The 72,089-nt window shown below is 37.8% G+C and overlaps 5 protein-coding genes and 1 pseudogene across 5 annotated transcripts; all 6 read right to left on the bottom strand.

The window, feature by feature from the left end:
• Positions 1-8,469: 8,469 nt before the first annotated feature.
• On the bottom strand, positions 8,470-9,474 carry LOC102914946 (olfactory receptor 8B3-like). Its single transcript, XM_042282114.2, has one exon. It carries the CDS (start codon positions 9,448-9,450, stop codon positions 8,470-8,472), a length of 981 nt encoding a protein of 326 aa, XP_042138048.2. The 5' UTR covers positions 9,451-9,474.
• Positions 9,475-17,755: 8,281 nt separating this feature from the next.
• On the bottom strand, positions 17,756-18,744 carry LOC143274107 (olfactory receptor 8C8-like). Its single transcript, XM_076575563.1, has one exon. It carries the CDS (start codon positions 18,742-18,744, stop codon positions 17,797-17,799), a length of 948 nt encoding a protein of 315 aa, XP_076431678.1. The 3' UTR covers positions 17,756-17,796.
• Positions 18,745-30,243: 11,499 nt separating this feature from the next.
• On the bottom strand, positions 30,244-31,251 carry LOC102914327 (olfactory receptor 8B8-like). Its single transcript, XM_006998434.3, has one exon. The coding sequence runs from the start codon at positions 31,249-31,251 to the stop codon at positions 30,307-30,309; it is 945 nt and encodes a 314-aa protein (XP_006998496.3). The 3' UTR covers positions 30,244-30,306.
• Positions 31,252-38,672: 7,421 nt separating this feature from the next.
• LOC102907937 (olfactory receptor 8C8-like) lies at positions 38,673-39,565 on the bottom strand (annotated as a pseudogene).
• Positions 39,566-47,509: 7,944 nt separating this feature from the next.
• On the bottom strand, positions 47,510-48,460 carry LOC102915257 (olfactory receptor 8C8-like). The gene has a single exon (XM_015991091.3). The coding sequence runs from the start codon at positions 48,443-48,445 to the stop codon at positions 47,510-47,512; it is 936 nt and encodes a 311-aa protein (XP_015846577.3). The 5' UTR covers positions 48,446-48,460.
• A 20,598-nt stretch (positions 48,461-69,058) lies between these two features.
• On the bottom strand, positions 69,059-70,582 carry LOC102909597 (olfactory receptor 8B3-like). The gene has a single exon (XM_015991556.3). It carries the CDS (start codon positions 70,155-70,157, stop codon positions 69,228-69,230), a length of 930 nt encoding a protein of 309 aa, XP_015847042.3. The 5' UTR covers positions 70,158-70,582; the 3' UTR covers positions 69,059-69,227.
• Positions 70,583-72,089: the final 1,507 nt, after the last annotated feature.

Raw genomic sequence — 72,089 nt, 5'->3', positions numbered from 1 at the left:
TTACATCCTAATTCCTGATAATTGATATGAACTTCACACTTGAAATTATGCTGTCCCTGGAATATAGGTGCTAGGAGCCTCTGTGGTCATCCATAGAGAAGCAAACATAATTAACATCATTAATGTTGCCTAATTGGAATTCTAGATACTGTTTTATTTTTACTAAAAGTATATGTACCATATATTATTTATTATGCTGTTTCACATTTTGATTCTCTATTTAAATAACCAAGAGTGAATATTTAAGAACTATAAAGAAAAGCCATACTTTGGGTTTTAAAGAAAAGTACTGTATGATTAAAACAATTACTATTTCATTAAAATGTATTTTGATTATGTTATTATTCTGTCATATAAAAATTTCCTTTCATTTAACAGATTAAAATCAAATCTGTGCATTGGGATACTGTAGCTGATGTTTTCTACCATCTTGCCTGGCCCAAGGTCAGGACAAATCTCTCTCACCCGCCAGTCCTACAGCCACTCAGACCCAACCAAGTAAACACACAGAGACTTATACTGCTTATAAACTGCAAGGCCATGACAGGCTTTTTGTTATCTAGTTCTTCTATCTTAAATTAACCCATTTCTATATATCTACACCTTGCCACATGGCTCATAGCTTACCAGTACTTACATGTTGGTACTCATGGCGGCAGCTGGCAGCATCTCCTGACTCAGCCTTCCTGTTCCCAGAATTCTCTTCTCTGCTTGTCCCACCTATGCTTCCTGCCTGACTATTCACCAATCAGCATTTTATTTATACAGAGCAATATCCACAGCAGGATACAAGAAATTTTAGAGCCCCCTGATGTATTTCATTGTCATATTTTCCTGGCAATGCCCACTCCCTCTGGCTCTTACAACTCCTCTGCCCCATCTTCCAAGAAGATGACTGAACCTTGGGGTGAAGGAGTGTGATGTAGATGTTCCATTTCAGCTTACCATTTGTTATCCCTCCTTCACCCTACCCTCACATTCTTTTTTTTTTAAATAATATTTTTTATTTATTTTACATACTGGCCACAGTTCCTCTCCCTCCTCTCCTCCAAGTCCATCCCTCCCCACCCTGCTTCTCATCTACACCCTGCCCCTCCCTTTCCACTCCTCCTGCATCTCCATTCAGGAAGAGGCAGCCCTCCATAGACTTGAGCAAAACATAACATATCAAGTTGAGGCAGGGCTGAGTCCTCCCCTTCCCTCAAGGCTGGGCATAGTAATCCAGAATGGGGAACAGGTTCTCATTAGCCAGCTAAGCTCCAGGGACAGGTCCTGATCTCCCTGATGGAAAGGAGCCTTACAAACAGACCAAACTACACAACTGTCTCACACACAAGCAAAGGGCCTAGGTCGGCCCCATGGAGGCTCCCTAACTGTTGGGCCTGTAACCATCAGGCAAAATCTTTTTGGAATGTACTAACTAGTACTAGTTTCCACAAACTCTAAGGCTAAAAATGTCAGCAGACAGAATCTGAGGTCTATAACAAAGGTGTGTCCCATTTTTTCCTATTCTCCTACCTGATGACCCTGCTAGTATTTTAAAGGTGTATTGATTTGTGACTTTGGTTCTGTTATTATAAAAAGCCTCTGTAAAATTTTCACAGCATTGTAGCATGATATTTCAAACAACCTGAATCCATATCTCTGAGCTGTAGTCAATTCAGAATAAACCCTCTCTTTGAAATGACAGGAGTTTTAGCATTGAGACTAGTCATCATTTGACTTCCAAGACTTGTCTTATAACCTAGATTGTTTTTAAATTAAAAAAAAAATGGCTCAGAATGCCCCCAAGTGGACAGATGTAAACATTTTTAGGACTTCCCAATGACTTCATGAATCTAACTTTTACACATTTTTGAAATCTAAGTAAACCCTGCAGCTTCTTTTGCTTTCAGCTATCTTTAAAATCACTAATCTTGGATATCATACAGGTAAACAACATAAGATGTGATCCCTCACTTTGATTTGCTTTAATATCAGGATGATTTGTGGGTTATGATGATGATGATTGCCTGAGTAACTTTTCATAGACTTTTGCCAAAACCACAGCCTCTTGAATTGGGTCATCAGATTGTTCTAGAGTGATGACAAAACAGGTCATAAGCTTGACATCTCGGCATTCTCACTGTATCAGTATCCTCTGTTCTCTTACCTTTGGGTCAGATTGCTCCTGTTAAACTTTGCACACAGACATGCTAGACATTCGGAGAAAAGCAGTAGGAAATTGAAATATGCCAAAATTTCTTCATTTCTCTAGTCCCCCTCAAGGCTAAGCATACATTGTGTGACTAACATAGCTTCAAGGTTTACAGAGGCATCAGGACCCACAGATTGACAACTACCATGTGTTACAACTTCAGAGCACTGCCTACCAGGCTCTAGTCACCAGCACTTTTCTAACATAAACCTGTGTGTAACCCTTGCCAAAGTCAAAAGGAACCTAAATTAATGCTGAGTTAATGTGGTCAGTTTTGGACACCAGCCACCACCTTGCCTTGATGACTCTATGAATGAGGATTTTTCAATTCAATAATTCACCCTATATTCACTAATCTCCTTTCTCAATAGCCTATGTAAAAGGACTTTAATCCAGTGAACAGAAAAAGAGATTAGTCATTAGTAAAATCAAATTTGATATATGTGCTTTTTAACCATTAAAGTGATATATATCATACATAGCATATTAGATAAGATGTTTCTATCATTGATGTTACTTTATTTTTTAAATTCTAAATTTAGGCTGAATATTTTATGTCTATCTACTTAATAAAATAAGGTTTTTCCAAAATTAACCAAGAATATGGATCCATTTCAGTAATGTTTCTAAACATTTCCTTTACACAAACTATAAGAATAAATCATTAGTATCTCACATTTCAAAAAAATGTTTGAAATTCAAAAAATGAGTTAACTCCTTAGACTTTTGCTTAGTATTCAAGAGTTTGAAAGGTTTCTAATAGGCCCATCATTACAAGGTGGGATGTCTTTACTCACTGAAATCTATCTTATTAAAAGAGATGTGTTCAAGTGTTCCCTACCCAAACAAATAACAGATGAGCAAGGATAAGAAAATATTAATAACTCAGGTTTGATCAGTATATCAAATACATTTAAAAATGCATACATACATAAATGCATAGATACAAAAATAAATACATAATAAAATAAACCTTAGAATATCATAAGAATGAGATTTAAAAAAAAAACTCTTTATCTAAGAAACAGGAGGCATGAAACTTCAGCCACCAAGGTCATTCTGGCCTTCTGTTGCTCACCATAATTTTTACCTGGTATAAACACAAAGACCAATGATAGACCAGGATCCTGAAGTGTTCCCAGCTGACCAGTGCAATGGTAATGAACAGTGTGTTTGGTATAAGCTTGCTACTGGTGCTGTGGCTACTTGGTATTATCATTATTATTATTATTATTATTATTATTATTTTAATTTATTTTTATTTTTATTATCATTTCTTCTCCCTCCTTATTCTCCTCCATCTTCAGATGCCATTTCAAAACCAACAATTTTTTCCTGGGAATCTACAATTAGTGTTGTCTCCCCCAGATGACTATATTCCTTTTTCTCACAGTCACAGTCCCTAAAATTGTCTTTTGGATGAATAATATATGTCACCTTCTGATATGTTGGTCTGTAAGTATGTGCAATTATTGATCATCTATTAAAATTATATTTCTTTACATAAAATGAAATCTTTCAAATCTTTCAAAAACTTGAGAGTTTTGGCTTCGTTTTTAATCTTTCCTCTTTTTTTTGTTTTTGTTTCTTGGGGGGATTTTTTGAAGGGGGTCTTTTTATTTTGTTTTATTTTGTTTTCCGTTTAGTTGCTCCTTTGTTTGTTTGGTTGGTTGGTTTGTTTTTAAAAATACAGTCTCCTTATATGGCACATACTGGCCTGAAACTCACTATGTGGCTCAGGAAAGCCTTGAACTGGTCAGCTTTCTGCCTCAGACTCCCATGTGTGAAGTTACAGTATGTAACACAGTATGAACACCACAACTGGTAGATTTGTTTGGTTTGTTCTATTGTTCTCTTTAATCTCACTATAGGCTCTTTATAGAATATAAAGAAGGTGGGCCTGGTGATACATGCCTAGAATCCTAACAACTCTGGATGCTGAGTCAAGACCTACCTGGACTCAAGGAAAGGCTCGAGATCATTATGGATCACCCAGTGAGACTTTGTTTCAAATACAAAAGTAAGAAGAATGGCTATACCTAGCACTATAATAAAGCACTTCCTAGTGTGTGTAAATCCTATGTTTAATATCTGGCACACAAAGATTGAAAATTGTATTTTTACCACTGTGTCATTTACTTACATAAAATAAATTACATTAAATAATTTTTAAACAGTTCAATAAGCCAGGTGGATTAAACAAGAGTAGATCATTTTCTTGCAGCTCTGGGGGCTGAAAGTCCTCCATCAAGTGTGGGTTATGTGTTTTCTGAGGCTTCTCTGTTTGATTTACAGATGACCGCTTTTGCTGTGTAGTCACAAGGCCCTTCCTATGTGTACATCCATTCTTGATGTTTATGTGTGTCCATTTCTTTTCTTACAATTACATTAGTGATTTGCTTAGGGTCCATCTTAACATTGCAAATTAACTTAAATGAGTTTTAAACTAATAACATCATTAAGAACCTAGTACTGTTACAATCCACTGTCCTGGAGAATGGGACACCAACAGTTCATGCAGGAATCCATCTACATATTAACCACTATTCAACAAAGAATATGAAGACAGTATAGGACTGCATTGAGACAGCAATATCAAGATTAGTAAGATATGATGATGTGATTCACATCACTAAGTGAGAAAAGGAGGCTGTCAACCCACACTGGTCTGAAATCTACTGCTCAGAATTTCTATTTTATTCTTTTTTTTTCAACAAGTTTTTTAAACAATAAATGCACAAAGCCAGATCTCTTTAAATTTGATTCTATTTTATTCTTATTTAAAAGATTCTATTATATGTACATATACACTCTTATTTTTCAGATGACTCAACAATTTATCATATATATGCCATTCTGAGCATGAATCTAAGTTATAATGACTTAGTTCCTATGACTTGTGGTTATCTTGACTTTTACAGCATAATTGCTTTGCAATGAGTGAATAAGTAAATTAGTATATAAGAATGGTACAATTTCACCAATAAAATCCTTTCAAAATGAAGGTATATTCATGTGTATTTAATGCTTTCTGACATGGGAAGACACTATATCCATTCCAAGCAGTAAATATATATATATATATATATATATATATATATATATATATATATATATATATTTCCTTAATTACTTTTAAATATGCTCATATGCTGGTATATTTATTATATATGTCACAGAAGTATATTTCCACTTTTATTATAGTTTGACTTGACCATACAATTTTAAAATTAAATATAGTTTTTCATAGATGTATATGAATCTTAAATAGCCCTGAGTTAACTCCATGTGTGTGTTAGCACAAATTCAACCAACTTAGTTGGCATAATAGAAAAACCAATAGCTATGATCAGTTGCTGACATAGATATTAGCAAAGATAGATGTTGGGCCCGGTGGCAGTGGTACACACCTTTAATCCCAGCACTCGGGAGGCAGAGCCAGGCAGATCTCTATGAGTTCAAGGCCAGCCCAGTCTACAGAGCAAGATCCAGGACAGGAACCAAAACTACACAGAGAAAGCCTGTCTCAAAAAAAAAAAAAAAAATCGATGTTGGAACAACCAGCAGGCTATTATCAACATTGAGAGGTTGTTAAGACAAGAATAGTAGACACCTACAATCTCATTGCTCAAGGGATTAATTTCATCGCCACTCTGGGCTACAAAATACAATCCTGTCTCAATGAAAAAGAAAACTAAAATAAGCAGTGGAAGGCTACTGAGTATCAAATACATACTGACTTCAGACAGTTAAGTGAAAAAACTGCATATTTATATCCCTTGAATATGATACTTAAACAAATATGTAGTACTTTTAAAATGCATATCATTTATTTAATGTACATCACAGCAGTTCTAATATTAGTTGTGCAGATTCTCAGACTGAAAGGACAAAGACTCAAAACTTATAGAATTCAGACTCAGAAGCAGACCAGGCCCACTCATCTTTCCATTTAACACAGTTTACTGAGGGGGAGGGGAGAGACATGCTCAAGGGACATCTGTTAACGACTGTTGCTGCCTCAGATGACATCTAGCAACTGCTAACCAGTTTTTCATTAGCAAATAAACATCATCCCTCCTAGAGGAAATGAAAATGTTTGCTATTAAAATTTGTTGTTTCATCAATTTCACTACAGATTGATTATAAATGAACATGGACTGAGCTTCAGAATCTGGAGGAAGGAAGAAAAGGAAGTATATATGTTTGATATCACCTAGATTATTATTGTACTTCTTGACATGCATTCTTTTCTCTTACAAAGCCCCAATTCGACCTCATTTCCTAATTTTTTTTTAAATTTGTATACATACTTTTCTGCTTTGCCTTCTCCCATAGCATTCATCTCTTTCCCAAATCATTCCAGACCATCATAAAGATTGTTCCCAGATCTGAAATGCTGTTCGGCCCCTCCTCCTGCTTAGAAGTTGAGCAGGCAATGTTGCCTTCTGTAAAGTCACTTGCCACCTCCAAAAGAGCCCTTCCTACCAGCCAACCACAAAAAAGAAGGCAGTTGTTATCAGTACAATTACATTTGTCTAAGACATTGTGTATTATTTTTCTGACACAAACTCACAGAAACAAAAATTATTTTTTTCACCATCTTACTAATCTGAAGCATTCTGGGATCAGAGGCATCACAGGCATATTCACCTTTCTGTACAGCTATTTTTTTTTTATTTTAATTGTTTTATCCTTTACAAGGAAGCTGTACAATGCAAACCCACAGGAGGAAAGGAGTCTGAAGAGTAGACAAGAGTCAAAAACATACCTGCTCTCAGTTAGGATTCCCACAAAAACACCAACCTAAGAGCCACAACATTTACACAGGGCACCTGGTGCACACCCCTGCAAGACACATGCTTGTCCCGTTCAGGCTCTCTGAGCCCATATGTGCCCTGTTTAGTTCATTCAGTTGCCCGTGTTTTCTTGGGGTCTTCTATCACCTCTGATGCCTACAATCCTCCTGCTCCTCTTCCTCAGTATTGACTGAGCTGCTAGGAGAGGGACCAGATGAAGAGTTCTAACTTAGACTATCTGTCCACATGTCTGGCTGTATTTTTAATGTTTGAACAAAGCCTACATACCTTGATGTCTGCAATAGGATACATGCTCAGGTTATATTTATTACTTCAATAAACTACATCATTGTACGTAGAACTCTGAAATAGACTGAAAGTGGATATTATCAAACTAATAAAACTGACTGCTAATAAATTAAGATTATATGATTTATTTGAGTAAAAGAGAAAATTCCTCTACCAATAACTAGTAAATCTGCTCAGTTAGATTCTTACCAATGAAGATATAACAGGTCCATATGTTCACATACCTGCCTCAAGTCCATGAGGGAAAAAACTGATACAGGTTCCCTTTATTCTAAATGATCTAAAGAGGTTCATTTTCAGTCTTCAGGCACTGAAATTACAACAAACTCATCCATCAACTGTTCTTTCCCAAACTGATTTAAGACTGAAGAGAAAAGATCAGAGTGAAAAGGGCATTTCCCCACATCATTTGAACATTCAGAGAGACAAAGGAAATTTTGAAATGAACTCTCCTACAAAGATCCCCAGAGGGGTACTAACTGAATGAATGAGACACTGTCTCTAAAACTACTAAAATTTTTATCTCAGTGGTACAGCTGCATTAGACTTCGAGATGTGCTCTAGTCAAACATCTCACAGTTGTGCTTAAGATATAGATCAATGGAAGAGCACTTGCCTAGCATGTAAGAGGGCATAAATATTATTCTCAAAACACACCAATTCCTAAGATATTTAAAAAGGTACATTTAAAAGATCTCATGACCTTATCATTCTAAGTATATATCATCCAGTGCTTTTTATTGAAATCCTTGTGATTTCTAAGCCTAGAGTGTACTGTACTAATAGATAGCTGCACAAATGTGTTTTTTCAGTTTTCAATATGGGTAAAAGATACAAATGATTTTTTAAAATTGTAGAATAAACTATGCACTCTATTCTCAAATAATGATGAGTTAATCATCCTTCACTGTATTTCCTTCTGAAATTTCCTTGATATTTAACTTAATTTTAAATAATGTTAAGTTATTTTAATGCTACACTATTCTCTCTTTTGTATTTTTATGTTATTTTAGTCATTGTAGGCACTGAAGTTTTTCAGTACTGTGGTCAAATACTGGGACCCAGCATGTAAGTAGTGCTCTGCTAGAGAGCTGGACCTCTGGTCCTCTCTCTAGTTATAAAACTCACATGGCCTAAGATTTACTTCCATAACAAATGCAGATTCTACTTAGGCAAACGTATTTTCTTCAAAATTTTTATCAGTGCAATATGGACATCCTTATTCCTTATACTGTAGATGAAAGGATTCAGCATTGGACCCACAACAGTATAAAAAATGGTAGATACTTTATCTTCATCCACAGATGAACTAGAAGGCTTAAGATACATGAATGCTGCAGCACCAAAGAAAACAGAAACAGCTATTACATGGGAGCCACAGGTACTGAAGGCTTTTGACCTGCCGTCTGCAGAATGGATGCTGAGGATGTTGGAAAGGATCAAGATGTAAGAAATAAAAATAGTCAGGCTGGCTGCTATTACATTGACACCCACAACAATGAATACCACCAGCTCATTGATGACAGTGCTTGTGCACGAGAGCTTCAGGAGTGGAAGTATTTCACACATGTAGTGATTGATGATGTTGCCATCACAGAAGACAAGTCTCAGCATGCTACCAGTATGGGCCATGGCTCCCACAAACCCCATCACATACACACCCACCATCATCAAGTGGCAGACCTGATGGGACATGGTGACCTGGTAAAGCAGGGGCTTACAGATAGCAGCATATCTGTCATAGGCCATGGCTGTCAAAATGTAGCATTCATCAATCACAAAGAAGCAGAAGAAAAAGAGCTGAGTCATGCACTCAGCATGGGAGATGATGTTCTGCTTCACAAAACTCACCAGCATTTTGGGGGTTATGACAGAGGAGTAGCAGAGATCTGTGAAGGAAAGGTTAAAGAGAAAGTAGTACATGGGGGTGTGTAGGTGAGGGCTAAAAACAATCAGAATAATCAATCCCAGGTTCCCCACCATGGAGACCACATAGATTCCCAAGAAGAGGAAGAAGAGAGGCAGCTGGAGCTCTGGCTGCTGTGTCAAGCCCAGAAGGATGAACTCCTTCACTGAAGAGTCATTTTCTGAGGCCATTCTTCTCGGGATCATATCTGTGAGAACAGTAACATTAAATAGTAACATTAAAATGAAATCCCAGGCTTCTCCAACATACCCCATTAAAATGAGACTAAGAACCAAAATCAAATGATAAACTGAAGTGCACACTTCTCTGTGCCTCTGTTTTTTACAAGTTTGGAGTGCATTTATAGAAATAACCACAAATAAATGGAAGGTGATTTCTTTGAGAATAATATTCAGGTTGCCAATTCCCATTCTTGGCTCTGTAGCATCTCTGGTCTTCTATCTTGAAAATCTACCTCCCTATTCAGGCTCAGAGGTCATCTCAAAAGAGAAGAGACAAGGCACATAAAAGACTCCTGGATTCCTCAGAGGTGATTTGGAAGGAAAAAAATGATACATCCAATTCATTGCTTACCTTTGTGCATGGGGAACTCACAAGTCACCTTAGTAACTTTTCTACTCTTCTCTCACAGAGAAGCAAGTACTCATGTGATAGATGAGCTGTAAGGTGGACAGCCTAGAAACAATGATGTTTTCTGTTGTTACTAGGTTTGCCTTTTTCTTGGTGAGGGTAATTCATTTTGGACTGGGTAATCCAGAGCCCTCATTCTTCTTGATTCTGGAAAACTATGAGCTGTAGTTCATGATTTCCAGTGGTGACGTTTCCCAGAATATCTTCTCTATCCCAGAGGTTGTTAAATAATGTCTACTGATGTCACAAGAATCACCTGGTAATGACTCAAGAGGGTTTTATGAGTTTGTAATCTTAAGGACCTAATTAAAAGTTGAAAAGCTTAGGTTTACCAGACATTTTCCCCCAGAGATCAGGCTTTGTTGCCATGGTGCTTACAAACTAGTTCAAGAATAATGACATTTGCTTATTGGAGGTATACTCTATTGTTTTGTTTTGTTATAATTGTATAAAAATTTTATACACATACACAATGTGTTTGGATGTAGTTCATTCTTGATTTTTTTTCTCCTCTGATTTTCTTCAACCTCTGACCACTATTCCTTCCTAGCTTCATCTCTTCTTTTCAATTTCTTTAACTCACTGCCTCCACTTGTCACTACCTGTATTATATGAGTATAGAGTCACCTACTTAAGAGTAGGTAGCCTCTTAGGAACTGCATCCTTGAAACTAACCATGTTTACCACACTAGTCATCAATTGCCAATAGTTCCTCAGCTAGAGGTAGCTTTCATTACCATATCCCTCTTCCATTCTTGGATTTTTTTCAGGTTTGATTTTACAGGGATTTTATGCATACTGTTGTAACCACTGTGAGGTGCTTGGGTACATCCTGAAAACATTGTTTTGATGTAGTCATCCACCACTTGTGACTCTTACAATCTTTCCTCCCCTACTTATCTTATGATCCCTGAGACATGATAAAAGAGGTATGATGTGGAGGTCCCATTTTGGGTTGAACATTCACAGTCTCTTATTCTCTACCTGTTGAGCAACTGTAGATATGTGTTAATCACCATCCACTGCTGAAAGAAACATCTCTGATGAAGGTTGAGATGTGCACTAATCTATGGGTATAACAAATAATCATTAGGAGTCAGTTTACAAGTATATCTATAGCAGAATAACAGTCATAAGTACTCACACCTATGACTTCTCTAACCTCAGTAGTTAGGTGCAAGAACCATGCTAGAAATGAGTTTGTCTTTGGAGCAAGCCTGAAATCCAATCCAAAAACGGTTGGTGGTTGATTACTCCTACAACATTCATGACAACATTGCACTGGTGGGTGTGTCCTGCCAGGTTAGCCATCACTGTAGCTCCCATGACTCCTACCATAGTGAATTTGATTATTACATTTTTCTTCAATAACATGTATAGACTTTTTTTTAACATGTATAACTTTTAGCACTATAAAAGCTAGACAATACAAGATTCCCTTCCCAATTTCTTACACAAGACATGATGAACTTTTAACCTGCTATTTCTTTTTTTAAATTTTTTAAATTTATTTATTAAATTTAATTTTACATATCAGCCACAGATTCCCTTGTTCTCCCCCCTCCCACCCCCCACCCCACCCCCTACCTTCCCCCCAGCCCACCCCCCCCCAATTCCCATCTTCTCCAGGGCAAAAACCTGGTAGATTCAGTCCAGGCAGGTCCAGTCCCCCTCCTCCCAGGCTGAGCCAAGTGTCCCTGTATAAGCCCCAGGTTCCTGCTATTTCTTTAATCTCACAAAATAGTTGAGAGACAACTACCAAGAAAATATTAGTTTCTCATCAGGCTTTGAATCATGCTGAGGGAAATTAATGCTTAAGATGACTTTATTTAATGCCAGTAAAATTATCACACTGCTTTTCAGGTGGGTGTGTTTTAGTTAATGGTTTGGAATTTGGAATTGAATGTAGGTGGACATGATCTAAGTCCATTTTTTAAATATGAAATTACCAAAGAGTAAAAGAAGCAAATACAAAAAGTGTACATATGCAGACATAGAAATGTTTTTTAATTGGCATATGATTATTATATACACGGGGTTGCATAAGTACCTTTCCATACACATATGAATCCATTCATATCCCCCCAGCTTTCCCCTCTCTCATCCACTCAAATATATCATGGACATTGACCATATTTACTTTCTATTTCCCTCTTTTGTGTGTGTGTTTTATTTATTAAGAAATTTTCTATTCATTTTACATACCAACCACAGATCCAACTCTCATCCCTCCTCCTCCTCCCCCCAGCCATTCCCCCTAATCCATCCTCCTTTCCCTCCTCTGAAAACATAAGACCTCTCATGGGGAGTCAGCAAAGCCTGGTACATTATGTTGAGACAGGTCCAAGCTCCTCCTATGGTGAGACACTTTGCACAGAAATATTTTTCTTAATTCTGCTACACAATAGACTACTAATAGTCACAAGCTTTGTGTCTATTAGTCTAGCAGTGACAATAGTAATATCTGTAATATCTGGGCATCTATGAGGCACAGTTGCATAACAACTCGAAAATAGGTAGTTTATTCGTAGTTATAGGTTTTATTTGATAGCTTGTGGTGTCTAGCAGAAAACGCTGTCTCCAAGTGATAATGTATTTCAATTTAAACTCATTTTAGACATGAAGATATTTCAAGAACTTGTACAACAGTAGTTTACACGTGACTTCCTCAAAGGTCTTTAGTGTTACTTATCCCTCCTCAAACTCCCTCCTCTACTCTGCCCTCCCATCTCCTGCCTGACCCAATCCTTCCTGCTCTGGTGTTCCCCATTCTTCCTGCACATCACCTGTGCTCCAGTGTTGCCTACATTTTATTCCTGCCCATTTGGAAAGTCTCTAAAGAGAAAAGCATGAAAACCTGTCCTGTATACTATAGTTTCTCCATACTTTCCATCACTAGATGAAATCTTATAGTCTTGTTTATAATGATTGTTTATAATTTTTTGCATATCACTCACTCATGCTGCTTAATCTAAGTCCATAATATCAAAGGGATATTGGCTGTTCTCTTCAGATCTACTTCTAAAGCACTTAAAACAATAAAAGTTGACATATTCCCGGTGTGCTCCTTAAAAATATATAGAAATAATGAATTAATTAGTACACTTTCCCAGTTCTCTAAGAATACCTATACTACACAGAATATTTGTCCCACTGTTAGAAACTTATATAGTGCCAATGTTTTTATTTCTAGACAAAAATGTGAACAGGGTGACATCTATAAGACATGTAGAGCCACCGGTAACTCCAGAGGCCATCAAAGGGAACACCATATCAGAGTCATTAAGCCCAGAAAGAGAAAAAGATAACTTCCATCCCTGAATGTCACTCTGATTTGCTGAAAATTTCCAATGTCTTTTCCCACACCTGTAGCACACACTAAGATGAGAGGAAAGACTGTGATAGCACATTATAATAAGGTCTGAAATGAAAATATCAAAATTCTCTTCCACTGAGAATGCCATTGGGAGCCATTAAATTTTGTGGCACAAAATTAAAATAACTTCAGTGCTGAGAAAGATTAATATGGCCAGAGAGTAAGGAGGAAGTGACTAGCAGTAGAGAGAAGGAACTAAGGTGGGTTGCAGAGGCAATTATAACAGGCAGTGAGTAGGAACACAAGAACAGGCGGGAGACAGAGAGCAAGGAAGAAAATATAGGGAAGCAGCAATGAGGGAGAAAGAAAGAAAAGAAAAAGGAAGGTCCCTGGATTGAGAATAACCTGTTAGAAGTTCTGATAAACACAAATATATAAAGGAGATATTGCAAGGGAGGATTCTGCAAAGTTTTCTCATTAAAGGGATACAAGCAAAAGCAGAAACAAATACTTCCAAGACACTGGCCTAAGGGAAGACTAAGTTGTACTATTGCCACAAGCAGAAGTTAAAAAGCATGAAATTCTGGTCAGATTTTTACATGTAATCTTGAACAACTGGACATGAAAACACAAATTTGAAGTAAGGGAATGAACCAAGACTAAATAAATTCAGAAACAAACATCAGAACTGGAAAAGTGTTACAGGTCATTTCTCTAGATAACAAAGCAGCGGATTGGTGAAGTATGTGGGAAAAATTAAATAGAATAGCAGAAAGAAAAAAAAGGAAATACCCTAATTGCAGATTTTTCTCTTTGAGAGAAAAAGAAATATAACAACTGCTAAAATTAATCTCAATTATTCCAGATTCCCCAAAATTACTAAGGGAACAAAATTCCTTAGGGCAACCTTGAGATGTTCCCCACATGACAGACATTCACTGGGGTCCCACAGTGATCGGGACTTGGTGATTCCTCAAAATACACTCTATATAAATTGCTAACACCCTTTTTTTTTGGTTAGCTTTGTTTTGATTTTCTTCTTTATTCATTTCTTTCTTCCGTCCTTTAAGGACTTTGCAGCATTGTGAATGCTAGTCAGTACGAGTGAAGCTTCTAGCTGGGTACCAACTAGATATCTCCATGTTCAACAACGTGAGTGGTGTCAGCAATAAGACCTCACTGTCAGGTTGTTGAGGGAGAGCAATAATAATAGACTTGACAATAGTCTGTGATACTTAGAGGGACAGTCTATGGGACCCATTAGCCAACAAGTTAACATGATGCAAGCCATTTATGGCACTGGAGGTTTTTGTTGGTTTTGTTGTTGTTGTTGTTGTTGTTGTTGTTGTTGTTGTTGTTAGAGACAGGCTTTCTCTGTGTAGCTTTTTGCCTTTCCTGGAACTCACTTGGGAGCCCAGGCTGGCCTTGAACTCACAGAGATCTGCCTGGCCCTGCCTCCTGAGAGCTGGGACAAAGGTGTGTACCACCACCGCCCGGCCAGCACTGGAGGTTTTATATGATGGTATAAAATGTCTAGTAAAGATAATGTCTCCCCTATTATATGGTGACACCTTTTAAATTCCTTTCATATGTATTAGGAAACTTCTACAGTAGTAGGTTTCCACAGGACTTTTCAAAAAACCTTCTGTGTTAGTTTTCTCTTTGCTTGAAGCTATCCACTATCACCTTGGGCTCTTAAAATCTATCTCTTCCCTTATCTGTGAACATCCCTGAACCTGAGGGAAGGGCTATAATATGAATGTCCCGTTTATGGTTACGCACCAAAAAGTCTCTTGTTCTCTGCATGTTAATCACAAGAAAATCTCTATATCAATCGTCATCTTCTACAAGAAGAAGCATCCCTAGCATGGACTGACAGATGCACTGATCTATGTGTATAGCAATAATTCATACAGAATCATTTTAATATATGTTCATTTAAGAGAATAATATTGCTATGTTATCTCCAAGGGCCTAAGACCTATCTAGTGACAGGATCTTGGCCCCACTAATAGTGTCAGATATGCCAAAATGTGCATTGGAGTAAAGAGAGCCATTCAACAAATGGTGCCAACCAAATGGAATATCACTAGTGTAAAAAATGAACCTGGATGCCTGTCTCTCACATGTTCTAAAATCAATTACAACTGCATCAAAGACTATGACATAAGACCTGAAAGTTTTAGAATAAATCATGGAGAAAATAGTTTAAGACATAGGCATAGACAAAGATTTTCTGAAAGGCTTACAGCATATCAGAATACAATCATAAAATAGATTTGTATGGTATTAAAAGGTTCTGCACATGAACGAAACTATATTAGAGTGAAAAGACAGCCAAAAGAATAGAAGAAAAAGTTTAGTATCCATACATTAGGATAAAAATCTAGAATATATAAACATAATAATTTTTTTAAAAACCAAACACCTGGAACAAAACAAAACAATCAATGAAAAGGCAAATAAAATATACACATAACTGTCAATTAGCAATGAAAAATAGCAATAAACATTTTTAAATCTTCAAAATCACTAATCATCAAAGAAATACACATATAAAGAATGAGCTTCTGTCTTGCCTCATTCAAAATGGGGTCTACCAAGAAAACAGATAACAGCAATGTGAGGAGGGTGGGAAAGTAAACCCATCCAGCTAACATAAAAATCAGTATAAAGATTTCTTAACGTGCTACAAATAGACCCACCAAATGACCCACCCTTACTACTTTTTTATCATCTACTCAAAACTCCAAGTCAGTATTTTACAGAGATACTATTTTAAAAGCTAAGTAATGAAAGCAACCTACATGTCCAACAACCAAAGAATAGATAAAGTTGAAGTTTATATACAAAGTAGATTTTTTTCAACCATAATGAAGACTGAAGTTCGGTCACTTGTAGGAAACAAAATATATCTCATGGTGACTTTACTAAGTAACTAGACACTATTTTCACAATGTTTTCTAACCAAGAATGAATGTAATAATAAGAAAAATCACAGATACAACCCATATATCATGAAAAAGGTAACAACTTCAATTTTACTCCTAAGAAATATGCTTTGTTAGCAAATATATTTTATTTCAAAATAAAAGCAATGACAGTAGTGTCATATATTTAAGAAAGTTATGAATAAAAGTTCTTAGAACAGTGTCTAGCATATAAATACACAATAGACACTGTCATGACTGTTGGCAATAACAGTGTTACACTGAAATGTATTTTATTGATTCAGAAAGGCTCCAAATTTTTACTACATGCATTTTTTCCTGTATTATTTTTGAATAAATGCCAAAAATATAAGGAGAAAAATATAAATATTTAAAAAGAGACTGTTAACAAAGCAACCTGAAAAATTATTGAAATTTTGGCATTATGTAACCTCTTACCCATGTTAATAAATATGTAGAAAATAAACCTATCTGATGGGGAACGTCTTTCAGTATGCTGGGAATATGTGTTGCTCTGATTGGTTGATAAATAAAGTTTTGTCCTATGGCAAGGCAGGTTAGAGGCAGGGGGAATTCAAAGAGAGAGACAAGAAGAAGGCAGAGAGAGATGCCTGTCAGCTGCCAAAAAAACTACATGTAACAGGACGCAGGTAAAGCCACAGAACATGTGGTGATACATACATTAATAGTTATGGACTAATTTAAGATATAAGAGCTATTTAGCAAAAGGCTTGAGCCATGGCCATGCAGTTTTAATTAATATAAGTCTCTGTGTGTTTAAGTGGGAATGCAGGGCCACAGGAGCTGGGCAGGACCAGAAAAACTTCAGCTACACCTATCAAATAAGGAAATGCATATACAAAATTACTACAAGAATCAAGAAAGAAATCAGTTTGAGATAAAGAATACAAGCCATGGATTTTCTTGGATAGAAAAGATACATAAGAAAAAGTAGTAGGTAGTGTTGTCTTACATAAATACGCTAACAGAAAAAGGTCTTAATGCGATTTAGGGAATGGGCACCATGTTGGATACAAATGAATCAGTGAATTCCTCCAGACAAAGAATGGTCACATGCAAATCATATTGCACAGAAGAAGGAGAAATGATACTGTAGAAAACTTGGTGGTACTGTAGAAACATGTGAAGAAACAAAAATAAATTAGTAAATCCTAGTTAATCAAAAAGATAAGAAATGAGAGGGAAATAGCAGATAGGTAGAAACAGATGTAAGAGAAGCACCCCTGGGTAGATCAGTTTGTTATTCTCTTCATGGTTCTCTTCATATCAAGCTTCACATCCTTGTTTCTGAGGCTGTAAATGAGCAGTTTCAGCATGGGCACCAAAGAGGTATAAAAGACTGAGAAAATTTTGCCCTGGCCCACAGTTTCAGCAAATGATATTCATCTTGAGTCTCTACCTTATACAAAGATGAAGCTGGATCAACATTCAGCTAAGTCTCCAGGTCAAAAATATTTTCTTATCCCCACATAAGCAAATCAAGAATTTTTGTGGAGGAAACAGAAGAAATAATAAAGTGGGAATCTTACCAGAATAGAAAAAGAAAGATGAATGGAAGGAAAGAGAATATTGAAAAGAAGGTGATAAGAAAATGAAGTAGAGAGAAACACCTGAAGTGGAGACATAGACTATGGGAGCAAAAGTGATTAACTTACTGTGAGTCTCATCAGAGTTCTCCTTATAGCAAGCTTGACATCTTTATTCCTGAGACTGTAAATAAAAGGGTTCAGCAAGGGCAGCAAAAATGTACAAAATACACTGAAAACTTTCCGCTGGTCCACAGATTCATTTGATGATGTTTTGATATGTGTAAGCATCCCGAATCCATAGAATAGGGCAACAGTTATTATATGAGAACTACAGGTGCTCATGGCTTTGGACAAACCTTTACCTGATGACATCTGAATGATATTAAAAAGAATCAAAGCATAGGACATTATCATTATCATTAAGATAATGATGCTGGATCCAATGACTACTGTGCTGACAACAACTGAACTCACAAGCTCTTTGGCATAGGTGCTACTGCAGGAGAGCTGGAAAAGAGGGAAGATATCACACATGTAGTGGTTGATGATGTTAGAATCACAAAAGTTGAGCCTGATCACACATCCTGTAAGGACAAAGGCACCAACAAACCCCATCAAGTATGAACCAAACATCATCAGGGAACATCTCCTAGGAGACATGATGACCATGTACAACAGGGGTTGACAGATGGCTACATAGCGATCATAGGCCATGACTGTCAGGACATCACATTCACAATTTGCAAAAAAGCAGAAGAAAAACAGCTGAGTCATGCATCCTGTAAAAGAAATTCTGTTCTTCTCTAAGACAAAACTCATTAGTGTTTTGGGAGTAAAGACAAATGAATAACATAAATCAATGAAGGACAGATTAAAGAGAAAAAAGTACATGGGGGTTTGCAAGTTTGAATTCAGGAAAATGAGACTCATTAAACTCAAGTTTCCCACAACAGTGGCTGCAAAGTTCACTAGAAAGATGACAAACAGGAGCAACTGGAGCTCAGATTTCTCTGTCAATCCAGTGAGAATGAATTCGGTCACTGAAGAGTCATTCTCTATAGCCATTTGTGTCACCAGTAGATCTGTAGGAACAGTAGGAAAGGGTCACATTAACAGGGACCTCTGTCACTGACTCCAAAAGGACAGCTAGAGTCAGTTGTTACACATTCATGGTTTTCTTCATCCACTGAGCATAATATTCAAAGGACATTATTTCTCATTCCTCAGACATCCCTATTTCTTCTTTTTCTATCCATGATGAGCATCTACTCTGAGAAAACACTGACACAATTCCTAAAGTCTTTAAACAACCATTTCTTCCATTCTCTTTAATCTTCATTAAGGATTAGGAATAAAAAGAGAAATAAACCATCACTCTCTTCTGAAACCATGATTCATATAGCTCTGAAATTTAGGGGATATTAAATAGATAAAGATGATTGGTGAAACACTAATTTCTACTCACCTTAATGTGTCAGTGCTCTTGGACCACACAGGGCCCATTCACGTCAAATGTCCTAAAGGACCTAAGTTTCTGATAATGAGGAGATACTAGTTATCAATACAAAACTGACTCTAACATCCTAAAATATCTATGCCAGGGAAATGACATGATTTACTTTAAGGATTTCTGTCAAGTTTTCTTTATTCACAAAGGAAAATAACAATCTCATATGTGCATCTAATACATCATTTCACTCAAGTGAGACCTATATAACCTAGCATTCTTGGGGATTCTCTAGAGTCATAGAACTAATGGAATGAATATATATGACGTTTAACATTTATATATTATATAAGGGAATTAACTGGAATGACTTACAGGCTGCAGTTCAACAATGGCTACTTATGAGTGGATAGTCCAAGAATCTAATAGCTGCTCAGTCAGACAAGGCTGGGTATCTCAGCTAGTCTGCTGGGATCCTAAAGAAGGAATGGATTTGATGACAAGTCAAAGATAAAGAGGTGAAAAGCGAACCCTTGTTTCTTCCATTATCTTTATATAGGCTTCCAGTAGAAGGTGTGGCCCAGATTAAAGGTATGTCTTCTGGCCTCAATATCTGGATTAAAGGCATGTATCTTCCTGCCTCAAGATCTGGATCACAAGTGTGTCCTCCATTTCTGGATTATAGTTCATTCCAATTATAGTCAAATTGACACCCAATAATAACCACCAGAGAAGTATAGAAAATTATTCTCTCCTTGGTGACACCTTTCAGGTTGAGTGAGTCCCTTTAGGGTAGAAGTAACAGAACGTGTATTTATATCATGTAGCATGGATATAAACACTGTCTCTTTTGAGACTCAAAGTTCTACTTAGTTTGTGATTTCCCACCAGGAATACCTCATTCCCTGAGCAGAGTATTGGGTAGTTCCCTTCAGGATTTTACTCATTATTCCCTGCACAACTCACGAAGAAAAAAATCCAGGGACATACTCACTTGTCATTTCCAGTAATTTTCTAGAAATACTTGCAATTGATCAGTAACTATTAGTTCATAGATGACCATTATACAAAAGAAAAAAAGTTGTGGAGCAAAAAGATTGGGAAGAAAGAACTAGGCACTCAAAGTCTGAGTTTAAATCCAGATTTATTCCATTTTTTAAGAATGAAACTATATATCAAAGCTGTAATTTTCTGGCCTTGTTAATTTTATTTTCATATCCATAATTGGGTGGATATCTGCAACATACAGCCCTTGAAAGAGGATCAGGGATATGGCTCAAGGGAGAAACCTTTCTTTTCACACATAGGCCTATAGGTCTAACTTGAGCACTGTAGTAATGGTAATGATAGTAATATGAATCAAGACAAAGAGCTTGTATCATATTATTGTTTTAATGAAATTCAATGATCTACATAATATAGCAGGTAAGACTGTCCTAGATGTATAAAAAGGTGCAATCCCCCTTCCCTGTTCCATATCTTTATACAGATAAACCAGGGTTTCTCATCCTCATCACATGGACATTCAGAGGAAGAAAATATATGCAGTGTTGCTCTCCAGTGTAACACTGAATGAACGTCATCCCTTAACCCTGCTCATTAGTGTATGCCAGTATTATAATCCACATCATTGCCACCAACATGCCAGTTGAGGCTAATAAAACTTGTCTAGATATTCTAATATATTCCACGGGCACTGTTGAGACTTAGAAAATGGTGTGCTTGAAACAAAAAAGCCCTTCTGGCTTTTAAGTTTTCTGCTAAGTAACTTGATGATATTCTAATAGAACATGCCTCGTAGGTCATTCGAAATTTTTCTAATGCAGACATTGATACTCTTTCGGGATAAATCTTCTACTAAAATAGACCATTATAACAAAGAACTTACTTAAGTTAAGCTGTAGAATATAGAATCACTCCCCTCTGAATCAACCAGAAAATAGACATACTGTTCTTCCCAGTTCTATGCCTCTGTGTGTGAGTCAGCTGACCATTAAGAAATTGTATTACCTTTTCTATCTTAGAGTGAATCAATGGCCTCCATTCTAGAAGGAGTCTTGGCATGTATTCAGGATGAATGAGTATGATACAAATGGACCAAGAAGAATCAGAATAGACAGGTTAGCCAGATTTCATATTTCAAGTTGCTAATTAGTTCCTACTTTTTGTCCAATCACACTTATACATAGCTTTTTAGTCTCTTTCAGTCTTAGCCATAACATTGGACTGTTTTCTTTGATCTCTAAGTTTTTGGTTTCTATTCAACTATTTCATTCAAAATCTTGAACAATTTTATCTACCATATTTGTCTTTTATTAATCTGTCTTTTGTTTTAAGAATGTTAGACTCTGTCCACAGGTATACTCTCTGCATCTTAGCATTAAAGTGCTGAGCTGAGGGATTGCAAATCCAAGGCTATATAGTGAAATACTTTTTTCTTGTTTTGTTATTTAAAAAAGGAAAACAAAGGAATTTAAAAAGAAGAGAGAAGGACAGACTGGGCAAAGGAAAGAATGGTTCATGACTTTCATAATGGCTGTGGCAGGGGATAAGTGATCACCTCTGTCCATTTTTACTATGATTAAATTGTCCAAGTGAGTCACTAGTCTAACAGTACTTCTGAAGTCCACGTGGTTGTATCCTGAAAACATGACAAGGGTTCTTAGGTAATAAAGAAAGGAAAGACACACAGATATACATACAGAAAAGCTGAGATTGGATGAACCAGACACTCTAATGGGGATGCACCAGAAATAGCCTGGAAACTCAGCTCCTTTATTCTATACATCTGAATCAAGGATGTAGGTGTACTACTTATACTGTATTGCTGTGAAGAGACACCATGACCAAACTAACTTATAGGAGAGTTTATCAGACTTAGGGTCCAAGAAGGTTAGAGTCTGTGAGCATCATGGTGGAGAGCACAGCACAGGGCAGGCAGGCATGGTGCTGTGACAGTAGCTGAGAGACTGTACCCTTATCCTCAAATAGGAGGCAAAGAGAGACTGGGCCTGGGATAGGTTTTAGAAACCTCAAAGCCCAACCCCAGTGACACACATCCTCCATCAAAGCTACACCTCCTAATCCTTCCCAAGCAGTTTAACCAATTGAGGACCATGCATTCAAATGTATGAGTCTATGAGAGCCATTCTTATTCAAATTACCATAGTGAGTTCATTGTATATGGCTGAAGGAAGAGGCAATTTTATTCCATAAGACTGAACAAGGAAATGGGTTTAGCTAACCTCACAAGGAGGTTTCTGTAGAAGGGCATTCTCAGAGTGTAATTATCTAGGAGGAGGAAGCTGTAGCTGATACTTTCTGTACATATCCACACACAGACCATGGCAAGTCTATGCCATTTCTTTGAGATTGACTCTTGGAAGGTTTGCCGTTTCCCTGGGTTTAAGGCATTCATGTACTTGATATGGCTGTACTCATGTCAACGACAGGCCTTCACTCAGGAAGTCATCTGCTTCCCACACTCTAAAGCCTGGACTGCTACTATGTCCACCTCCCAGATCAGTCTATTTTGTTCCTATTGGTATGCTCAAAGTTCAAACATTTTTATGATGGCCAGAGATTCTCTTGCACCGTTCTTCATTTCTTCTGTTATTTTCACATCATCCAGGCAGCTGGTTAACAATCTAACATTAATATCTCCCTTTCTCACTATCTTCACCTGGCCTCCAAAACCAAGAGGAACTGCCTCCTTGAAAGGTGGAGCAGCCTCTCACTTGTACAAACTTGTGGGCTCTTTCTTATGTTTGAGGTATTCTGTCTGATTCTAACTTGGTCTCTTACCAGTCACTTACTCTTACTAGTAGTCTCTTACTAGCACTGTATGTATACATAACCTTTTCTTGATGTCTCCTGCCACTATTATTTTAACTAGGAATTCAATTATATCAATACTCTTGTTACTATTGTCAAGTATTTTAAAATATTGGAAATTGTTCATTCATCATTACTAAGGTTGCTTTGATTTCCATAAATTAATTTTGGTTAGTTTTCATTCTATACCCTGTGTTTCTCTGATTTCTTCTCAACTTCTCCTCAGTTTTTATGACTCTCCTTTGGGGAATTTTTGACCATTCATATATTGATGGACTGTCTTCTGTGATACAAATCTGAAATGTTGAAATCTCTCATAATCACTATATTATATTAAGGAGCACATTGATCTGACCTAGGTATATATTTATTGAGGCACTTTTCTCCTTGATTCTTAGAGATTTTTTTTTTCATTTTCATACAAGAGAGCCTTCCCTAGGTTTTTGCCAATTCTACATGGGATGTTTGTTCCTTTTCTAGAACCTCTGCTTTTTGAGCGCTGTAGTCCAGAACTTTCTCTTTTTTACGTACTACATATTGTTTTCTATTTTCCAATCACTTTACCCAATAAAATAAAAAGTCAACATTTTGTTCTGGGCCATTTAAATTTGTCTTATTTTGTTTTTTATTTTAAAAGTTCAGTTATACATCTGTGTCAATAATGTAATAAAGGATGAAAACACAGATTTCCTCTTGAAGGAATTTGACCAAGAGCAAGCCTAAATTTGAATTCACCACTTTGCTCCCTGTGTCTTCTGTCTGCCCATAGATTATGGCTACTGGTCTAGTTGTAGTCTGTCTACTGTGTTTATCTATCTGCTGTCTGACTGCCCTAATATCTCTTCCTAACAAAGGGTTTTGCTCTGTAGTTTTTGAACAACAGAAAGTCAGGCCTGAGAAAGAGACAAAGGATTCTTTACAGAAGCATGTAACAGATTTTTAAAGGGTAGAAGTCATTTTATTGACTCTCCCCAACTCACTCAAAATAGTAAAAATAACCTCAAAGAGGCATTATCAAGCTACACCTGCATGTTGTTTTCAAATTGTATGGTAGATACTTATTTTGTAAGTTTGCTCCCAACATATTGGCTGCTTTTAGCAAATGACTCTCACAACATATACTTACACACATGTTACTCTGAGTCAGGGGCCTATAAGAATAAATTTTGGTCATAGACATAGAAGAATTAATAACCAACATCAAAGCTATACATTAGCTTAAGTTGTAAAAGCTGAAGACAGAAAATTCAAACCAAATATGGTGGCTTGTTACATTGTTCTCTTAATTTCAGGTTAAACAAACAGCCTGAATATACAACAAGATATCAATCTTAGCTCTTAAGTGATATCAAGATGTATAATTAACTTGGTTTGAAGCCCAGTCTCTGAATGTAAAATATATTTTCATAAAATTGTATCACCATGTACCCTATTAATGGGAAAGTCCACTACAACAGTCACTATGACATTCAGTACAGAGGGTCCTCAAAAATACTAAAAATAGTACTACTACAATCCCCTGTCCTGGGGAAGGGGACATGAACAAAACTTCATGCAGGAACACACCTGCATAAAAACCACTGGTAAACAAAGAAAATGAAGACAATGTGGAACTGTACTGAGACAGCAATATCAAGATTAGTGAGACCTGATGCCTGATGGAGTGTTACATATCACTAAGAAAGAAAAGCAGGCTGTCAGCGCACAATGACCTGAGATCTAATGCTTAAGATTCCTGCTTTATTTTTATTTAAAGGATCCTATTATAAGTATGTATATACTCCTATTTTTCAGATGACTCAGCAATTTATCCTGTCTTCAAAAATAAGGCTTTTTAACATATATGCCATTATGTGTGTGCATGAGTTTCATGTATAATGACCTAGTTCCTATGACTTGTAGTTGACCTTGACTTCTTGGGCATAATTGCTTTTCAATGAGTGAATAAGTAAATTAGTATATAACAATGGTACAATTTCACCAATAAAATCCTTTCAAAATGAAGGTATATTCATGTGTATTTAATGCTTTCTGACATACATATATTACATATATTTCCATAATTACTTTTGAATATGCTATTATTCTAATATATTTATGATAAATGTGACAGAAGTATATTTCCATTTATATTATAATTTGAATTGATCTTGCAATTTTAAAATTAAATATGGTTTTTCATAGATATATATAAATCTTAAATAGCCCTGAGTTAATTCCATATGTATGTTAGCACAAATTCAACCAACTTAATTTTAATAACAGAAAACCCAATAGCTATGATCAGTTGCTTGCATAGATATTAGCAATGGCAGATGCTGGAACCACCAGCAGGCCATCATCAACATTGAGAGGTTGTTAAACCAGGAATAGTAGACACACCTACAATCTCATTGCTCAAGGGATTAACTTCATGGCCACCCTGGGCTACAAAATACAATCCTGTCTCAATGAAAAACAAAACTAAAATAAGCAGTGGGGTGCTACTGGGTATCAAATACATACTGACTTCAGAAAGTTAAGTAAAAAAAAAAACGGCTCACTTATATCCCTTAAAATGATATTTAAACACAATATGTAGTACTTTTAAAATGCATATCATTTATTTAATGTATACCACAGAAGTTTTAATAATAGTTCTAAGACTGAAAGGACAAGGACTCAAAACTTATAGAATCTGAACTCAAAACCAGACCATTTCCCCTGATCTTTCCATTTAACACACTTAACTGAGCGGGTTGGGGAGAGAGAGACATAATCAAGGGACATCCAGCTAACTCCTGCTGCTGCCTCAATGACATCTAGTAACAGCAAAGAAACATCACTTCTCCTAGTGGACATGAAAATATTTGTCATTAAAATTTGTTGTTTCATCAATTTCACTATAGATTCGTTATAAATGAACATGGACTGAGCTTCAGAATTCAGAGGAAAGAAGAAAAGGAAATCCATTGTATGTTTGATATTACCTGAATTTTTTTTTATTTTACAATACAATTCAGTTCTACATATCAGCCATGGATTCCCTTGTTCTCCCCCCTCCTGCTCCCCTCCCTTCCTCCCAGCCCACCCCCCCATTCCCACCTCCTCCAGAGCAAAGCCTCCCCTGAGGACTGAGATTGACTTGGTAGACTCAGTCCAGGCAGGTCCAGTCCCCTCCTCCCAGGTCTAGCCAAGTGACCCTGCATAAGCCCCAGGTTTCAAACAGCCTACTCATGCAATGAGCACAGGACCCAGTCCCACTGCCTGGATGCCTCCCAAACAGATCAAGCAAATCAACTATCTCACCCATTCAAAGGGCCTGATCCAGTTTGGGGCCCCTCAGCCATTGGTTCATAGTTCGTGTGTTTCCATTCATTTGGCTATCGGTCCCTGTGCTTTATCCAACCTTGGGCTCAACAATTCTCGCTCATATAAAACCTCCTCTTTCTCGCTAACTGGACTCCTGGAGTTCCACCTGGGGCCTAGCCATGGATCTCTGCATCCAGATCCCTCAGTCATTGGATGGGGTTTCTAGCACGACAATTAGGGTGTTTGGCCATCCTATCACCAGATTAGGTCAGTTCGGGCTGTCTCTAAACCATTGCCAGCAGTCTATTGTGGGGGTATCTTTGTGGATTTCTTGGACCTCTCTAGCACTTTGCTTCTTCCTATTCCCATGTGGTCTTCATTTACCATGGTCTCCTATTCCTTGTTCTCCCTCTCTGTTCTTGATCCAGCTGGGATGATATCACCTGAATTTTTATTGTGCTTCTTAACATTCATTCTTTTTTTCTTACAATGAACTGATTCAACTTCATTTACTAATTATTCTTTACAGTTATATGCATGTTTTTCTGCTCCATCCTTTCCCATAGCATTCATCACTTTCCCTAATCATTCCAGACCATCATAGAGATGGTTGCCGCATCTGAAATGCTGTTCAGGCCCTCCTTGTGCTTAAATGTTGATCAGACATTTTTGCCTTCAGTCAGGTCACCTGCCACCTCCAAAAGAGCCCTTCCTACCAGCCAACCCCAAAAAGAAGGCAGTTGTTATCAGTACAATTACATTTGTTCAAGACATTGTGTATTATTTTTCTGACACAAACTCACATAAACAAAAATTATTTTTTAACAACTTCCTAGTCTGTAGCCTCTGAGATCAGAGTCATCACAGGCATCTTCACCATCAGCACAATTATATTTTATTTTAATTTTTTTATCCCTCACAAGGAAGCTGTACAATGCAAACCCACAGGAGGAAAGGAGTCCGAAGAGTAGGCAAGAGTCAAAGACATACCTGCTCTCAGTTAGGATTCCCACAAAAACATCGACTTAAGAGCCACAACATTTACACAGAGGACCTGGTGCACACCCCTGCAAGACACATGCTTGTCCCGTTCAGGCTCTCTGAGCCCATATGTGCCCTGTTTAGTTCATTCAGTTGCCCGTATTTTCTTGGGGTCTTCTGTCCCCTCTGATGCCTACAATCCTCCTGCCCCTCTTCTTCACTGAGCTACTATGAGAGGGACCAGATGAAGAGCTCCAATTTAGACTCTCTCCCCACATAATATCTGGCTGTATTTTTAATGTTTGACTAAAGTTCACATATCTTGATATCTAAAATAAGATACATGCTCAGTTTATATTTGTTACTTCATTAAACTGCATCGTTGTATGTAGAATTCTGAGAAAGAAAGTGGATTTTTTTTATTTTTCTTTATTAATAAATTTTCCACTCACTCTACATACCACCCACAGATACAACCTTCTCCCTCCTCCCACCCCCCAGCCCTCTCGCCCAAGCCACCCCACATCTCCACATCCCCCAAGTCAAGGTCTCCCATGGGGTGGTCAGCAGAGCCCAGCACACTGAACCTCGGCAGGTACATGCCCCTTCCCACTGCACCAAGGCTGCTCAAGGTGTCCCACCATAGGCACCAGATTCCCAAAAGCCTGCCCATGCTTCAGAGATGGATCCCAATCTCCTGCTTGGGTTTCCCCCAAACATGTTGAGCCAAACAACCATCTGCCATATCCAGAGGACCTAGTGCAGTCCTATGCGGGTTCCACAGCCACTAGTCTACAGTCCATGGGCTTCCACTAGTGTGGCCAGTCATCTCTGCAAGTCTTCCCATCATGATTTTGACGTCCCTCACCTGCAGAATCCTTTCTCTCTCTCATCAATTGGATCCCTGGAGCTCAGCCTGGTGCCTAGCCGTGGATCTCTACATCTGCCTTCATCAGTCACTGGACAAAGGCTCTATGATGACAGTTAGGGTATTCACTAGACTGGTCACAAGAGTAGACCAGACCAGACACCATCTGGACCACTGCCAGCAGTCCAAGGTGGGGTCATCTTTGTGGGTTCCTAAGAGGCTCCATAGCACCCTGCCTCTTCCTTTTCTCATGATGTCCTCATTTATCATGGTATCTCACTCCCTAGCCTCCCAATCTGTCCCTGGTCCAGTTTGACCCTCTCACTTCCCTCTGTTCTCATCCCCCACTCCTCGCCTTCTGCCACACCCCCACACTTAGTCCACTCATACAGATCTCATCCACTTCTTCTCTGGGTCATCCATGTGTCCCTCCTAGGGTCTTTCCCTGTTAGCTAGCCACTCTGGAGCTGTGGGTTGCAGTCTGACCATCCATTCCCTCACATCTAGTAATCACTTTTAAGTGAATACATATTATGTTTGTCCTTCTGAGTCTGGTTACTGCACACAGGATGATATTTTCTAGTTCCATCCATTTGCCTACAAATTTCATAATATCATTGTTTTTTTAAAGCTGAGTAGTACTCCATTGGTTATATGTGATTATTAAAGGGAAAAAACTGACTGCTAATAAATTAAGATTATTTGATTTACTTGAGTAAAAGAGGAAATTCTTAAAAACCAAAAAAAAGAGGAAATTCTTCTACCAATAAATAGTAAATTTGCTTAGTTAAATTCTACCCATTGAAGACATAACAGGTCCATATATTCACATACTTACCGTCAAGACCATGAGGGAAAAACCTGATATAGGGTCCCTTTAGCCTGAATGATCTAAAGAGTTTCATTTAAAGTCTTCAAGCACTGGAATTACAACAAACTCATCCATCAACTGCTCTTTCCCAAACAGATTTAAGACTAAAGAGAAAAGATCAGAGTGAAAAGGGCATTTCCTTCCTTATTTGAACCTTCTGAACAACAAAGTAAGTTTTGAAATGAACTCTCCTACAAAGATCCCCAGAGGGGTACTAACTGAATAAATGACACATTGTCTTTAATACTACTGAAATTTTTGTCTTGGTGGTACAGCGACATATGACTTCTAGATGTGCCCTAGTCAAAGATCTCACAGTTGTGGTTAAGATATTGATCAGTGGAAGAGCACTTGCCTAGCATGTAAGATGGCATGAATATTATTCCTCAAACACAAACTGCAAAGATATTCAAAATGTATATGTAAAAGATCTCATGACCATTTTGTTTCTGAGTATAATGTCATCCAGTACTTTGTACTTAAGTCCGTGTGATTTCTGCTACCTCCACACGAATCACCTAAGGATGATGTGGAATCTCATCTCTATGGCTCCCTCATTCCTAGATTGGCAGTTTACGTGTGACCCCATGATGCAGACATTGGACACATAGAGAAGCCAATTCCAACCCCCACTGCCAAACACACCAACTGCAGCCAGCCAGCAATGGGATGGCTAGGGACTGGTTAGACCTGTTCTTCTGGGGAACACTGGAGTTGAAAGACCTGCCCCTTTTCTGAATGGAGGACAAGTGGAACCACACACAAGACTCCTATCTAGGCCCTCATGAACCCCAAGAGCGCCGTGGTGCACACTCAGGACTCTTCAGAGCCTGCTTTCAGCCCCAAACTGCTCCTGGCACAGAAACACTCAGGAGCTAATAAATGCCTTGTCAGAAAAAAAAAATCCTTGTGATTTCTAAGCCTAAAGTGTACTGTACGAGTAGATGGGTACAAAAATGTGTTCTTTACCTTTCAATAATGACAAAACATACATATGCTTTTAGAAAGTTATAGAATAAACTATGCATTCTACCCTGAAAGGATAATGAGTTAATCATCCTTCACTGTATTTACTTCTGAAATTTCCTTGATATTTAACTTAATTTTAAATAGTGTTAAATAATTTTAATGCTACACTGTCCTTACCATTTGGTAGTTTTGTTTTTTTTTAAAATGTTATTTTAGTTGTTGTAACCATTGAAGTTTTTCAATACTGTGGGCCAAATCCAGGGACCCATGCATGTAAGCAAATGCTCTGCAAATGAACTGGTTCTTTCTGTAGTTGTAAACCTCAAGTGTCCTAAGATTAACTTCCATAACAAATACCGATTCCACTTAGGCAAACATCCTTTTCTTCAAAGTTTTTCTCAGTGCAATGTGGACATCCTTATTCCTTATACTGTAGATGAAAGGATTCAGCATTGGACCCACAACAGTATAAAAAATAGTAGATACTTTATCTTCATCCACAGATGCACTAGAAGGCTTAAGATACATGAATGCTGCAGCACCAAAGAAAAAAGAAACAGCTATTACATGGGAGCCACAGGTACTAAAGGCTTTTGACCTACCCTCAGCAGAATGGATGCGAAGGATGTTGGAAAGGATCAAGGTGTAAGAAATAAAGATAGTCAGGCTGGGCACTGTTACATTGATACCCACAACAATGAAAAGCAACAATTCATTGATGGTAGTACTTGTGCAGGAGAGCTTCAGGAGAGGAAGTACGTCACATACATACTGATTGATGATGTTGCCATCACAGAAGACAAGTCTCAGCATGCTACCAGTATGGGCCATGGCTCCCACAAACCCCATCACATACACACCCACCATCATCAAGTGGCAGACCTCATGGGACATGGTGACCTGGTAAAGCAGGGGTTTGCAGATGGCAGCATATCTGTCATAGGCCATGGCTGTCAAAATGTAGCATTCATCAATCACAAAGAAGCAGAAGAAAAAGAGCTGAGTCATGCACTCAGCATGGGAGATGATGTTCTGCTTCACAAAACTCACCAGCATTTTGGGGGTTATGACAGAGGAGTAGCAGAGATCTGTGAAGGCAAGGTTGAAGAGAAAGTAATACATAGGGGTGTGCAAGTGAGGGTTCAAAATGATCAGAACAATCAAACCCAGGTTTCCAGCCATGGAGACCACATAGATTCCCAAGAAGAGGAAGAAGAGAGGCAGCTGGAACTCTGGCTGCTGTGTCAAGCCCAGAAGGATGAACTCCTTCACTGAAGAGTCATTTTCTGAGGCCATTCTTCTCAGGATCATATCTGAGAGAACAGTAACATTAAATAGTAACATTAAAATGAAATCCCAGGCTTCTTCAACATATCCCATTAAAATGAGACTAAGAACCAGAACCAAATGATAAACTGAAGTGCACACTTCTCTGTGCCTCTGTTTTTTACAATTTTGGAGTTCATTTATAGAAATAACCACAAATAAACGGAAGGCCATTTCTTTGAGAATAATATTCAGGTCACCAATGACCATTCTTGGTTCTACAGCATCACTGTTCTTCTATCTTGACAATCAACCTCCCTATTCAGGCTTAGTGGTCAGCTCAAAAAAGAAGAGACAAGGCACATCAAAGACTCCTGGATTGCTCAGAGTTGGTTTGGAAGGAAAAAAATCATGCATCCAATTCATTGCTTACCTTTGTGCGTGGGGAACTCACAAGTCACCTTAGTAACTTTTCTACTCTGCTCCCACAGAGGGGCAGGTACACATGTCACAGGTGAGCTGTAAGGTGGATAGCCTAGAAACAATGATGTTTTCTGTTGTTACTAGGTTTACCTTTTTCTTGGTGAGGGTAATTCTTTTTTCCTGGGTAATCCAGAGCCCTCATTCTTCTTGATTCTGAAATCCATGAGCTATAGTACATGATTTCCAATGGTGACTTTTCCCAGAATGTCTTCTTTATCCCAGGGGTTGATAAAAAATGTCTACTAATGTCACAAGAGTCACCTGGTAATGACCCAAGAGGGTTTTATGAGTTTGTAATCTTAGGGACCTAATTAAAAATTGAAAAGTTTATGTTTACCAGGCATTTTCCCCCAGAGATCAGGCTTTGTTGCCATCGTGCTTACAAACTAGTTCAAGAATAATGACATTGGCTGATTGGAGGTATACACTATTGTTTTGTTTTGTTGTTATTGTGTGAGAATTTTATACACATACACAATGTGTTCTGATGTAGTTTATTCTTGATTTGTTTCTCCTCTGATTTTCTTCATCCTCTGACCATTATTTCTTCCTAGCTTCATCTTTTCAATTTCTTTAACCCACTGACTCTACTTGTCACTACCTGTATTATATGAGTATAGAGTCACCTACTTGACAGTAGGTAGCCTCTTAGGGGCTGCATCCTGGAAACTAACCATGTTTCCCACACTAGCCATTAACTGCCAATAGTTCCTCAGCTAGAGGTAGATTTCATTACCATTCCCCTACCTTACATTCCTGGATTTTCAGGCTTGATTTTACAGAGATCTTATGCATACTATTATAACCATTGTGAGATCCTTGGGTACATCTTTAAAACCTTGTTTTGATGTAGTCACCTATCACTTGCGGCTCTTACAATCTTTTCACCCCTACTTACCTTATGATCCCTGAGACTTGGTAAAAGAGGTATGATGTGGAGGTCCCAGTTTGGAATGAGCATTCACAGTCTCTTATTCTCTACCTGTTGAGAAACTGTAGATATGTATTAATCACCATCTCTGATAAAGGTTGAGATATTCACTAATCAATGGATATAACAAAGAGTCATTCAGAGTCAGTTTACAAGTATATCCATAGCAGAATAACAGTCATAAGTACTTCCCTCAGGCCTATGACCTTTCTAGATTCAGAAGTTCAGTACAAGAACCATGTTAGAACTGAGTTTTTCTGTGGAGCAAGCCTGAAATCCAATCCAAAAGTGGTTGGTGGTTGATTACTCCTACAACATTCATGACAATATTGCACTCGTGGGTGTGTTCTGTCAGGTTAGCCATCACTATAGCTCCCATGAATCCTACCATAGTGAATTTGATTATTGCATTTTTCTTCAATAACATGTATAGACTTTTAGCACTATAAAAGCTAGACAATACCAGATTCCCTTCCCAATTTCTTACACAAGACTTGACCAACTTTTAAATATGTATCATTATTCAAATAATGATACATACTGCTATCTCTTTAACTGCACAAAATAGTTGAGAGACAGCTGGCAAGAAAATAATAGTTTCTCATCAGGCTTTGAATTATGCTGAGGGAAATTAATGCTTAGGAAAACATTATGTAATGGCAGTAAAATTATCACACTGCTTTTCAGGTTGGTGTGTTTTAGTTAATGGTTTGGAATTTGGAATAGAATGTAGGTAGACATGATCTAAGTCCATTTTTCAATATGAAATTACCAAAGAGTAAAAAAAGCAAATACAAAAAGTGGACATATGCAAACATAGAAATGTTTTTTTAATTTGCATATGTTTATTGTATACATTGGGTTTCATAAGGACATTTCCATACACATATGACCCCATTCATATCCTCTCCCCTTTCTCATCCACTCAAATATATCATTAACTTTGACCATATTTACTTTCTATTTCCCTCTTTTATGTGTGTGTTTTATTTATTAAGAAATTTTCTATTCATTTTACACACCAACCACAAATCCAACTCTCATCCCTCCTCCCGCTCAGCCCCAGCCATTTCCCCTAATCCATCCACCTTTCTCTCCTCTGAAAATATAAGACCTCCCATGGGGAGTCAGCAAAGCCTGGTATATTAGGTTGAGACAGATCCAAGCTTCTCCTATGGTGAGACACCTTGCACAGAAATATTTTTCTTAATTCTGCTACATAATAAGCTACTAGATAGACACCAGCTTTGTTTCTCCATGTTATGACATGAATATATGGTGTCTTCTGAAATTGGGTCTAATCATCAAGTTTGGGATAATCAAGAGCAGTATCAATAGTAATATCTGTAATATCTGGGGATCTATGGGGCACAATTAGATAACAACTCAAAAACAGGTAGTTCATTCCTGGTTCTAGGTTTTATTTGATAGCTTGTGGTGTCTAGCAGGAACACTGTCTTCAAATGATATTGAATTTCAACTTAAACTCATTTTAGACATGAAGATATTTCAAGAACTTGTACAGTAGTAGTTTACACGTGACTTTCTCAAAAGTCTTTAGTGTTACTTATCCCTCCTCAAACTCCCTCCTCTACTCTGCCCTCCCATCTCCTGCCTGACCCAGTCCTTCCTGCTCTGGTGTTCCCCATTCTTCCTGCACATCACCTGTGCTCCAGTGTTGCCTATATTTTATTCCTGCCCATTTGGAAACTCTCCAAAGAGAAAAGCATGAAAACCTGTCCTGTATACAATGGTTTCTCCATACTTTCTATCACTAGATGAAATCTTATACCCTTGTTTATAATGTCTGCTTTCTTACATATTGCGCACTCATGTTGCTTAATCTAAGTCCATAACATCAAAGTGAAATTGGCTGTTCTCTTCTAAAGCACTTAAAACAATTAAAGTTGACATATTCCGGGGGTTCTCATTAAATATATATATAGAAATAATGAATTGTGGAAAATCTAAAAGAAATGGAAAATTTTCTGGATAGGGACTACATACCTAAGTTAAATCAAGACCAGATAAACTATTTAAATAGTCCAATAACCCCTAAGGAAATAGAATCAGTCATTAAACTCTCCCAACCAAAAAAAATCCCAGGACCAGATGGTTTCAGTGCAGAATTCTACCAGATCTTCAAAGAAGAGTTAATACCAATACTCTTTAAATTGCTCCACACAATAGAAACAGAAGGAACATTACCAAACTCCTATGAGGCTACAACTACCCTGATTCATAAACCAAACAAAGACACAACAAAGAAAGAGAACTACAGAACAATCTCCTCATGAACATTGATGCAAAAATACTCAATAAAATACTGGCTAACAGACTCCAAGAACACATCAAAACAATTATCCACCATGATCAAGTAGGCTTCATCCCAGGGATGCAAGGGTGGTTCAATATATGAAAGTCCGTCAATGTAATGCACCATATAAACAAACTCAAAGAAAAAAACACATGATCATCTCACTAGATGCAGAAAAGGCATTTGACAAAATCCAACACCCCTTCATGATAAAGGTCTTGGAGCAATCAGGAATACAGGAAACATACCTAAACATGATAAAGGCAATTTACAGCAAGCCAACAGCAAAGATCAAATTAAATGGAGAGAAACTCAAAGCAATTCCACTAAAATAAGGAACAAGGCAAGGCTGTCCACTCTCTCCACACTTATTCAATATAGTACTTGAAGTTCTAGCCAGAGCAATAAGACAACATAAGGAGATTAAGGGGATACAAATTGGAAAGGAAGAAGTCAAGCTTTCTCTATTTGCAGATGACATGATAGTATACTTGAGTGACCACAAAGATTCAACCAAGGAACTGACACAGCTTATAAACACCTTCAGCAACATAGCAGGATACAAGATCAACTCAAAAAAATCAGTAGCACCGGGCAGTGGTGGCACACGCCTTTAATCCCAGCACTCAGGAGGCAGAGGCAGGCGAATCTCTATGAGTCCAAGGCCAGCCTGGGCTACAGAGTGAGTTCCAGGAAAGGCACAAGCTACACAGGGAAACTCTGTCTCAAAAAACCAAAAAGAAAAAAAAATCAGTAGCCCTCCTATATACAATTGACAAACAGGCTGAGAAGGAAATCAGAGATACATCACCATTACAATAGCCACAAATGATATAAAATACCTTGAGGTAACATTAACCACCCAAGTGAAGGACCTATATGACAAGAACTTTAAGTCCCTGAAAAAAGAATTTGAAGAAGATGTCAGAAAATGGAAAGATCTCCCATGCTCATGGATAGGCAGGATTAACATAGTAAAAATGGCAATCTTACCCAAAACAATCTACAGACACAATGCAATCCCCATCAAAATACCAACACAATTCTCACAGACCTGGAAAGAATAATACTCAACTTCATATGGAAAAACAAAAAACCCAGGATAGCCAAAAGAATAAAACAACATGTACAATAAAACAACCTCTGGAGGCATCACGATCCCTGACTTCAAGCTCTAATATAGAGCTACAGTAATAAAAACAGCTTGATATTGGCATAAAAACTGACATGTGGACCAATGGAATTGAATTGAAGACCCTGACATTAACCCGTACACCTATGAATATATAATTTTCAACAAAGAAGCCAAAACTGTACAATGGAAAAAAGAAAGCATCTTCAACAAATGGTGTTGGCATAACTGGATATCAACATGTAGAAGGCTACAAATAGATCCATATCTGTCACCGTGCACAAAACATAAGTCCAAGTGGATCAAAGACTTCAACATAAATCCAGTTACTCTGAACCTGCTAAAAGAGAAAGTAGAAAGTAGTCTTAAACACATTGGCACAGGAGATCACTTCCTAAATATAACACCAGTAGCACAGACACTGAGAGAAACAATCAATCAAAGGGACCTCTTGAAACTGAGAAGCTTTTGTAGAGCAAAGGACACAGTCAACAAGGCAAAGCAACAGCCTACAGAATGGGAAAAGGTCTTCACCAACCCCACAGCTGACAAAGGACTGATATCCAGAATATATAAAGAACTCAAATTAGACATCAAAATGCCCAACAGTCCAATTAAGAAATGGGCTATAGAACTAAACAGAGAATTCTCAACAGAGGAAACACAATGGCTGAAAGACATTTAAGGAATCTCAACATCCATAATTATCAGGGATATGCAAATCAAAATGAATCTAAGATACCACCTTATGCCTGTCAGAATGACTAAGATCAAAAACACTGAAGACACCTTAAGCTGGAAAGGATGAGGATCTAGGGGAACTCTCCTCCACTGCTGGTAGGAATGCAAGCTTGTACCACCACTTTGGAAATCAATATAGCACTTTCTTCGAAAATTGGGAATCAATCTCTCCCAAGATCCAGCTATACCACTCTTGAGCATATACCCAAAAATGCTCAATCATACCACAAGGGCTCTTGCTCAGCTATGTTCATTTCAGCATTGTTTGTAATAGCCAGAACCTGGAAACAACCTAGATGCCCTTCGGATAAATAAAATGTGGTACATATACACATAGAATACTAGTCAGCAGAGAAAAACAATGACATCCTGGGGTTTGCAGGAAAATGGATGGATCTAGAAAAATCATCCTGAGTGACATAACCTAGACTCAATTTTATTCCTAAGAAATATGTTTTCTGATCCATTGTTATAATTATATTATATATAATTATAAAAATAATTAATAAATTAATGAATATAATTAAATAAATTATACAATTCTATTACAAACTTAAAGCTAAAAGCCTTGAATACAAAATGCTGGCAACTTCTTAATGATTTCCTAATATAAATCCCACTTTCAAGTAATATATATGGCAGCAAGGTGGGAGGCTATGCAACAAATGCCTTCATTATATTCAAAATAAAATCTCATATCTGCTGAGCAGCTTAACAAGATCATAATTCTGTGTATGTCTCATTTTTCTCATTTCAAAATAAAAGCAATAACAGTAGTGTCCTATATTTAAGAAAGTTATGAAAAAAAGTTCTTAGAACAGTGTCTAGCATATAATAACTCAATAGACACTGTCATGACTGTTGGCAATAACAGTGTTACACTAAAATGTATTTTATTGATTCAGAGAGGCTCCAAATTTTTACTACATGCATTTTTTCCTGTATGATTTTTGAATAAATGCCAAAAATATAAGGGCAAAAATAAAGGTGATAAAATATTTTTTTAAAAACTCTAACAAAACAACCTGAAAAATTATTGAAATTTTGGCATTAAGTAACCTCTTATCCATGTTAATAAATATGTAGAAAATAAACCTATCAGATGGAGAATGTCTTTCTGTACACTGTGAATATGTGTTCCTATGATTGATTGATAAATAAAGTTTTGGCCTATGGCAAGGCAGCTTAGAGGCAGGTGGGAAATTCAAAGAGAAAGACAGGAAGAAGGCAGGGAGAGATGCCAGCGAGCCACCCAAGGACTACATGTAATAGGATGCAGGTAAAGCCACAGGACATGTGGCAATACATACATTAATAATTAATAATTAATAATAATTAATATAATAATTAATAATTAAATAATAATTAATATAAGCCTCTGTGTGTTTAAGTGGGAATTCAGGGCCACAGGAACTGGGCAGGACCAGAAAAACTTCAGCTACACCTATCAAATAAGGAAATGCATATACAAAATTACTACAAAAATCAAGAAAGAAATCAGTTTGAGATAAAGAATACAAGCCATGGATTTTCTTGGATAGAAAAGATACATAAGAAAAAGTAGTAGGTGGTGTTGTCTTACATAAAAAAAGCTAACAGAAAAAAGGTCTTAATGCGATTTAGGAAATGGGCACCATTTGGATACAAATGAATCAGTGATTGCCTCCAGACAAAGATGGTCACATGCAAATCATATTGCACAGCAGAAGGACAAGTGATACTATAGAAAACTTGGTGATACTGTTGAAACATGAGAAGAAAGCAAAATAAATTAGTAAATCCTAGGTAATAAAAAAGATAAGAAATGAGAGAGAAACAGCAGATAGGTAGAAACAGATCTAAGAGAAATACACCTGAGTAGATCAGCTTGTGATTCTCTTCATGGTTCTCTTCACATCCTTGTTTTTGAGGCTGTAAATGAGCGGTTTCAGCATGGGCACCAAAGAGGTATAAAAGACTGAGAAAATTTTGCCCTAGCCCCCAGTTTCAGCAAATGATGGTTTGACATAAGCAAGCAGCTCAGATCCGTAGAAGAGACTAACAGTTATGTGAGACCCACGGGTTCACATGGCTTTGAACCAGCCCTTACCTGATGACATATGAATGAGACTAGATAAAGTGATAGCAGTACCCACCACAATGAAGCTCACAAGTTCGTTGACATAGGTGCTACTGCAGGAGCTGGAGAAGAGGGAAGATGTCACACATGTAGTGGTTGATGATGTTAGAATCACAAAAGCTGAGCCTGATCATACACCCTGTGTGAGCCATGGCTCCGGCAAACCTCATCAAATAAGAACTAAGTATCAGCATAAAACATATTCCAGGTGACATAATAACCTTGTACAGCAGTGGCTGACAGATGGCCAAATAGTAATCATAGGCCATGGCTGTCAGTACATAACACTCTGAGCTCACAAAAAAGAAGAAAAACAGCTGAGTCATGCATCCTGTAAAGGAGATGGTGTTCTTCTCTAAAACAAAACTCATCAGCACTTTGGGGGTAAAAACAAATGAATAACAGAAATCAATGAAGGGTAGGTTGAAGATAAAAATAATACATGGGAGTGTGAAGGTCTGAATTTAAGAAAATGAGACTCATTAAGCTCAAGTTTCCCATCACGGTGACTGTGTAATTCACAAAGAACAGAACAAATAAGGACAGCTGGAGCTCAGGTTGGTCTGTCAGTCCCATAAGAATGAACTTAGACACTGAAGAGTCATTTCCCATGGTCATTTGCTTCATATGTGACATCTGCAAGAATACGTCTAGAAATCAACTTTAACCAATAATGCATTTTTCACTCCAAGTGGAGAGCAAGATCAAGTTTAGTGATTTCCATGTATGAGTTCAGAGAACACATAGCTGGACCTCCAAAGAGTAAAACCTGTTCATGTTGATTACTAAGGAATCTCTATTTCCTTTTCTCCTACCCATAATATTTATCCACAAAAAAAGATGTCAACCAATGACTAGTGACTCAATGTAATTTATTCCTGTTCTTTTGTTATTTGCTAATAATTAAGGATGAAAACAATAATGCTAAGGAGTTTTTTCTAAAACTCAAGATTCATGAAACTCTGAATTTCAAGGGAAATTGTCAAGACATAACTTCAATGCTCACCATTGGTCACCTAGAAACTTTCTTGCTTTGGAAGCTCTTGGTAGCTTCTTTTTCACTGTCTTAGGATATCCAAAGTTACTGGTAATGATATGGGTGATTGCAACCAGTACAGATAATGTGTGACTCTCTAGAAGAGGTTTATTGTGGGAAATGACATTTCTCTAGAATGTTCTTTCCACATACTCAAAGCAAAACAGCAATTTTACATGAGTCTCCAAAACACTACCTTACTCAAATGAGAATATGAAGGTCAAGTTTTCTGAGAAAAGTGTTTTAAGTACAGAAAAGAATTATCTTCTTTATTATATTCTTCCTGTGGGATGGGCCCCTTGAGGGTAAAAATTACTGAGTTTGTTTACATCAAATGCTATAAAACTAAGGTGAATCTTTTGAGATTCACAGTCCTATTTAGTTTCTAATTCCCATAAGGGAGTATCTAGTTCCCAGGGCAGAGTCAAGACTGGTCCCCTTTGTCATTCTCATTATGCTCTGCACAACTCTACAAAGGAGTGTTCAGAGAACTGCTCACTTGCCATTTGCAGCTTTCCTATGAGCATCATTGATTGCAGTAATAAATAGCAGACCACAGGTTTAAAACTCTACCAGACAGACAGATAGATAGATAAAACTACAAATAAATTTAGAGAGTGGAAACAGGCATTCACATAATATGAGTTTACATCTAGGACTTTCCATTTTTTAACAGTGTAGATGTAGACTTCAATGACCCTTGTTTACATATAATCATATCTGCATATGGGATCAGTACATATATTTTATACAGAAACATGCTCTAAGTTGCTTTTCTCATCATATGCATTATATAAAAACATATAACAGAGACAAAATAAGAGTAGAAACATTTATTTAGTCTCAGACTTTCGTGGGATTTTGGTCTATCTTTGCAGAGAAAGCACAGCAGTTGGAAGAAGTTCTATTTGACTGCAGCAGCAGGAACATGCAGAAACCACATCCTACATAGAGTTGACCAGAATACAGAGAGCTTGGGCCAGAACCTCAAGACAATATAACCTTCAAGGCCTTCCATTGGTAATCAACGTTTTCTAGTGAGGCAAAACTCACCCAAAATAGTACAATCAGTTTAAGACTGGGTGGTGAAGCACCCAGATTTTAGAGGCCATTTTATATTCACAAGATAATGCTTTCTATCCATACTGCAGTAGACAATTACCCACAACTGCTAGGTTGCTTTGTATTTAATTCTCTACTCTTTCACATTAACATAAGTGATATTGCGTTTTTAATTTCAAATATCCATTACTCATATACAAAGCAACTGGATTTCATATATTAATTTGTATACTATCATTATTTTGACTGTCTAGTCATTTAGCTACAGGAGATGTTTTTTCATAGTTTTTATCAGTTTATTTGGATTTTTGACATGCTTTTATATCAGCAAAAAGAAGGAAATTTTAAATCATTCTTCCTAAACTTCCTATATAGTAAATTGCAAATGTGTAAAGTTATCTTTCCACCAAGCAGCATGACTATGAGTATTGATTTGAAAGTCATCTCAGTAACAAAGCTGACAAAAATAATTATATATGCAGACATGAAACAACTAGAATACTCGTAAACTATTTTGAAAGTAAAGTAACACAAACTCTTCAGAAAATATCTTAAAAATTTCAGCCAAGCCACAAATATATGTAGCATCTAAGAAAACATTCTAAATGCATATATAAGTAGTCTGTAAACATATACATTGTGTGCTCAAAAGAAATCACTAAGTCCATAAGAAAATCTTGTATATTCACTGAAATGTCATGAATTGTAGTAAAAAAACAGACAAATAAGAAAATATTTACAAACAAATATCACTAATAAAGTATCCTCTGTCTGTTTAGTTGACAATAATATAACAAAGTTTGAATAATGATGAGTATATTCGAAAATAGTCCACTAAGTTTTACCCTCAGGTCAATAATGGAAGACCATTTTTAATACTTTCTAATAGCTTTATTTAATGGCTTATCAAGCCAAAAGAAATATGTACAATAGTGATTTCAGGACAAAACAAAAGTGGTGGTATTTCTTCTTTTTTGTTTGAAAAATTAAAATTAACCTGGCTATTTACTTGATGTTTTTATCATCTACCATTTTATAAAGCCCATCTAGAAATGCAGAAAAGATTACTAAAATATTTTAAGCATTCTTTAAATAACCAAATAGGTTTGAGATTTATTTCTGCAAACTTCCTATACCACTCACTTTCATGCTGCAAGTACCTAAAGCTGGAGGAAAGAGCTCTGACAGCCGGAGTAAACCATCTGTTCAGATTTCCATGGTCAGGATGGCTTAAGGAATCTGGAGGGGGAATTTTTTGTCTCTTTGTTTCTTTCTTTCTTTCTTTTTTTATTTTTATTTTACAATACTATTCAGTTCCACATAATAGCCACAGATTCCCTTGTTCTCTCCCTTCCTGCCCCCCTCCCCTTCCCCCTAGCACACCCCCCATTTCCACCTCCTCCAGATCAAGGTCTCCCCCCCCCCCCCCCCCGAGGACTGGGATCGACCTGATAGACTCAGTCCAGGCAGGTCCAGTCCAGTCCCCTCCTCCCAGGCCGAGCCTAGAGACCCTGCATAAGTCCCAGGTTTCAAACAGCTAACTCATGCAATGAGCACAGAACCTGGTACCACTGCCTAGATGCCTCCCAAACAGATCAAGCCAATCGACTGTCTCATCTATTCAGGGGGCCTGATGCAGTTGGGGGCCCCTCAGCCTTTGGTTCATAGTTCATGTGTTTCCATTTATTTGGTTATTTGTCCCTGTGCTTTATCCAACCTTGGTTTCAACAATTCTCGCTCATATAAACCCTCCTCTTTCTCACTAATTAGACTCCCAGCGCTCCACCAGGGGCCTAGGCATGGATGTCTGCATCCAGATTCCTCAGTTCTTGGATGGGGTTTATGGCACAACTATTAGGGTGTTTGGCCATCCCATCACCAGAGTAGGTCAGTCCCGGCTGTCTCTCAACCATTGCCAGCAGGCTTTTGTGGGGGTATCTTTGTGGATTTCTGTGGGCCTCTATAGCTCTTTGTTTCTTCCTTTTCTCATGTGGTCTTCATTTACCATGGTCTCCTATTCCTTGTTCTCCCTCTCTGTTCTTTACATTTAAATTTTTCTCAAATTTTAAAGCTAATTTACATTTATGAAATAAAATATCATTCAAATGAATTGTGTGCAGGAAGGTCATTACAATATGAAGTTAATTTCCAAGACCCTAGGTCACAACTCTGCAAAAGTATGAATTAATGTCAGAAAGTCAAATATAAAGAGCTTGTACATCAATATGTCTAATCCCAAGTAATCTTTAAAAAGCCACAGGCTTTGGGATTCAGTAATTTCCCTAATCTCTTCACAGAGGAACACAATGGTTCAACTAGACACAGATTATGTTGACCATTCATGACACATACACACACCACCACTGCTCAGGTTACATTGTGTAATAATTATTTAGAAATTCGGGTGTTTGGCCATCCCATCACCAAAGTAGGTCAGTCCCGGCTGTCTCTCAACCATTGCCAGCAGGCTTTTTTTTTTTGGGGGGGGGGGTATCTTTGTGGATTTCTGTGGGCCTCTTTAGCACTTTTTTTCTTCCTTTTCTCATGTGGTCTTCATTTACCATGGTCTCCTATTTCTTGTTCTCCCTCTCTTTTCTTGATCCAGCTGGCATCTCCCGCTCTCTTTCCCTCAACCCTCGCCCTTCATTGCTCCCACTCATGTCCAGGTTGTTCATGTAGATCTCATCCATTTCTCCGTCATTGGGTGATCTCCGTGTCTTTCTTGGGGTCCCGTTTTCCAGGTAACCTCACTGGTGATGTGAGTAGCAGTCTAGTCCAAACACCCTAATAGTTGTGCCATAAATCCCATCCAAGGACTGAGGAATCTGGATGCAGACATCCATGGCTAGGCTCCGGGTGGAGCACTGGGAGTCTAATTAGTGAGAAAGGGGAGGGTTTATATGAGCGAGAATTGTTGAAACCAAGGTTGGATAAAGCACAGGGACAAATAGCCAAACGAATGGAAACACGTGAACTGTGAACCAAAGACTGAGAGGCCCCCAAGTGGATCAGGCCCTCTGAATAGGTGAGACAGTTGATTGGCTTGATCTGTTTGGGAGGCATCTAGGCAGTGGTACCAGGTTCTGGGCTCGCTGAATGAGATAGCTGTTTGAAACCTAGGACTTATGCAGGGACACTTGGTTCAATCTGGGAGGAGGGGAATGGACCTGCCTGGACTGAGTTTATCAGGTCGATCTCAGTCCTCGGGGGGAGACCTTGATCTGGAGGTGGGAATGGGGGGTGGGCTGGGGGGAAGGGGAGGGGGGCAGGAAGGGAGAGAACAAGGAAATCTGTGGCTGTTATGTGGAACTGAATAGTATTGTAAAATAAAATAAAAAAATTATTATTATTTAGAAATTCAATTTTAGGTTCAGAACATGTAATTCTCCAGCATGAGTTTGAAGTTAGACAGTACAAATGGAGTTGACAAAAGTATCAGCCTGCAGCAATCTTTTATCATTTCTCAATTGAGGCTACAGAAGAGGTACATAAGCAAGGGGGATTAATTTCATAACAAAAATAGCCCTAATATATACCCAAGGTGCCCAGTCAAATTGTGCAATAGGTTATATCACATTTCATTATTCAGTTATAATTTTATGTGAGTCTGCAGAATTGATCTTCACCAATTCTTTCTGGAAATATTTGCCTCTCACAAACTTGTCTTTTATTTGCAAATTCTGGTGTTTTATTAAGTTCCTTGAAGAGAGGAGGCACTAAATTATAGAAGTTTCTCACTAGTGAACTATGTATTCTTATGAAGTATAAGTCTTGTTGATCTCATGGTTAAGTATCCTGTCATACACTGTGATAAACAACCTATCTTTTTTTTCTTGGCCTGATGAGGCTTCAGCAATTCTTTTTTATTAGTATTAGTATTAAGAAATTTTCTGTTCATTTTTCATACCAACCACAGATGCCCTTCTCCTCCCTCCTCCCACCCCTGCCCAGCCTTCCCCCACAACCTAACCCCCATTCCCACCTCCTCCAAGGCAAGGACTCTCATGGGGAGTCAGCAGAGCCTAATACATTCAATTGAGGCAGGTATAAGCCACCACCCCGTGAACTAAGGCTGTGAAAGGTGTCCCACCACAGACCCTGGGCTCCAAAAAGCCTGCTCACAAACCAGGGACAGATTTTGATCCCACTACCAGGGGCCCCTTAAACAGGTCTTGTCTATGCAGAGGGTGTAGTCCAGTCCTATGGAGGCTCAACAGCCATTGGACCACAGTTCATGAGTTCCCAATAGTTTGGTTTGTTTGTCTGTTGGTTTCCCCATCATGATCTTAATGGCCTTTGCTCATAGAATCCCTCTTCACTCTCTTTGACTGGACCCTTGGAGTTCAGCCTGGTGCTTGGCTGTGTGGATCTCTACATTTGCTTCCATCAGTGACCAGATGGAGGCTCTATGATGACAGCTAGGGTATTCAACAATCTGATTACTACAGTTCAACCCATCATTTCTAAGGATAACTCTCAAGAGCAGAAACCAGTAAGAAGGCAATGCTGCAACTTGCAAGCTCAGGACTGAAATTGGGTAAAAATATGGTTCATCCTCAAACAGGAAAACTTCTCAATTTGTTGTCCAGCTTTGAACTTCTCTGATATCCATAGTCGACTATAAGAACAATAATTAAGGAGACTAAGTCATGCTTTTTTGTCTTTCTTTTTATATTCTATGTTATAGTTCAACATAAGTTATAATAATCTCTTTGAAGTGTTCATACTCCTTCCTGCTTCTCAGCAAACTACTTTGAGCAACTGTTGGTAGCTGTTTACACATCTTAATACATCTGTACAGTTGAACTCCAAACCAAAGTCAAAGCCATACAAAAGTCTTAAAATGTTGTGTCTAAGCATCATGTGGGGAAACAGTGGTATAAGCAATTCATCAGCTTGCTGAAGTTGCCAATTGCTGAGGTTGTGTGATCTGAGGGAATGATCCACAGCAACATAAAAAACTGTGAAGAGTCAATCTTGCTTCCCACCTAGCCCAGTGCTCTGCCAGCTTCTGCCCAGAGCTTCATGTCTCCCCAGCCACTGTCTTTATGATGTGAGTCTTGGCCAGTGTCAGCTTTCATGTCCCAAAGAATTCCTTGTAACAGATCTGGGGTCTCTTGGGTCATCATAACACACTCAAAGCCCGCAGGAACCAGGCTGTTCATGTGGTCATGAGGTCCTCCCCCTCTTTCAGACTCTTTCTGAACAACTCTCTAGCTCTCTGTGTCACTTCACAATTCTAATTCTTCCATTCCTTATGCACAATGGGTTAAAAACTAGAATTTGTAGTACTAACCATATAACCTAAACCAAGTCAAATCCAGAAACGAGGAAAGAAGAGTTATATTAATATTATATTTAAGAATGTTACCCATTACACATACATTATTCCAGTAGATTAAAATTTTGTTTGGTTTTCTGGTGTGAGTGGGGGTGATAGGTTCCTAGAAATGGGCAAAAGAAACAATCAGATTTTCACATTTAAATAAAAATTCCAGTTGTTCAATATTTGTGCCATAAACACATGTATGTGAACATATGTTTGAGATGTATACATATGTACATATGTATGTGCACATACATGTGTGGTAAGAATCAAATAGTAACAAATGTAATTACTCTATCATTAAGTTATAATGTCACCTATGATTTCTTTGTTTAAACTAAGTAAACTTTTGGAAATTATGATTCTTTGTATATGACAAAGGGAATAATGACTTTAGACATATGTTGTTATTGTGATATTTTTAAAAGTAGTCAATATTTATCAATAGTTCAAATGCAGTGACAAATTCCATTGTATTTATGACAAAACATCCTTCCACAACATAATCACTATTGATGTTAATAATAGTTAAGAAGTCTAAATAAAAAATTAGCATAATTCAATCTTTACTAATCACAAAAATGGAGCATTACTCCAAGAAAATAAATAATGTCATTTTGTGATGATGAGGTGCAGAAGAAAAATCTTGACAGACAATAAATAATGCTAGAAAGTTTGAACTTTACAATGGCTACAGTTTTTGTCATCCATTCTCTCTTTTAATGCAATTCACAAGTGTTTTAAAAGACCTGAAATAGGAAAAGCTCTACAAATTCCTATCTAAAAAGTACAACACAAGCAAACTAATATTTGAAAGCCCTCAACTCCCTGGCTTTCCTTTGTTGCAGAAGTACATAGTATATACAGTTGTCTGAAGATACAAAATATGTCATCTTGGAACTCTACTTTATACAAAGATGAAGCTGGATCCACATTCAGCTAAGTTCCTAGATCAAAAATATTTTCTTATTACCACATAAGCAAATCAAGAATTTTTGTTGAGGTAACAGAAAAAATAATAATAAAGTGGAAATCTTACCAAAATAGAAAAAGAAAGATGAATGGAAGGAAAGAGAATATTGAAAAGAAGGTGATATGAAAATGAAGTAGAGAGAAACACCTGAAGTAGAGAAATGGACCATGGCAGCCACAGTGGTTAACTCACTGTGAGTCTCATCAGAGTTCTCCTTATAGCAAGCTTGACATCCTTATTCCTGAGACTGTAAATAAAAGGGTTCAGCAAGGGCAGCAAAAATGTACAAAATACACTGAAAACTTTCCGCTGGTCCACAGATTCATTTGATGATGTTTTGATATGTGTAAGCATCCCGAATCCATAGAATAGGGCAACAGTTATTATGTGAGAACTACAGGTGCTCATGGCTTTGGAAAAACCCTTACCTGATGACATCTGAATGATATTAAAAAGAATCAAAGCATAGGACATTAAGATAATGATGCTGGATGCAATGACTACTGTGCTGACAACAATTGAACTCACAAGCTCATTGGCATAGATGCTGCTGCAGGAGAGCTGGAAAAGAGGGAAGATATCACACACGTAGTGGTTGATGATGTTAGAATCACAAAAGTTCAGCCTGATCACACATCCTGTAAGGACAAAGGCACCAACAAACCCCATCAAGTATGAACCAAACATCATCAGGGAACATCTCCTAGGAGACATGATGACCATGTACAACAGGGGTTGACAGATGGCTACATAGCGATCATAGGCCATGGCTGTCAGGACATAGCACTCAGAATTGGCAAAAAAGCAGAAGAAAAACAGCTGAGTCATGCATCCCGTAAAGGAAATTCTGTTCTTCTCTAAGACAAAACTCATTAGTGTTTTGGGAGTAAAGACAAATGAATAGAATAAATCAATGAAGGACAGGTTAAAGAGAAAAAAGTACATGGGAGTCTGCAAGTTTGAATTCAGGAAAATGAGACTCATTAAACTCAAATTTCCCAGCACAATGGCTACAAAGTTCACTAGAAAGATGACAAACAGGGGCAGCTGGAGCTCAGGATTCTCTGTCAATCCAGTGAGAATGAATTCGGTCACTGAAGAGTCATTCTCCATAGCCATTTTTGTCACCAGTAGATCTGTAGAAACAGTAGGAAAGGGGCACATTAACAGGGACCTCTGTCACTGACTCCAAAAGCACAGTTAGAGCAGTTGTTACTCATTCATGGTTGTCTTTACCCACTGAGCATAATATTCAAAGAACATTACTTCTCATTCCTCAGAAATCTCTATCTTCTTTTCCTATCTATGATGAACATCTACTCTGAGAAAAAAACTGACACATCTTCTAAAGTCTTTAAACAACCATTACTTCCAGTCTCTTTAATCTTCATTAAAAATTAGTAATAGAAAGAGAAATAAACCATCACTGTTTCCTGAATCCATGATTCATATAGCTCTGAGATTTAGGGGATGTTAAAAAGATAAAGATGATTGGTGAAACACTAACTTCTACTCACCTTAATGTGTCAGTGCTCTTGGACCACACAGGGCCCATTCACGTCAAATGTCCTAAAGGATCTAAGTTTCTGATAATGAGGAGATACTAGTTACCAATACAAAACTGACTCTAACATCCTAAAATATCCATGCCAGGGAAATGACGTGATTTCACTTTAAGGATTTCTCTTAAGTTTTCTTTATTTGCACAAAGGAAAATAACAATCTCCTATCTGCATCTTATACATCATTTCACCTAAGTGAGACCTATATAACCTAGCATTCTTGGAAAATATATTAAAAACTGTATGAGTCGGGATTCTCTAGAGTCACAGAACTAATGGAATGAATATATATGATGTATAACATTTATATATTATATAAGGGAACTAACTGGAATGACTTACAGGCTGCAGTTCAACAACGGCTACTTATGAGTGCATAGTCCAAGAATCTAGTAGCTGCTCAGTCAGACAAGCTGGGTGTCTCAGCTAGTATGCTGGCATCCCAAAGAAGGAATGGATGTGATGATGAGGCAAGTACAAGGAGGTAAAAGCATACCCTTGTTTCTTTCATTATCTTTATATAGGCTTCCAGTAGAAGGTGTGGCCCAGATTAAAGGTATGTCTTCTAGCCTCAATATCTGGATTAAAGGCATGTATCATCCTGCCTCAAGATCTGGATCACAAGTGTGTCCTCCATTTCTGGATTATAGTTCATTCCAATTACAGTCAAATTGACAACCAATAATAACCATCAGAGAAGTATAGAAAATTATTCTCTCCTTGGTGACACCTTTCAGGTTGAGTGAGTCCCTTTAGGGTAGAAGTAACAGAACATGTATTTATATCATGTAGCATGGATATAAACACTGTCTCTTTTGAGACTCAAAGTTCTACTTAGTTTGTGATTTCCCACCAGGAATACCTCATTCCCTGAGCAGAGTATTGGGTAGTTCCCTTCAGGATTTTACTCATTATGCCCTGCACAACTCACCAAGAGAAAAATCCAGAGACATACTCACTTGTCATTTCCAGTAATTTTCTAGAAATCCTTGCAATTTATCAGTAACTATTAGTTCATAGATGACCATTCTACAAAAAAAAAAAAGTTATGGAGCAAAAAGATTGGGAAGAAAGAACTAGGCACTCAAAGTCTGAGTTTAAATCCAGATTTTTCTATTAATTAAGAATGAAACTATATGCCAAAGCTGTAATTTTCTGGTCTGGTTAATTTTTATTTACATATCCATAATTGGGTGGATATCTGCGACATACAGCTCATGAAAGAGGATATGGCTCAAGCAGAAACTTTACTTTTCACACATAGGCCTATATGTCTAACCTGAGCACTGTAACAATGGCAATGATAGTAATATGAATCAAGACAGTAGAGTTACTATATCATATTATTGTTTTAATGAAATTCAATGATCCACATAATGTAGCATGTAAGACTGTCCTAGATGTATAAAAAGGTATGATCCCCCTTCCCTGTTCCATAACTTTATACAGATAAACTGGGCTTTCTTGTCCTCATCACATGGACATTCAGAGGAAGAAAATATATGCAGTGTTGCTCTCCAGTGTAACACTGAATGAACGTCATCCCTTAGCCCTGCTCATTAGTGTATGCCAGTATTTTAATCCACATCATTGCCACCAACACACCAGTTGTGGCTGATAAAACTTGTCTAGATATTCTAATATATTCCACAGGCACAGTTGAGACTTAGAAAATGCTGTGCTTAAAACAAAAAGCCCTTCTGGCTTTTAAGTTTTCTGCTAAGTAACTTGATGATATTCTAATAGAACACAACTCATAGGTCACTCGACCTTTTTTTAATGCAGACATTGATACTCTTTGGGATAAATCCTCTACTAAAATAGACCATTATAACAAAGAACTTACTTAAGTTAAGCTGTAGAATGTAGAATCACTCCCCTCTAAATAAAACAGAAATACTGTTGTTCCTAGTTCTATGCCTCTGTGTGTGAGTCAGCTGACCATTAAGAAATTGTATTACCTTCTCTATCTTAGAGTGAATCAATAGGCCTCCATTCTAGAAGGAGTCTTGGCATGTATTCAGGATGAATGAGTATGACACAAATGGACCAAGAAGAATCAGAATAGACAGGCTAACCAGGTTTCATATTTCAAGTTGCTAATTAGTTCCTACTTTTTGTCCAATCACACTTATACATAGCTTTTCAGTCTCTCTCAGTCTTAGTCATAACATTGAACTGTTTTCTTTGAACTCTAAGTTTTTGGTTTCTATTCACCTATTTTATGCAAAATCTTGAACAATTTTATCTATCATATTTGTCTTTTATTTTTTTATTTATTTATTTTTATTTTTTCAAGACAGAGTTTCTCTGTGTAGCTTTGCGCCTTTCCTGGAACTCACTTGGTAGCCCAGGCTGGCCTCGAACTCACAGAGATCCGCCTGGCTCTGCCTCCCGAGTGCTGGGATTAAAGGCATGTGCCACCACCGCCCGGCCATATTTGTCTTTTTTAATCTGTCCTTTGTTTTAAGAATGTTAGACTCTGTCCACAGGTACACTGTCTGCATCTTAGCATTGAAGAAGCTGAGCTGAGGGATTGCAAATCCAAGGCTATATAGTGAAACACTTTTTCTTGTTTTGTTGTTTAAAAAAGGAAAACAAAGGAATTTAAAAAGAAGAGAGAAGGACAGACTGGGCAAAGAAAAGAATGGTTCATGACATTCATAATGGCTGTGGCAGGGGATAAGTGATCACCTCTGTCCATTTTTACTATGATTAAATTGTCCAAGTGAAGCTGGGCGGTGGTGGCGCATGCCTTTAATCCCAGCACTCGGGAGGCAGAGCCAGGCGGATCGCTGTGAGTTCGAGGCCAGCCTGGGCTACCAAGTGAGCCCCAGGAAAGGCGCAAAACTACACAGAGAAACCCTGTCTCAAAAAAAAAAATTGTCCAAGTGAGTCACTGGTCTAACAGTACTTCTGAAGTCCACGTGGTTGTATCCTGAAAACATGACAAGGGTTCTTAGGTAATAAAGAAAGGAAAAACACACAGATATACATACAGAAAAGCTGAGATTGGATGAACCAGACACTCTAATGGGGGTACACCAGAAATAGCCTGGAAACTCAGCTCCTTTATTCTATACATCTGAATCAAGGATGTAGCTGTACTACTTATACTGCATTGCAGTGAAGAGACACCATGACCAAACTAACTTATAGGAGAGTTTATCAGACTTAGGGTCCAAGAGGGTTAGAGTCTGTGAGCATCATGATGGAGAGCACAGCACAGGGCAGGCAGGCATGGTGCTGTGACAGTAGCTGAGAGACTGTACCCTTATCCTCAAATAGGAGGCAAAGAGAGACTGGGCCTGGGATAGGTTTTAGAAACCTCAAAGCCCAACCCCAGTGACACACATCCTCCATCAAAGCTACACCTCCTAATCCTTCCCAAGCAGTTTAACCAATTGAGGACCATGCATTCAAATGTATGAGTCTATGAGGGCCATTCTTATTCAAATTACCATAGTGAGTTCGTTGTATATGGCTGAAGGAAGAGGCAATTTTATTCCATAAGACTGAACAAGGAAATGGGTTTAGCTAAACTCACAAGGAGGTTTCTGTAGAAGGGCATTCTCAGACTATAAACATCTAGGAGAAGGAAGCTGTAGCTGATACTTTCTGTACATATCCACACACAGACCAGGGCAAGTCTTTGCCATTTCTCTGAGATTGACCCATGGAAGGTTTGACATTTCCCTGGATTTAAGGCATTCATGTACTTGATATGGCTGTACTCATGTCAACGACAGGCATTCACTCAGGAAGTCATCTGCTTCCCACACTCTAAAGCCTGGATTTCTACTATGTCCACCTCCCAGACCATTCTATTTTGTTCCTATTGGTATGCTCAAAATTCAAATTTTTTTATGATGGCCAGTATGGTGGTATTTTTTTTTTGTACTGAAATGTGATTTTTAATTGTATGTTAATAAAAAAAAAGTTGCCCGGGGGTCAGATCTATTAGAGTCTTAGCAAAAGCTGGGCATTGGTGGTGCACGCCTTTAATACCAGCACTTGGTAGGCAGAGCTAGGTAGATCTCTGTGTGTTCAAGAATACAGCCAGCATTGGAGACACACATTTTTAATCCAAACATGACAAGAATCCATTAAAAACCACTTGACATGGCTTGGCAGCAGGTCCAGTTTCCTGTTGGGTGGCCGGCTCCCTAGCCCGGGCCCAGGTCGGCTTAGCCTCAGGCCAGACTGACCATAGCCCCAAGAGGTTAGCTGAAGTTGGAGCTACTTGCTTAAAGCCAGTGCTACAAACAACTCAGGCCTGCCCTGCTCAACAGGGCCCCTGACTGTAAAGCCAAAGTATGTGATCGGAGCTTAGGGAAGCCAGAGGCTTGACTCAGCTCAAGAGGGAACACGTGGCTGGATTTAAGCTCTTAGCCAGAACTTGTGGCTATGCATTCTTGTTCTCTCTCTCTCTCTCTCTCTCTCTCTCTCTCTCTCTCTCTCTCTCTCTTCACACCTCAGACACTAGGCGGCTGTTTTGAAATTCCCTCAGATTTCTACTTTTTCGCAAACTTGATAAGTCATTTAACATATCAGATATTTTAAAGGAAACTATTTAAAAGAGAAATTTTTTCCACATTAAAAAAAATGGGTTTTATGTGTACATTGGAAGAAAATGGGGCTTTGTTTGAAATTTTAGGCAGTCTGACAATGGAACAACTATATGAGAAGATTAATGTTGATAGAATTATGCAGTTTATTACTATGCTTATCTTCGTTTTACTATTTAAAAAGATAGTCAATTTAACTGCCAGGATAACAGTTTTAGAAAACTTGTTAAACCTGTAAAAATGAATTATAGAGAAAATCAAATTCAGACTGAAGAAATTAACAGTGAAGTTGTTTCAAGATTGGATCATAAGGTTACAGAAAGAAAGCCTGTTTTCACACGGTCACCCTTAATTTTTCTGGTAACCATACAGCAGTTGCCTAATCAAATGACTACACAAATATTTGGGCTCCAATTGAAATGTTAGATTTACGAAGGTTTAAGGAGGCAATAGTATCTTATGGCATGCATTCCCTATATGTAAAGCAAATGTTAAACTCTTGGTCAACATATAGTAGGATTATACCACAGGACTGGTGGGAGCTGGCACAGGCTGTTCTGGAACCCAGCCAGAGGCTCCAGTGGCTAAAATGGTTCAAGGATGAGGCTAAAAACATAGAAAACAATGGAGGGATAAAGGAATACAGAGTGCAAGATGACTCAAATGTATAGGTCCAGAAGAACAGAGAGGAAAATTAAAACCATATATGGCTAACATAGCTATGAACCTGTGGGGTTGAGACTTGATGCAACAATGGAATACTCAGATTAACATCCCTCCAATCTCAGAAACAAATCATAAACTAGCACATGTTTCTGAGAGAAATATTAGAAGATATTATTCTAATGAGTGGTCACCAGCCATCCATATTATACAAGAAAAGGGCACAACTGATGATCTTCCAAGGACACCAACAGCTCTACCTTTAAAATGGTTAACAGACAAAACTGTATGGTTTCAGCGATGGCCTTTAACAGCAGAGAAACTCCAGGCTTTAGAAGAGCTGGTAGAAGAACAGTTAAATGCTCAGCATATTGAAGAATAAACCAGCCCTTGGAATTATCCTGTATTTGTCATTAAAAAAGAAATCTGGTAAATGGAGAATGGTAACAGACCTTAGAGCAATTAACAAAGTAATTCAGCCAAAGGGGTCTCTACAATCTGGAATTCTTTTGCCTACTCTGTTACCAAAAAGATGGCCTCTCATAGTTATTGATTTAAAAGACTTTCTTTTCAATACCCTTATGAGAAAAAGACAGAGAAAGATTTGCTTTCACAGTGCCTATTTATAATAATTCTCAACTGGTTAAAAGATTTCAATGGAGGGTCCTCCCACAGGGAATGTTGAATAGCCCAACTCTGTGCCAATATTTTGTACAATGGCCATTAGAAGTGATGTGTAAAAATTTTCCTAAATCTATAATTTATCATTATATGGATGATATTTTACTGGCTGTTTCAAATGCAGATACTTTAGAAAGAATGTTTAAAGAAGTAAAGAAAATTTTGCCTTGCTAGGGATTACAAATTGCTCCTGAAAAGATACAAAGAGGAGATTTTATTAATTATTTAGGATGTAAAATAGAGCTACAAAAAATTACACCCCAAAAGATGCAAATTAGAGAGATAGACTACAAACTCTTAATGACTTTCAAAGATTATTTGGAGATATTTCTCAACTACAAACTATTTTGGGGGTAAAAATTGATGAACTGAATAATTTATTCAAAACCTTAGATGGTGACAAGGAATTAAATAGTCCAAGAGAATTATCACCGGAAGCTGAGAAAGAATTGGCCTTGGTAGAAAAGAAAGTACATGAAGGGCACGTGGATCATATTGATCCAAAGCTGGATTGCATTTTGGTTATTTCATCTTCTAGGCATTCTCCTACAGGAATATTAAGGCAGAAGGAAGATATTATATTGGAATGGATATTTTTACCAAATAAAACAAATAAAAAATTAAAAACTTAGGTGGAAAAAAATCTCTGACTCGATTTGGAAAGGAAAATTGAGACTTCATCAATTAGCAGAAATAGACCCAGCAGAAATTGTCATACCTTTAACTAAGGAGGACATTGAAAAATTGTGGACAGAAAGTGAACCTTGGCAAAGAGCTTGCAGTAATTTTTCAGGAGAAATTAACAGCAAATATCCCAAAAGTGATAGGATTGATTGGCGCCCAACGTGTTGGCAAGAGTTTGTACCTAAAACCTGAGAAAAAAAGATTCTAAAACGGAACTAAAAACAGCTTCCTAATTGTCTCTCTCAAATGAGCAGCAGCTGCCGAGTTACTGGCGGGTTCCTGGCGTGTGCGCTTGACCTGCAGTATGGCGGGAATGAGGCCTCTGCAAATGGAACATTAAGCTGCATGGTGGATTTAGCCTTTGCTAGTACAAAACAAAAAAGGTTTCTGGGCTACACGCTGCTTGGATAAAAGCATAGACTCACGATAGCTCCCAGAGCTGGCAGTAAAGGCACCACAGGCTTGTTGGGAAGCTGAGGTGGGCGGAGCAAGCAGCCATGGCACCTTTTCAGTCTTAGAAATGGTGCAGCTTAAAGCAACAGATTCACAATAAGACAGATTCAGATGGAACAAGACTTTAAATGCTTTACAATGTGTGTAAAAATGTACATAGGCTTGGAAGAAAGAGGAAAAGGAACATAGACAGTTATATAAAGAAATAGAAAGTTTAAAAAAATAAAGTCTTTAAAGAGAAAGTAAAAGTAATATAAAAAATAAGCCACATAAAGATGGCTATCACACAGAGAATCTGGATTATGTTCTCTTTGATATTTGTAGCTGAAGAAAAACATTTGATTGCAAAAGCTGTTGAGTTATGCCAAAATGTATATTTTAAAGGTACCTTGACTTCAAAATTTAGATGTAAGGATATGTTGCTTTGGAAAAGAGGCTCTGTTTTTGTCTCTACAGAAAGCCAGAGGCTATGGATTTGTTCCAGATTAAGATACACCAGGTTTGACCAGCCAAGACCCCCTGAAAGGTCTCCGATGACACCATGACCCAGATGATCCAACATCCAGAATCATTTCAAGGCAACTGGCTCAGACGATACAGTCTCACAGACTACTCCATGAACCTAAAATTTTCTTTGTGTCCCCATAAGATACTGCGCCCCCCTCCAGCAGGAAGTAGTAAGAGAAGCTATGCCCAAATTCCCAAATATACCAAGCTGGCTTTAAAGATGTATAAAAGTTAAAACCTTCCTTTTAAAAAAAAGAAAAGGGGAAGTGCTGTGGGATGTTCTGTATGTCCTGTGGGAGTCCTTCTTGGGTTCTTTGTGGCGTTACCCAGCAGGTCCGTATAGAGGATGATTAGGACCATGGGCCTGAGTACAGGTGTTTGAGATGGTCTGCACTTGGCTGTACTGGGGGATGGTCTGTATGTTAAGTTGTTCTGATTGATCAATAAATAAAACCTGATCGGCTGTGGCTAGGCAGGAAGGATAGGCGGGACTAACAGAGAGGAGAAATAAAAGGACAGGAAGGCAGAAGGATGGCCTGCCAGATGCCGCCAGCACAAGAAGCATGTGAAGATGCTGGTAAGCCACGAGCCACGTGACAAGGTATAGATTTCTAGAAATAGGTTACTTTAAGATATAAAAACAGTTAGCAAGAAGCCTGCCATGGCCATACAGTTTGTAAGCAATATAAGTCTCTGTGTTTACTTGGTTGGGTCTGAGCGGCTGTGGGACTGGCGGGTGACAAAGATTTGTCCTGACTGTGGGCAAGCCAGGAAAACTCTAGCTACAATTGACCTTATAAAGAGAGCTGATTGGATCTTGCCTCGAACTGTATGGGAAAAACACAAATCTGGAGTTTGTACATTTTATACAGATGCGAACAAACAAGGAAAGGCAGGTTACAAATCCAAAAATTTAAGTAAAGTGATTCAAAGTCCTTATAATTCAGTTTAAAAATCAGAATTGTATGCTTTCTGTTGGTATTAATGAATTTTTCAGAACCTCACAACATAGTAACTGACTCTCAGTATGCTGAAAGAGTAGTATTACATATTGAGACTGCAGAATTTATCCCTGATGCTTCAGAATAAACTTCACTATTTATTCAATTACAAGATACAAAAAGGAAAAGGAGTCATCCTCTATATATAACTCATATCCCATCCCATACTGGTCTGCCAGGCCCTCTAGCACAAGGCAATGATGAGATTGATAAATTATTGATAGGAAATGTGCTGGAGGCCTCAGAATTTCATTTAAAAAAACATCATGTCAATCGTAAAGTTTTAAAAAAGGATTTTTCCATAACCTGGTAACAAGCCAAAGAATGAGTAAAGAAATGTCCTACTTGTTCCTTCTACAGTCAAATGCCATTACCAGCTGGATGAAACCCAAAGGGTACTCAGAGGAATGAAATCTGGCAGATAGACATGTTTCACTTTGCAGAATTTGGAAAATTGAAATATGTACACCATACCATTGATACTTATTCAGGATTTCAATGGGCAACTGCTTTGAGTTCTGAAAAAGCTGATTCTGTAATCACTCATTTGGGTATACCTGCACAAATCAAAACTGACAATGCTCCATCATATGTCTTTGTTAAACTGAAACAGTTTTTTGCTTATTACAATATAAAGCATATTACAGGCATACCACATTATCCTACAGGTCAAGCAGTTATAGAAAGATCAAACAGAACTCTAAAGGATATGGTAAATAAACAGAAAGGGGTAACAAACCCCCCCAGAAATAGACTGCATATTGCTCTATTAACTTTGAATTTTCTCAATGCCAATGAGAAAGGAACAACAGCTGCAGAGAGACATTGGATAATAGAAAAAAACTACAGAATTAAATCAGCCTATATACTTTAAGGATGTGCTGACCTCAGAATGGAAACCAGGATATGTATTACATTGGGGACGTGGTTTTGCTTTTGTTTCTACAGGAGAAGATTAGCTGTGGGTACCATCAAAATTGATAAAGGTTGGATTTGAACAAGAGAGACCTCTTAATTAGAGGAGGTGATAGTTCATCAACCAGCATAAACATCCAATTTAAACTAACTTATACCAGTAACACATGCCTTTTTATTTAATCAGATAATAACTTGCCAAAAAGTAACATCCTCAAAGTTAGTCTTGGGGAAAGGTTTTTGTTTTTGTCTTTTAGGAGAATGAAGGTTAAGGAATCTGAAGAACACTGGACAAATGAGACAACCGAAGAAAAGGGACAAATCATCTATCCCAGGAAACAGAGTGAAATGGCGTATGGGTATATCATCTAAAAAATTTTATAAGTCTTCCTAAGTTTCTGCTCTTCTGTAAAGAAATTGAACACTATTAGTCTTCTCATAGAACCAGTTCAACTAAAATTTAAAGCTGACTTTGGAGTTGGAGAATGGCTCTCTCCTTCTTTAAACTCAAGCATGTTGTTAAAAGGAAAATGCAAACTCCCTGTATCATGCCAGAAGAAAAGAACCATCTTCTGCTATGGGACAGGAGAAAAGCCAAATTAATTAAGGGACTATTCTATTACTAATCTCAACTCTTTGATTCTATTCTGATTCTTTAAACTTTTCTTAAAGTATAAATTTTATATCAAAATTGACAAGATTAATATATATATATATATAGATATATATACACTTTTTTTTTTGTTTGTTTTTCGAGATAGGGTTTCTCTGTGTAGCTTTGCGCCTTTTCCTGGAACTCACTTGGTAGCCCAGGCTGGCCTTGAACTCACAGAGATCCACCTGCCTCTGCCTCCCGAGTGCTGATATTAAAGGCGTGCGCCACCACCGCCCGGCATATATACACATTTTAAACTTTGTTAAGATATGAATGGTCATATAGAGTACTAACTAATTCTAGAAAAAAAAGGCTTCAATTAACTGCATATCTATGTCTTTGTGTTCGAGTCTCTTATCAGATTTCTGCAGGAAATCACGGCCAGGCATAACATCAACTGAAGACTCCAGGAAGAAGATGGGACCCCACAACAACAACAATTCCACGTGGACAATAATAATATCACTAAGCTGACAAACATCATCTACATATCAGCTTTGAACTACAAGGTGTTCAGAGCAATTTTGAGAGGGCTAGCTGAGATGATCCAGTCTCAAAGACTACTTGAATAAAGACTTGAGATAAACCCTGAACTTTGGCATTATACACAGACTGGATAATCAAGGATATAGTTACCTTTCCTAGAATTTGACAATTAACCTAAAATTTTTCTTTTAGGATAAAGATAACTTCACCCATACCTAGCAGGAATCCATTTTAAGAATACGATGCCCACATTCCCAAAGAGGTGGTGTGGGGCAGGTGGTTTTTTGGTCTTTTTAATGTGTTTTGTGTCTGGGATAATTTTCATTGTTTAGGGGGGTTGGTTACAAGTTGTTGTCGAGGGTTAGGAAAAAGGCTAAGCAAAGGAGATTAGATTTAAGGTTCTTGTTTAAAAAAAAAGAAAAGAAAAGTAAAAGACAATTACTAGTTTCAAATACTTTACATTGGATTGGATTGTTTTATATTGTATACAAATTTGAAATTGATATTGTTAGAAAATGCTATATGTATATTTCTAATCTACAGAATTAAATACAAATGGACTAGACATTGTTTAAGTATTTGTTACTTGTATATATTGTATAAAGTTATTGTACATTTATATATAGTTTTTCTTATGTTAGTTATAACCTTTTTCTTTTTATTAAAATAGAAATCTAATCTATATGTATATTTCTAGATTTTAATGAATCTACCTTTCATTTAACAATGTAATGCAATTTTCTGTTCCTTGAATGTTATTATTACCAACTATTAGGATATAAAGAAATGAAAGTTAGTAGTTAGACATTACAATCGAACTTGTAGTCATATTAGATATGTTTTAAAAAATTGAGCATATATATTTTAGATAGACAGGTCCTCTTCAAACCCTTCTGAGATCTACAGAATATGGCATTTAAAATGTTTTAATAACTTAGAAAAATTTTCTTTTTTGTTATGACTATGAGACATGTCAGCTCCTGGCAGTACCAATCTACTTCAGAGAAAATATGGGCATTGAAGAAACTGCATATGGAGTTAACTTTCATTGTGCAAAAGTTAGCCACTGGACAACAAAGTATCCCTGAAACAATTGTTGACAAACAGGACAGACAGGACACGAAACAAAGGACTACTGATTCTTGCCAAAACAAGTGTGGTTATGGCTTTATCAAAAGGCATCTTCTGAGGCCAAGACGATATGGCACCATCCCTGAAGTGGCCTTCACAGTCCGGAAAAGGTACCATGCCCTTTTCTTTGAAGGCAGCTGAACAGGCAGTGGGCCAATGGCTTCTGATGTACAATGGAACAGCAGCTGAAACAGTTATTCTTGAAGGGTAACTAAGCTCACGCCTCTCAATAGTAGACTGGCATTTAATAGAGGGATGTGGAGAAGGGGATGCTGAGATGAAGCCATATATACACAGCCAAGAAGAATGGACAGCTGAATTCAAAAACCATCAACAATTTCCAGAATTTAAAATCCTGAATCATGACATGACACTAGTGGAATTCAGGTGTTTCTAGTACATGGACTGCTCTCACCCAATGTGAGGTTGAACTGTTGACCTTGTATACAACCTACTTCACAAATGAGTCTGTCAGATACGATAAACCCATAGGCTGAAGATGATGCCCCAACACTGCAGAGAAACCTCAGGTGACTGTACAGGCAGCTGGCTGTTTCTGTCAACTCACAAATTTTTGGAAGTTGCTTGCATGCACTTCCTGTTTTTATTTTTTGTTAGGCAATATTATTTCCTTCTTGGGTCTCTGAGGGAGTTGAAGATTAATTAGTTATAGTTGAAGATTAATTAGTTATAGTTGAAGACTAGTTAGGATAGAAAGTGAATTAGGCACATTTTGGACTTACCAAAATAGGATGGATAATGGAATTATTTTCTCTGAATTTGTCAAATACAAATGGACTAGACATTGTTTAAGTATTTATTACTTGTATATATTGTATAAAGTTATTGTACATTTATATATAGTTTTTCTTACGTTAGTTATAACATTTTTCTTTTTTTCTTTTTATTAAAATAGAAAAGGGAAAATATGGTGGTATTTTATTTGTACTGAAATGTGATTTTTAATTGTATGTTAATAAATAAAGTTGCCCGGGGGTCAGAGCTATCAGAGCCATAGCAAAAGCTGGGCGTTGGTGGTGCACACCTTTATCCCAGCACTTGGTAGGCAGAGCTAGATAGATCTCTGTGTGTTCAAGGATACAGCCTACATTGGAGACACACATTTTTAATCTCAATACCATAGAAGACCTGGAGGGTTGTACAACAGACAGTGACAAGGCAGTCATGTGGTTGGTTTTACAACCAATGAGAAGGCAGAACAGAAAGTCTATATAAAGACAAACAGACAGGAAGTAGCGCTCTTTCTGAGAGGTCTCTTGGCTTAAGGGGCTAGCTGTAGCAGGCGGGTAAGGCTCTTAGCTCTGATCTCTTGGCTTTCTTCTTTGCATTGGTTCTGTGTTTCTTATTTAATAAGACGGTTGGTTACATCTACAGGCCAGTGATTCTCTTGCACTGTTCTTCTGTTATTTTCACATCATCCAGGCAGCTGGTGAACAATCTAACATTAGTATCTCCCTTTCTCACTGTCTTTACCTGACCTCCAAAACCAAGAGGAACTGCCTCCTTGAAAGGTGGAGCGGCCTCTCACTTGTACAAACTTGTGGGCTCTTTCTTATGTTTGAGGTATTCTGTCTGATTCTAACTTGGTCTCTTACCAGTCACTTACTCTTACTAGTAGTCTCTTACTAGCACTGTATGTATACATAACCTTTTCTTGATGTCTCCTGCCACTATATTTTAACTAGGAATTCAATTATATCAATACTCTTGTTACTATTGTCAAGTATTTTAAAATATTGGAAATTGTTCATTCATCATTACTAGGGTTGCTTTGATTTCCATAAATTAATTTTGGTTAGTTTTCATTCTATACCCTGTGTTTCTCTGACTTCTTCTCAACTTCTCCTCAATTTTTATGACTCTCCTTTGGGGAATTTTTGGCCCATTCATATATTGATGGACTGCCTTCTGTGATACAAATCTGAAATGTTGAAATCTCTCATAATCACTATATTATATTAAGGAGCACATTGATCTGACCTAGGTATATATTTATTGAGGCACTTTTCTCCTTAATTCTTAGAGATTTTTTTTTCATTTTCATACAAGAGAGCCTTCCCTAGGTTTCTGCCAAGTCTACATGGGATGGTTGTTCCTTTTCTATAACCTCTGCTGTTTGAGTGCTGTAGTTCAGAACTTTCTCTTTTTTACGTACTACATATTGTTTTCTATTTTCCAATCACTTTACCCAATAAAATCAAAAGTCAACATTTTGTTCTGGGCCATTTAAATTTGTCTTATTTTGTTTTTTATTTTAAAAGTTCAGTTATACATCTGTGTCAATAATGTAATAAACGATGAAAACACAGATTTCCTCTTGAAGGAATTTGACTAAAAGCAAGCCCAAATTTGAATTCACCACTTTGCTCCCTGTGTCTTCTGTCTGCCCATAGATTATGGCTACTGGTCTAGTTGTAGTCTGTCTACTGTGTTTATCTATCTGCTGTCTGACTGTCCTAATATCTCTTCCTAACAAAGGGTTTTGCTCCATAGTTTTTGAACAACATAGAAAGTCTGGCCTGAGAAAGAGACAAAGGATTCTTTACAGAAGCATGTAACAGATTTTTAAAGGGTAGAAGTCATTTTATTGACTCTCCCCAACTCACTCAAAATAGTAAAAATAACCTCAAAGAGGCATTATCAAGCTACACCTGCATGTTGTTTTCAAATTGTATGGTAGATACTTATTTTGTAAGTTTGCTCCCAACATATTGGCTGCTTTTAGCAAATGACTCTCACAACATATACTTACACACATGTTACTCTGAGTCAGGGGCCTATAAGAATAAATTTTGGTCATAGACATAGAAGAATTAATAACCAACATCAAAGCTATACATTAGCTTAAGTTGTAAAAGCTGAAGACAGAAAATTCAAACCAAATATGGTGGCTTGTTACATTGTTCTCTTAATTTCAGGTTAAACAAACAGCCTGAATATACAACAAGATATCAATCTTAGCTCTTAAGTGATATCAAGATGTATAATTAACTTGGTTTGAAGCCCAGTCTCTGAATGTAAAATATATTTTCATAAAATTGTATCACCATGTACCCTATTAATGGGAAAGTCCACTACAACAGTCACTATGACATTCAGTACAGAGGGTCCTCAAAAATACTAAAAATAGTACTACTACAATCCCCTGTCCTGGGGAAGGGGACATGAACAAAACTTCATGCAGGAACACACCTGCATAAAAACCACTGGTAAACAAAGAAAATGAAGACAATGTGGAACTGTACTGAGACAGCAATATCAAGATTAGTGAGACCTGATGCCTGATGGAGTGTTACATATCACTAAGAAAGAAAAGCAGGCTGTCAGCGCACAATGACCTTAGATCTAATGCTTAAGATTCCTGCTTTATTTTTATTTAAAGGATCCTATTATATGTATGTATACAAACCTATTTTTCAGATGACTCAGCAATTTATCCTGTCTTCAAAAATAAGGCTTTTAACATATATGCCATCATGTGCATTAGTTTCAGGTATAATTACCTAGCTCCTATGACTTGGGGTTACCTTGACTTCTTGGGCATAATTGCTTTTCAATGAGTGAATAAGTAAATTAGTATATAACAATGGTACAATTTCAACAAAAAAATCCTTTCAAAATGAAGGTATATTCGTGTGTATTTAATGCTTTCTGACATGGGAAGATACTACATCCTTTCCAAGTAGTAAATACATATATTTCCATAATTACTTTTTTTTTTTTTTTTGGTTTTTCGAGACAGGGTTTCTCTGTGTAGCTTTGCGCCTTTTCCTGGAACTCACTTGGTAGCCCAGGCTGGCCTCGAACTCACAGAGATCCGCCTGGCTCTGCCTCCCGAGTGCTGGGACTAAAGGCGTGCGCCACCACCGCCCGGCTCCATAATTACTTTTAAATATGCTATTATTCTAATATATTTATGATAATTGTAACAGAAGTATATTTCCATTTATATTATAATTTGAATTGATCTTACAATTTTAAAATTAAATATGGTTTTTCATAGATGTATATGAATCTTAAATAGCCCTGAGTTAATTCCATATGTATGTTAGCACAAATTCAACCAACTTAATTTTAATAACAGAAAAACCAAGATCAGTTGCTTGCATAGATATTAGCAATGGCAGATGCTGGAACCACCAGCAGGCCATCATCAACATTGAGAGGTTGTTAAGCCAGGAATAGTAGACACACCTACAATCTCATTGCTCCAGGGATTAACTTCATGACTACCCTGGGCTACAAAATACAATCCTGTCTCAATGAAAAACAAAACTAAAATAAGCAGTGGGGGGCTACTGAGTATCAAATACATACTGACTTCAGGAAGTTAAGTGAAAAAAAAAAACTGTTCATTTATATTCCTTAAAATGATATTTAAACACAATATGTAGTACTTTTAAAACCCATATAATTTATTTAATGTATACCACAGCAGTTTTAATATTAGTTCTAAGACTGAAAGGACAAGGACTCAAAACTTATAGAACCTGGACTCAAAACCAGACCATTTCCCCTGATCTTTCCATTTAACACACTTAACTGAGGGGGTGGGGAGAGAGAGAGACATAATCAAGGGACATCCAGCTAACTCCTGCTGTTGCCTCAATGATATCTAGTAACAGCAAAGAAACATCACTTCTCCTAGTGGACATGAAAATATTTGTCATTAAAATTTGTTGTTTCATCAATTTCACTATAGATTCGTTATAAATGAACATGGACTGAGCTTCAGAATTCGGAGGAAAGAAGAAAAGGAAATCCATTGTATATTTGATATCACCTGAATTTTTATTGTGCTTCTTGACATTAATTCTTTTTTTCTTAAAATGAACTGATAAAACTTCATTTACTAATTATTCTTCACACTTGCATGCATGTTTTTCTGCTCCACCCTTTCCCATAGCATTCATCTCTTTCCCTAATCATTCTAGATCATCATAAAGACTGTTCCTGCATCTGAAATGCTGTTCAGTCCCTCCTCCTGCTTAGATGTTGAGCAGGCAATGTTGCCTTCTGTAAGGTCACTTGCCACCTCCAAAGAGCCCTTCCTACCAGCCAACCCAAGAAAAGAAGGCAGTGGGTATCAGTACAATTACATTTGTTCAAGACATTGTATGTTATTTTTCTGACACAAACTCACAGAAACAAAAATTATTTTACACCATCTTACTAATCTGAAGCATTCTGAGATCAGAGGCATCACGGCATCTTCACCATCTGCACATTTATATTTTTTATTTTAATTTTTTTATCCCTCACAAGGAAGCTGTACAATGCAAACCCACAGGAGGAAAGGAGTTCGAAGAGTAGGCAAGAGTCAAAGACATACCTGCTCTCAGTTAGGATTCCCACAAAAACACCAACCTAAGAGCCACAACATTTACACAGAGGACCTGGTGCACACCCCTGCAAGACACATGCTTGTCCCGTTCAGGCTCTCTGAGCTCAGATGTGCCCTGTTTAGTTGATTCAGTTGCCCGTGTTTTCTTGGGGTCTTCTATCCCCTCTGATGCCTACAATCCTCCTGCCCCTCTTCTTCGCTGAGCTACTAGGAGAGGGACCAGATGAAGAGCTCCAATTTAGACTCTCTCTCCACATAATATCTGGCTGTATATTTAATGTTTGACTAAAGTTCACATATCTTGATATCTAAAATAAGATACATGCTCAGTTTACATTACTTCAATAAACTGCATCATTGTATGTAGAATTCTGAGAGAGAATGAAAGTGGATTTTTTTTCATTTTTCTTTATTAAGAAATTTTCCACTCAGTCTACATACCACCCAGAGATTCCACCTTCTACCTCCTCCCACCCTAAAGTCCTCTCCCAAGCCACCCCACATCTCCACATCTCCCAAATCAAAAAACTGCATCATTGTATGTAGAATTCTGGGAGAAATTGAAAGTGGAAATTTTTTTCATTTTTCTTTATTAAGAATTTTTCCACTCACTCTACTTACCACCCAGAGATCCCACCTTCTCCCTCCTTCCACCCTAAAGCCCTCTCTCCCGAGCCATGTCCACATCCCCCAAATCAAGGTCTCCAATGGAGGGTCAGCAGAGCCCAGCACACTAAGCCTAGGCAGGTCCAAGCCCCTTCCCACTGCACCAAGGCTGCTCAAGGCGTCACACCACAGGCACCAGATTCCTAAAAGCCTGCCCATGCTTCAAGGATGGATCCCGATCTCCCTGCCTGGGTTCCCCCAAACATTTCGAGCCAAACAACCATCTTCCATATGCAGAGGGCCTAGTGCAGTCCCATGGGGGTTCCACAGCCACTAGTCTACAGTCCATGGGCTTCCACTAGTGTGGCCAGTCATCTCTGCAAGTCTTCCCATCATGATGTTGACGTCCCTCAACTGCAGAATCCCTCCTCTCTCTCTCATCGATTGGATCCCTGGAGTTCAGCCTGGTGCCTAGCCATGGATCTCTACATCTGCCTCCATCAGTCACTGGACAAAGGCTCTGGGATGACAGTTAGGGTATTCACTAGACTGGATACCAGAGTAGACCAGACCAGACACCCTCTGGACCACTGCCAGCAGTCCAAGGTGGGGTCATCTTTGTGGATTCCTAAGAGGCTCCCCAGCACCCTGCCTCTTCCTATTCCCATGATGTCCTCATCTATCATGATATCTCCCTCCCTGGCCTCCCACTCTGTCCCTGTTCCAGCTTGACCCTCTCACTTCCCTCTGTTCTCATCCCCCACTCCTCGCCTTCTGCCACCCCCCACACCCAGTTCACTCATACAGATCTCATCGACTTCTTCTCTGAATCATCCATGTGTCCTTCCTAGGGTCTTTCCCTGTTAGCTAGCCACTCTGGAGCTGTGGGTTGCAGTCTGACCATACTTTCCCTCACATCTAGTAATCACTTTTGAGTGAGTACATACTATGTTTGTCCTTCTGAGTAGGAGTTACCTCACACAGGATGATATTTTCTAGTTCCATCCATTTGCCTGCAAATTTCATAATATCATTGTTTTTTTTACAGCTGAATAGTACTCCATTGCATATATGTGCCAAAATTGGAAATTATTAAAGGGAAAAAGCTGACTGCTTATAAATTAAAATTATATGATTTACTTGAGTAAAAGAGGAAATTCTTCTACCCATAATTAGTAAATTTGCTTAGTTAAATCCTTCCCATTGAAGACATAACAGGTCCATATATTCATGTACTTACCGTCAAGACCATGAGGGAAAAACCTGATATAGGTTCCCTTTAGCCTGAATGACCTAAAGCCTTTCATTTTCAGTCTTCAGGCACTGGAATTACAACAAACTCATCCATCAACTGCTGTTTCCCAAACTGATTTAAGACTGAAGAGAAAAGATCAGAGTGAAAAGGGCATTTCCCACATCATTTGAACATTCAGAGAGACAAAGGAAGTTTTGAAATGAACTCTCCTACAAAGATCCCCAGAGGGGTACTAACTGAATAAATGACACATTGTCTTTAATACTACTGAAATTTTTGTCTCGACAAAGGACTTCTAGTACAGCGACATAAGACTTCTAGATGTACCCTCATCAAAGATCTCACAGTTGTGGTTAAGATATTGATCAGTGGAAGAGCACTTGCCTAGCATGCAAGAGGGCATGAATATTATTCCTCAAACACAAACTGCAAAGATATTCAAAATGTATATGTAGAAGATCTCGTGACCTTTTTGTTTCTGAGTATAATATCATCGAGTGCTTTGTACTTAAGTCCTTGTGATTTCTGCTACCTCCACAGGAATCACCTAAGGATGATGTGGAATCTCATCTCTATGGCTCCCTCATTTCTAGGTGGGCAGTTTACATGTGACCCCACGATATAGACATTGGACACATAGAGAAGCCAATTCCAACCCCCACTGCCAAACACACCAACTGCAGCCAGCCAGCAATGGGATGGCTAGGGACTGGTTGGACTGGTTCTTCTGGGGCACACTGGAGTTGGAAGGCCCTGCCCTTTTTCTGAATGGAGGACAAGTGGAACCACACACAAGACTCCTATCTCCAGGTCCTCATGAACCCCAAGAGCACCATGGTGCACACTCAAGACTCTTCAGAGCTTGCTTTCAGCCCCAAACTGCTCCTGGCCCAGAAACACTCAGGAGCTAATAAATGCCTTGTCAGAAAAAAAAAATCCTTGTGATTTCTAAGCCTAAAGTGTACTGTATGAGTAGATAGGTACAAAAATGTGTTCTTCACCTTTCAATACTGACAATACATATGATTTTAGAAAGTTGTAGAATAAACTATGCATTCTACTGTGAAAGGATAATGAGTTAATCATTCTTTACTGTATTTCCTTCTGAAGTTTCCTTGATATTTAACTTAATTTTAAATAGTGTTAAATAATTTTAATGCTACACTGTCCTCACCATTGGGGAGTTGTTTTTTTTTTTTTTTTTTTAATGTTATTTTAGTTGTTGTAGCCATTGAAGTTTTTCAATACTGTGGGCCAAATCCAGGGTCCCATGCATGTAAGCAAATGCTCTGCAAATGAGCTGGTTCTCTCTGTAGTTGTAAACCTCATATGTCCTAAGATTAACTTCCATAACAAATACCGATTCCACTTAGGCAAACATCCTTTTCTTCAAAGTTTTTCTCACTGCAATATGGACATCCTTATTCCTTATACTGTAGATGAAAGGATTCAGCATTGGGCCCACAACTGTATAAAAAATGGTAGATACTTTATCTTCATCCACAGATGTACTAGAAGGCTTAAGATACATGAATGCTGCAGCACCAAAGAAAAAAGAAACAGCTATTACATGGGAGCCACAGGTACTGAAGGCTTTTGACCTACCCTCTGCAGAATGGATGCTGAGGATGTTGGAAAGGATCAAGGTGTAAGAAATAAAGATAGTCAGGCTGGGCACTGTTACATTGATACCCACAACAATGAACACCAACAACTCATTGATGGTAGTACTTGTGCAGGAGAGCTTCAGGAGAGGAAGTATGTCACATACATACTGATTGATGATGTTGCCATCACAGAAGACAAGTCTCAGCATGCTACCAGTATGGGCCATGGCTTCCACAAACCCCATCACATACACACCCACCATCATCAAGTGGCAGACCTGATGGGACATGTTGACCTGGTAAAGCAGGGGTTTGCAGATGGCAGCATATCTGTCATAGGCCATGGCTGTCAAAATGTAGCATTCATCAATAACGAAGAAGGCATAGAAAAAGAGCTGAGTCATGCACTCAGCATGGGAGATGATGTTCTGCTTCACAAAACTCACCAGCATTTTGGGGGTTATGACAGAGGAGTAGCAGAGATCTGTGAAGGCAAGGTTGAAGAGAAAGTAATACATAGGGGTGTGCAGGTGAGGGTTCAAAATGATCAGAACAATCAAACCCAGGTTCCCCACCATGGAGACCACATAGATTCCCAAGAAGAGGAAGAAGAGAGGCAGCTGGAGCTCTGGCTGCTGTGTCAATCCCAGCAGGATGAATTCCTTCACTGAAGAGTCATTGCCTAAAGCCATTCTTTTCTAGGTCATATCTGCGAAAAGAGTAACATTAAATAGTGACATTAAAATGAAATCCCAGGCTTCTCCAACATACCCCATTAGAATAAGAATAAGAACCAGAATCAAATAATAAAATCAAGAACACACTTCTCTGTGCCTCTGTTTTTTACAATTTTGGAGTTCATGTATAGAAATAACCACAAATATATGAAAGGCCATTTGTTTGAGAATAATATTCAGGTCACCAATGACTACTCTTGACTCTGGCATCTCTGGTCTTCTATCTTAACAATCCATGCCCCTATTTAGGCTCAGTGGTCATCTCAAAAGAGAAGAGACAAGGCACATCAAAGACTCACTGGATTGCTCAGAGGTGATTTGGAAGGAAAAATCACGCATCCAATTCATTGCTTACCTTTGTACATGGGGAACTCACAAGTCACTTTAGTAATTTTTCTACTCTGCTCTCACAGAGGGGCAAGTACACATGTCACAGGTGAGCTGTAAAGTGGATAGCCTAGATAGCCTAGAAAAAAAATGTTGTTTTCTGTTGTTACTAGATTTGGCTTTTCCATGTCGAGTAATTCATTTTGGACTGGGTAATCCAGAGCCCTCATTCTTCTTGATTCTGGAAAACCATGAGCTGTAGTTCATGATTTCCAGTGGTGACTTTTCCCAGAATTTCTTCTCTAATCCAGAGGTTGCTAAATAATGTCTACTAATGTCACAAGAGTCACCTGGTAATAACCCAAGAGGGTTTTATGAGTTTGTAATCTTAGGGACCTAATTAAAAATTGAAAAGCTTATGTTTACCAGACATTTTCCCCCAGAGATCAGGCTTTGTTGCCATGGTGCTTACAAACTAGTTCACGAATAATGACATTGGCTTATTGGAGGTATACACTATTGTTTTGTTTTGCTGTTATTGTATAAAAATTTTATACACAAACAGAATGTGTTTTGATGTAATTCATCCTTGACTTTTTTCTCCTCTGATTTTCTTCATTTTCCCACCATTATTTCTTCCTAGGTTCATCTCTTCTTTTCAATTTCTTTAACCCACTGACTCTACTTGTCACTACCTGTATTATATGAGTATAGAATCATCTACTTGAGAGTAGGTAGCCTCTTAGGGGCTGAATCCTTGAAACTAAACATGTTTCCCACACTAGCCATTAATTGCCAATAGTTCTTCAGCTAGAGGTATATTTCATTACCATGCCCCCACCATACATTCTTGGATTTTTTCAGGCTTGATTTTATAGGGACTTTAAGCATACTGTTATAACCATTGTGAGGTCCTTGAGCACATCCTGAATACATTGTTTTGATGTAGTCATCCATCAATTGTGGCTCTTACAATCTTTCCACCCCTACTTTCTTTAGATCTCTGCACCTTGGGAAAAGGGGTATGCTGTGGAGGTCCCATTTTGAGATGAGCATTCACACTCTCTTATTCTCTACCTGTTGAGCAGCTGTAGATATGTGTTAATCACCATCTTCTGCTAAAAGAAACATCTCTGATGAAGGTTGAGATATGTACTAATCTATGGGTATAATGGAAATTCATTAGGAGTCAGTTTACTAGTATATCAATAGCAGAATAACAGTTGTAAGTACTTCCCTCAGGACTATGACCTTTCTAGCCTCAGTGGTTAGCTTGAAGAACCATGCTAGAAATGAGTTTGTCTGTTGAGCAAGCCTGAAATCCAATCCAAAAATGATTGTTTTTTTATTATTCCTACACTTATGACAATATTGTACAAGTGGGTTTATCCTGTCAGGTTAGCCATTTTGTAGCTCTCATGATTCAAACCTTGGTGAAATTGATTATTGTGTTTCTCATTTGATAGCATGTACAGACATTTGTCACTATAAAAGCTAAACAATACCAGATTCCCCTCCCAACTTCTTACATAAGACAAGACCAACTTTCAAATAGTGATA

Source organism: Peromyscus maniculatus, chromosome 7 (assembly GCF_049852395.1).
Source record: "Peromyscus maniculatus bairdii isolate BWxNUB_F1_BW_parent chromosome 7, HU_Pman_BW_mat_3.1, whole genome shotgun sequence".
Taxonomy (NCBI): Eukaryota; Metazoa; Chordata; class Mammalia; order Rodentia; family Cricetidae; genus Peromyscus; species Peromyscus maniculatus.
The sequence above is the reverse complement of the archived record's forward strand: the minus strand, read 5'-3'. Positions and strand labels throughout refer to the sequence as shown.

Bases quoted from the DNA above. Each gene is read 5' to 3' on its own strand.
- LOC102914946 (XM_042282114.2), bottom strand. From the start codon at position 9,450: ATGTTACTATTTAATGTTACTGTTCTCACAGATATGATCCCGAGAAGA.
- LOC102909597 (XM_015991556.3), bottom strand. From the start codon at position 70,157: ATGGCTTTAGGCAATGACTCTTCAGTGAAGGAATTCATCCTGCTGGGA.
- LOC102915257 (XM_015991091.3), bottom strand. From the start codon at position 48,445: ATGGCTATGGAGAATGACTCTTCAGTGACCGAATTCATTCTCACTGGA.
- LOC102914327 (XM_006998434.3), bottom strand. From the start codon at position 31,251: ATGATCCTGAGAAGAATGGCCTCAGAAAATGACTCTTCAGTGAAGGAG.
- LOC143274107 (XM_076575563.1), bottom strand. From the start codon at position 18,744: ATGGCTATAGAGAATGACTCTTCAGTGACCGAATTCATTCTCACTGGA.